Raw genomic sequence first — 60948 nt, forward strand, 5'->3', positions numbered from 1 at the left:
TGACAAAATCTAGATCCTAGGAGGACTGTCCTCCAAGGGCAGGGAAGTGCAGGAGGAAGAACTCTGATGAGGGAAACACAGAGACTTTTTGTTCAAGCTCTGCTTGTAGCGCAGTCTCCAGTCGCTAGCTCAACAATATACAAACAGCAGTGGGGAAATAACATGCTCACTGTTGGGGAGACCCCAGAGCTTTGTGTCTCTGTCCACCAGTATCCCTTCCCAGTCCTTCTGATGCCCACAGCTGTGCCACTGATGGCTCAATGATGCAGAACTTTGTGTTCCTAGCACGCTTGTTTCCTAAACATCATGGTTCTCCTCATAAACCCACCTTACAGTTTCATTTACTGAGAGTGTACAGGACTACATCCCTTAGCATAACTGACCCCATGATGGAAGTACCATTCGGGCCATAAAAGTCAGCATATAGACGTCACCACCTGCCAAAAATGAGAACAAAGACCTAATCCATCAAAGTCCGTGGCTCTGGGAAAGTCTCTAAAAGTGCTGACCTGGCTTTTAGGCACTGTGGTTCTGTTTCTGGCTCACTGCTCTTGTTAACTGAAATATGTCAACCTAGGACATGGTTTTTGACCTTGAAAGTTCAACCTGAGAAAGGCTCAGGGCTACAGTGGGATCCTGGCCACTCGGTGTAGTCACCAGCCAGCTAATAAAGATTTTCTTCGGCTTAAACCCATGTCTGGGCAATCTTCTTTGGTGAATACCCCACTAGAGCAAGCCCTTATATTTTGTTTTGTTTTTGTTTTTTTAACAAACGACACTCTTTGAGTAGTATTAAGAAGAATGCTCTGTTGGTTGTCACCTTCAGGGATTGGCACTGAAAAGCCATCACGGTCTCTGCTTTTCTGCTTTTCTCACTCTCGGAGAACATGTCTTTCTTTCCCTCATTTTTTCTCTGCATTTCCCTGTGTGGCACGCTGAGTGTCCTGGAACTCACTCTGTACACCAGGCTGGCCTCCAACTCAGAGATCTTACTGCCCCTGCCTCCCAAGTGCTGGGATTGAAGCGTGGGTCACCACTGCCTGGCTTGAGAATCTTTCTTTCTACTGGCAATAGATATCATGTGCTTTGCTCTGAAACTCATTTCTTTTTTGAAGCTATGGATCCTGGTTTCACCTGGTGGAGGATTCTGAGAAGTTCCCAGCTAGCTACCGGTGTGGACCTGTGTTCCTATTGCTGGTCCATCAGGTCGGTGGACACAGCAAAATGGAGGCACCTCTTCTATAGGCCTTGGATACTATCAAGATATTCTTAGCTTTGGGTTGGCGGAAGCTAACTGTCTGTTCATGCATTCCAGAGGATTTACAGAACAGTTACAAAAACGTTAGGTCACACTGAGGTGTGAAAGAGAAGCTGTTAAGGGGGCTAAGGCTGGCCTGTCTGGTTTGGCTCTGGACCTGCAACTTCCTAACTCTGAAATTCTAATCGGTCAGTCAGATTCTGTAGGTATTTTTCTTTCTGGGGAATTTCATTCACACGTAATTGTAAGAGCAAAAGTTAATCTGTAGGCCCCACCTGCCCAAAGACAAGGTAACTTCCTGGAATGCTGGGAGTTGTAGTTCTTGAGAAATAACAGCCACATATTTCATGCCCCTAAACAAATTTATTTGCCCCAACTACTCCAGTTATACTTACTTGATCACATGCAGGCAAGAAGTACGTGGGCAGGAGGAAATACATCAAGATGTATGCTGGCTGTTATGCCCAAATCCACGAAGTCCCCCAAAAGCCAACAAGGAGACTGAGTCCTGTATGTAAAAGCAAAGAGCCTTTATTTTACACAAGTTTGCAAACTCGGTCTCTTTGCATGTCCAGTGGAATAAACAGAGAGCCTTGAGCTCAGTTAGAATGGGGTTTTATAGTAGTAAAGGTGGGGGTGAGGGGCTGATTGGCTGACATTTGGCTAGGGGTGTCCTGGTGAGTGTGCTAGCAGGTGGTCCTATCTACAGCAGTTGGAATGTTAGGCATTCCTTTGGATGGTCTGTTTTGGGGTGGTTCCATGCTAGGTAATCTCAGTTGTGGTTCTTCCTACATCCAGGTATTGCTTCAGGGTAAACTACTGAGACTCAGGCCTCTATTAAATTTATCATTTTTAGAAATAGAAGGGACATGTCATTTCTAAAAATGAAATATATATTTATATTAAAACACGATAATAAAAGAGAAAAATGAAAAAAATAAATAAATTTATCAGTGGCTGAGTCCTACTCTGGCAGGTGATAACGGTTGGAAGTAAAGAGCTTCCTTTGGGTGGTCTGTTCATATTTAGCTTACCATGGCTGGCTCCTACAGTTGCCCCTGATTGGACCTGATGGCAAATGCAAAGAATTATGGATTTTCTGAAATTTTTTGTTTGTTTGTTTTAGACAGGGTTTGCCTGTGTAACGCTGGTTGTCCTAGAACTGATCAGATTGGCCTCAAACTCAGAGATCTGCCTTCCTCTGCTTCCTGAGTGCTGGGATTAAAGGCGCGTGCTGTTACCACAGCCTCTACCACCTCCACCACCTCCGCCATGACCACCACTGCCGCCGCCGCCACCACCACCATCTCCACCAACACCACCACCACCACCTCCACCACCACCTCCACCACCACCACCACCATCATCACCATCACCACCATCACCACCACCTCCACCTCCACCACCACCACCACCTCCACCTCCACCACCACCACCACCTCCACCTCCACCACCACCACCACCTCCACCTCCACCACCACCTCCACCACCTCCACCACCTCCACCTCCACCTCCACCACCTCCACCACCACCACCACCATCATCACCATCACCACCATCACCACCACCTCCACCTCCACCACCACCACCACCACCACCACCTCCACCACCTCCACCTCCACCTCCACCACCTCCACCACCACCTCCACTACCACCTCCACCACCACCACCTCCACCACCACCACCTCCACCTCCACCACCACCACCACCACCACCACCACCACCACCACGCCCCATATGAAAGTAATTTGTGGCCACTCACTAGGATCCCAGAGTGGACCTGAGCAGAGCCCATCCTGGTCAGGATTTAATTAAAGCTTGCTTCAAATTTGGCTCATAATTATGGAACTGGTCTTTCTGTCGAGAATCTCAGGATTAACAATAATTATTATTTTTTTTTCTCCTAGAAGTGTTTTATGTTGAGTGGAGAAAAGTGGGAGGAATCCTGACTAGAACAGGATTATATTGCCTCAGGTGGGTGAACAATCGTTTAGGAAGCAGGATGCAAGGCAGCCACCCTGAGCTAGCTGGTGGCTTCCAGGTTCCTTGCTTCAGAAATATTACTATAGGTGAGAACTTTAGAGATAGCAAGCCAGCCAAGCTACCAAGTAGCAGGAGATCGTCCACAGAAAGGGTATGTTGTAGGAGGCCCTGGGCCCAATCCCTAGCACTTCAAATAAATAAACAAACAAACAAACAAACAAATAAATGTTTCTGGAACAAAATCATTCACCTAAATAATTCACCGACATATCCTCTTAGAATTTTCAAAATGCATAATTGTTAAAATCAAGCTAAGTTTGGCCTGAAGGGGCACCTGTTACAAGTCCTTGCTTGGAGAGCTGAATCATGCGTTGACAGACAGATTGACAACTGGTAGTGGGTGTGAACAAAAAAGCAACATTGTAGCCAGTCCCAGGAACCAAAGGTTAAAGACAGATGGCCAACTGTGAAACTGTGTTCTAGCTGGCTAACTAGCCCAGCCAGCTTTCTGCTCCCGCTTCTGCTTTCTGCACCTCATTCGCTGTCTGTGTGCAGACCACACGGCAGGACGAAGCTCTCCATTGTCTTCCTAAGGATTCTAGACTAATAATAGTAGGAGAAGCTGATGGAGAGGACAAAGCTACATTACTGTAAGTCTGTCTGGCAGCACAAGTATATCCACGAGCAATGAAACTTTGGGCCTTCTTCTCCAGTTTCAGCTTCCTTTGTTGACAGAGACCCACTCTTGCCCCCGTCCCCACCTCATGTGGGCCACTGATTTCCTCAGCAACATTGAACAGATAATTCAGTATTTTCCTCCAGTTAGAAATGCCAACATTGTTGAAGATGGACAGAAAGTGGGAACATCCTGGAGTGATGGGAGGGAAAGGGAAAGGAGGTTTTGTTGTGGTGGATAGAGACTAGCAAGCTAGGAAGGAAGCCGGCTTGAAATGAGCGTCATTGGGAGAGCAACTCCTCACCATGGGGGCCTTGACTGGTCTTGAAGTCAGAAAGGACTCAGGAGCAAGAGAACGTCTTGTCAGAAACAGTATGGTTTTCCTGCTGGGTGCAGTAGTGTAACCTGCAATCCCAGCACTTGGGGTGGGGTGAAGGCAGGAGGATCAGGAGCAAGCCTGAGGTCTGAGCGCCATGAGGTCTGCCCCACTCCCAAATCCTCTGGCTTCGTCCAGAGAAACAAGAACATTGCACAGACCCACAACAGCACAAAACCTCAGAGGAACTTCACAACAAAGTGGGAAGCTGACCTTTTCAATTTTGGGAGACCTCCCTAATTTAAATGGCAAGTTTCACACCTAATTTGAGGCAGGCCACCCGCCTAGGAACCAAGTACTGCGAAATACCACACATTTCTGTTTGAGATTGGAGGAGATTGTATTGCAAAACCACCATACATCAGGGTTCTCCTTAACTTTCTGTATTGGTTGTGTATGTGTCTGGGTGTGTTTCTCTCTCGGGAAGCACCTTCTAGTTTATACAGCCATCTTTGCTCCACGCGGACCGTTCCTGGAACTTAGCCCGTGGTGAAGCCCCAGCTCTTGGCCAGGTCTGAGTGGATTCCCAAGGGGAGGAGATCTCTTCAGGCTGCAGCGAGGGATGGAATGGTGCCGTGTCTCTGTCTCCATCTGCTGGTGACGTCACGTCACGTTTATGAAGCTGTGGCTTAGTGGCGTGTGTCCCTCTCCCATATTGAGTTTTCTGACAGCTGCTCTTCTCAAGTCTCAGGGGAAAGGAGCCGCAAAGGGCGACAGAGAAAGGAACCCACCTGCCCACCCTGCTGAGTGAAAGCCCCCAGACGGAGGGAACAAGGGGAACCTTGTGAAAATCACCTGGCAACTAGAGCAGACAGTAACTTAAAATAAGTGTGTGTGTGTGTGTGTGTGTGTGTTTGCCGCCCCCCCCCCCCCCCGCGCGTGTGGGTGGGTGTGTGGGGTGTGGGTGTTTTACTGCAAGAACGGCTGTGTGCCACCTGTGTGGTGCCCATAGAGGACAGAAGAGGGAGATAGATCCACCTGGAACTGGAGTTACTGTTAACTGTCATGTGGATGCGAGGATTCAAATCTGGGTCCCGTGGAAGAGCAATCAGTGCTTTTGGGCGTTGAGCCATCTCTTTAACCCGGACAGATACTTTCTTACAAAGCCTCTGCCTCTGTAGAGACAGAGGCCCCCCACACCATACAAATCCTGCATCCAGCCTGGCGCAGCAGGAGAGCCAGACACTCCACCTCCCAGAACTTGCTGCCTTGGCCGGCAGGGGGCGCTCCGTCACTAGGCTCCAGCCGGCAGGGCGCCCAGAACCTTGACACTGGTAGCGGTTTCCTGGTTACTGACAGAGGTCTGGAAGGTAATAGGTGGATAAAGAACAACAACAACAAAATCTGAGAAGCATAAACATGGTCTAACTCCCGGAGAACAGATTTTTGAGCTTGTTCTAGCCACCGCGCCTTCAGATGCTTTAGTACTGAGCTTTCTCCCTTCAAACTGTACAAAGGCAGTTGCAAGTGGAGTGTTTGTTGGGGTCACAAGCTTTATAGTTTGACTGCACCGAAAAGAGCTTTTCTGGAATCCAGCCTAAACAAGATCCTCCCTGGAATGAAGCGGATCGGTCGGGAATGGGATGAACTGTTTCTACTCCTCCGTTCCCTGTTGGGACACCGCACCAGGCAAACAGGCTGCTAGGAAGTACGGTACCTTCTCTTCAGAGCATTGCCCTAAGCTGCTGCTTCAGCTGCGGCTGTGCTTTGGAAGCCTCTTGCCACCTCCCTCTGCGGAAGTGATTTGCTCATTTTTCTATTCTGATATAATCTAGAGCTTGGTTATTTCCCGTTTTAGCCTTCTGGTTTCTATCACAGATGGGTGGAGTGGTTACAGTAGAAGTTAGGGAAGCCCTTCTGAACTGTGATTGGTGGAGTGTTAGTTTGCCTAATTTTCCTGGTGATATGCCGCGGTGGTCTTCAGTTTTCAGTAGGCCAGCAGGGCTGTCTGGCGACCTGCACTGCGTTTGCATCTTATCTGTGCCTTTTATCTTTCCCAGACTGACTAAGAGGTTTGTCCTCGTGCCATCTACAAATACACCCACACATGGGAGTCCCACTCTTTTGGTGCTGAAGATATGATTCATTCCTTTAGTGTCCTTAGTGATTTTGGTGTGGAAAGTGGACTTTCCTGGGCTACCTGGCAGTTGCAAGAGGAAGGGCTTTCTTAGTGAAAAAATACAACTCAGAACCAGTTTGGGAGGCACCCATTCTTTGGTTCTCCCTCACTTCAAGGTAGCCCAGGCTGGCCTGGAAGTCGTTGTGTAACCAAGGGTTGCTGAGAATGACCTGGAACTTCAGAGTTTCTGGGGTTCGCCTCCTGAATCCTGGGGTGGCAGGCGTGGAGCATCAGAGCCAGTCCCGTGAGCAGGGGCCAGTGGAGCTGCACCCCTCAGCCATGCTCCCCATTCTAGGATCCATAGTGTAGCCACACCATTATCATGGTTCCTGCTGGTGGCTAACAGGTGACATCCGCAGTCAAGAATTGCTTTGTAGATTTAGTTCCCAGTGTTTGAAACCATGTACTCCACCAATGTCCCTGGGGCAAGGTGTGTAATGGCAGAATATCCTAAAATGTAGACACGGCAGCACAGTGCTGGTCCTGTTAAAAGTAGCCAGAGTGTAAATTAAACATGTTAGTGATCTAAGATGATTTTTTGCTGTTGTTGTCTTCACACAAGGATGAAAGGTTCACTATGTAACAGGCTGTCAAAACTTGGTAGCCCCCAGACCTTAGCACAGCAGACTCCATGATGGAAGTACCATCAGGCCAAGTCAGCATGAAGATAACACCTCTTCCCAAAACAAAAACAAAGGCTTAATCCATCAAAGTTCATAGTTCTGGGAAAGTCTCTAAATGTTCTAACCTTGCTTTTTGGCTTCTGTTGTTTCTTTCATTTCTAACTGTTCTTGTTAACTAAAGTAGGTCAAACCAGGACATGGTTTTAATGCTTAAAAGCTGACCCTGAGAGGAGCTCAGGACTACACTGGGATCCTGAACACCCAGTGTAGTCACAGGCAGTCTAACAAAGGCGTGACCAAAACCATTGTCCTAGTAGTCTTCTCTGGGGGATATCTACCCCACAACACCAGACAAAACAGCCATCGTTACTGTTCCTGGGAGGTGACACCATGGGCGAGTGTGTCTCTCCTTATTAACGGGAAAGTCATGGATTGTGAGTGAGTATTCATTTGTTACCCCTTTCTATTTGGAAACTTTCAAATCACCTTGTTTTATTACATCATAGATGTCTCTTAGTGGGCTGTGTTTGTATGATGTTTCCACTTCTTCTGGAACCCTGGGCTCCCCACCTGTTTCTAAACTCTGGCTAACTTCTTACCAAAGAATCTTTCTTCAGTTTGGATTTTATGTCTTGTCTTTTAAATGTTTTGGAATCTCAGTATCTCTTAGGTTGCGTCTCTGAAAGTCATGTGAGATGTATGGTCAGTTTAAAATGAATTAATAAGCAATTCTATTTTTTCCCTAGGGATTGAACACAGGCTTGAGACAATGTTTCTGCCGACAAATGCGATGCCGAACTTAAAGGATTTCCATGCTTCTGAAGTGGTTCATTCTCAAGTTGGGCATCCAGAAAAGACACGAGGCTGGGAAAATCGCTCCTCAGGGTTGGAGACTCGCTTGGATTGGCCGAGGTGCTGAAGAAAGGGTTGCCACAGATCTCATATCACTTTCAAGGACTTGGGAGGACATTCTGGCCAAGACCTGTCTGAGAGACAGCTCAGCGGTTAAGAGCACTTGCTGCTCTTGCACAGACCCAGGCTCCCTTCCCAGCATTCCCAGGGAGGCTCACACTCAGCTGAACCTCCAGCTCCAGAGCCTCCAACACCCTTTTCTGAACTCCAGAGTAACAGTCAGATATGCACACAGGCAGACATACAGGCAGGTATCACACTCGTATGCAGAAAATGTGAAGACAATAATACACCTTTTTAAAAAAAAGGAACTCTAAAGTTCAAGATTTCAAAATACAGGCAATACAGAGAGAAATATTTATTGTACACAATTAATGCAACATTTAATCAGTGGCTCAGTGCCAGGCTATTGCTGTAGATCAGCTACTGCTTTTTAAAAAGATTAATTTGCATGTGTGTCTGTGTGTGTGTTTGGGCATGCAAGTGTTTGTGGCTGTTCATATGTAGGAAGGCATCAGACTTTACTCTGCCTGTTCTTTTGAAGTAAGTTCTCTTGAACCTGAGACACACATTCTTTCCACTCGACTGGAAACCAGCAAACCCAAGGGTCCTCCTGTCTCTCCGCTGCTCGGTGCAGAGACTACAGGTGTGTTGGAGACACCTGACTTGTTATTCAGGTGCTGGGATCTGAACTCTGAACTCATGGTTATGTACAGCAAGTGCTTTTGTTTGTTTGTTTTCCGAGACAGGGTTTCTCTGTAGCTTTGGAACCTGTCCTGGCACTCCTTCTGTAGACCAGGGCTGGCCTTGAACTCACAGAGATCCACCTGCCTCTGCTAGGTGCTAGGATTAAAGGTGTGCCACCACTACCCGGCTGCAGCAAGTGCCCTTAAATGCCTCCTGCCCAGCTAGGGCTTTAAGGATTTCCATCTGCAGGATTTTCTTCCTCATTTCTGTTCGAGGAGGCTGTAGTCAGTGCAGAGACTGAGGGTCTCAAACTGAGAAAATGCATTCCAACGTTGCACTCTGGAGATGCTGGGATATGGGTGCTCAGGGCTCAGAGTCCACTGATGGTGCAGCTGCCCGGGATTTTCTGCTAAACTCCCGCTAGGCGTTGTGGGTCAACACAGTGGCCTGGGTCGTCACCAATTCCTCTCTTTCTCTCAGGGCTCAAAGAAACAGCGTGATTGTGCTTCGCAGTTTTTACTTTGAAGGCATTGTCCCAAAAACATTGTGCAAAAACACACATTGTGTGAGTGTGTTTACAAGACTTAAGACCACTCTTGGAGAAATGATCAAGAAACTCAACCAGTTTATTTCAAAGATGTGCTAACCTCACAATGGAAACTGAAAGACCCTCGACGAGGACCTCTTTTCGGGAGGACACCTCCCCAACGCCAAGGAACAGGCCGAGACCGCACGGATGCAAATCGCAAGAGGTTTATTGAGTAGACACAGGTACCTGTGGGCAGCAAGATCTCTCGGAAGATCTGCGCACCTGCCAACTGGAGGGCGGGCTTTTTATAGGGAAGAGCAAAAAGCAAGTTTACAGAAGCAAAAGCGTGGTTATCGGAATGCAGCGGGGGGCATGAAAGGTTTCCTCTCTCAGCATGGATGCCTGGCAACAATCATCCTGTTCCTATCTTATAGCTAACCTGCTTTGTTGACATCCTATCTTATTGACATCTTGCCTTGCAGTCTTCCTATCTCTATCTCTTGCTCTCTCAGGCACATGGGATGTTCCCCCGGGAGCATGCTAGCTGTGGGTTTTGAGGAGGGGGTCTGTAGGGTCTTTCAGAAACCAGGAGATGTGCTGTGTTAGGAAGGGGTTTTGCTCTTGTTTCCCCGGGAGAAAAAAATTATGGATGCCATCAAAATTTTGAAAAGGAGAAATCTATTGAAACAGAGAAATGGCAGCTCATCCACAATGGTGACAGGTGGTAAGGAAAGCCATGTAGGGTTGGGACAGGGTTCTGCTCTTATCTGTAGGAAAATTAAACGTCATCAAAAATTCAAGAGACCCTGGATGTTTGAGTGCTGACAGAATGAAAAATAACTATCCACTAAAGATCATCTAGACAATGGAATATGGATTATATATAAAGGTGCTGGTTACACTTACATTTATACACACACACGTGTGCATACACACCAATCTGTCTATCTATCTATCTATCTATCTATCTATCATCTATATATTAATATATTTAGCTGGTTTTGGAGTTGGACAATGGCTCTGTACTTCTCTAAATCTAAGTGTGTTGTTAAAAAGGAACATTCAGAGTTTCTGTCTCATATCAGGAGCCATCTGGTATGGAACAGAAGAAAGACTTTAGGAAAAAATTTACTTTCCCTGTTATAGGGCCCCGGTCTACCCTTGTTCCTGGGGCTCATCTTGAGGACAGTTTCTGGTCAGCTAACTAAAGCATTCTGTTTGTTCCTGTGTTCCCCCTGCCCCACCTGGTGACTAGCTGTAGGGCATTGTTGACTCCATCTTTGGCATGGTAATTTCCCACCTGCCTGGACAGAAATCCTTGTGCAGCAGCTAGGTATATAAGGATTTCCCCAAGGTTGAATAAATGGCATTCTGCTGATCTCCTTTTGAATGACCCAGGTCTCTTGTGTGTTCTTTCAATCTCCAGGCCCTTGCCCGCTCACATATGGTACAGTGGTGTGCAAACTGTACCAAGGGTGTAACACAGAATCGGGTGTTACAATTGGAGGCTCTGCTGGAATCAAGAGCAACTGCAGTCGGAGACCCATCTGTGAGATCGGGGAGTAGGGATCCCTGAGAGGTCGCCCTCGGAAGGCTGGCCAGCAGGTAAGAAATTGAGTGGTGAGGGTGTATTGGTAATGGGTGCAAGTAATTCTGTTCCAGTGTTAAGGGGCCGGTTAACAGGCCAGTTGTTAGTTCTTTTGGAGAAAAAAGACACCGGTATTAAAGTTGAGACAACAAAAGAGATCATTAAGACGGTTTTAGAGTTTAGTCTCTGGTTTCTACATGCAGGGGGTTTAAATATTACTGATTGGGAGCAGGTAAAGGCTGATCTTCAAAATGCACTGAAGGAGAGAGGGCAGAAGAATTTCCCATAGCGATATTTTCACTATGGCGCTTAGTCAGAGATGCTCTTCTCAGTGATGATGTAAAAGTAAAAGAGCAATAAGAGAATTTGAACAAAACCTTTGAGGAGATTCAGAATGTAGAATCTGTGAGTTCTATTAAGAGTTTTAAGGAACAGGAAGTTAAGAGTATTAGTAGGGATATAGAAGAGGGAGAAGAAATTTTAGAAAAGGAGATCACACTGATAAAAAAGATGTTAGAGGAAAGGAAGGAAGCAAACAGAGACCTCTGCCACAAAAAACATTTCTTGACACTTCAAATCCTTGTACTACTGCTTCTGCCCCTATAGACTTAGAGGTGGAAATCCAAGAGATCCAGAGCAGATTAAATAATCTAAGTAGAGAGAGGCAGATTTATCCTGTTGTGAAAACTATTGATCTGCAAGAACAAAGGATCAGGCAGCATAACCCCCTGGCCTTTAAGGATATTAAGCAGTTAAAAGAAGCAGTTGTGGACTATGGAGCTCATGCTTCTTTCACTGTAGCTTTATTGGAATCCTTTGCAGAAATCAACCTTACACCCAGTGACTGGATGTAGTTTTGCAGGGCTTGTCTTTCAGAGGGAGATTATTTGTTATGGAGAGGTAAAATGCAAGAAAATTGCAAAAAGACCGCACGGAATAATGCTGACGTGGGTTTCCCCCAGCATAACCTTGACATGTTAACTGGTAAAGGACAATATGCTGGTTTAGCAGCACAGATTGCATATGATCCTGCAATTTATGCTCAGACAGCTGCAGCGGCCATTAAAGCTTGGAAAACTTTACCTAACAAAGGAGCAAGAGAACAGCTTTCTAAGACCCTTCAAGGATCTTCAGAACCTTATTCTGAGTTTATTGACTGCCTACTACAGGTAGGAAGTCTCATTTTTGGGGGTGTGGACTCAGCTATGCTGGTCATAAAGCAATTGGCATGTGAAAATGCTAATAGATTTTGTCAGGAGGTTTTACGCCCCCATAGAAATGGAGATTTAAATGACTTTAAATCTGGTTATGCAGGGACATTGATGGCACTCACATGATGGGTCAGGTAATTGTTTCTGCCCTTAAGGAAGGTCAAGATGGAGCTAGGTCAAGAAATTGTTTTCAATTCGGAAGGTCAGGACACATCAAAAGGAACTGCCCTGCGGGTAAAAGGGCAGTTAATTGGCCCAGGGGAAATCCAGGTGTTTGCCCAAAATGTCAAAAGGGGGCTCATTGGGCTAATGACTGTCACTCTAAGATCGACAGTCAAGGAAATCTCATCCCCCGTGTTGGAAAACAGGAGGAGGGCCCTGCCCTGGGCCCCCAAAACACAAGTGTACGGGGCCATGAGCGGACCAGCTGTTCCCATCAGATTCATTCCTCAAAGAAATGCCTCACTGTCTACAACCTTGTACAAGGCACCTCAGGAAATGTAGGACTAGACCTCTGTACCTCCGCCCAGGCAGTATTGACCCCACAAATGGGTGTGCAGGCCTTGGGGACTGGAGTATTTATTTGGACCTATTCCAGAGGGTTCAGTAGGTATAGTTTTGGGTAGAAGTAGTTCTGCGCTCAAAGGAATTAAAATTTTACCAGGAATTATAGACTGTGATTATACTGGAGAAATTAAAATTATGATTGAAGCTGATATGGGAGTCCTTGTCATCCCTCAAGGAATGAGAATAGCTCAACCAGTGCTTTTACCCATGTTTCGCTCTACTAATCCATTCTTTAGATAAGAACGAGGGGACAAGGGATTTGGCTCCACAAGATCCCCTGGAGCTTTTTGGGTTTCTAGTTTAGAGAATCACCCCACACTTACTTTAACAATCAATGGGAAAAGATTCCAAGGCCTTCCAGATACAGGGACTGATTCTTCTGTGATTGCTAAAAAACACTGGCCTGCAACCTGGCCTCTACAGCCAGCCTCTACGACCTTACTGGGGGTAGGAATGGCCAGTTCTCCAGAGTGCAGTACTCAGTATTTAGATTGGGAGGATGAAGAAGGCCATAAGGGCATTTTAAAACTATTTGTCCTAGAATACCTTTCTCTTAATTTGTGGGGAAGAGATGTTTTGCAAGCTATGAGAGCAGTTCTGACCACCGAACCTATGCAGTGCATGCTATCTAAGCAGGGCTTTGTCCCTGGTTGGGATTTGGGCAAAAATCTGCAGGGAGATATGCAGATTTTAGCAGACAAGAAAATAATATAACAGTTACCTGGACAGCATGCAGGGTTAGGAAATTTTTCTAAGGGGCCATTGCAGAGCAGCCAGAAAGCATTCCTATAAAATGGAAAACTAAAAAACCTGTATGGATAGAGCAATGGCCCCTAAGTAAGGAAAAATTACAGGCTGCTCATACTCTGGTCCAGGAACAGCTAGAGGCAGGATGCATAGTGCCATCCACTTCTCCCTGGAATACTCCTATCTTTGTTATTAAGAAAAAGTCTGGTAAATGGAGGCTGCTACAAGATCTTAGAGCAGTAAATAATTGTATGGAAATTATGGGGACAACTCAACCTGGGTTGCCTCAGCCTGTGGGTATTCCTGCAGGATACCATCTTTTAGTTATTAACCTGAAGGCTTGTTTTCTTCACCATTCCCTTGCATCCAAAAGACTCTGACAAATTTGCTTTCAGTGTACCGTCTATAAATTTCAAAGAACCATACAAGCACTATCAATGGGTAACATTGCCCCAGGGCATGGCCAATAGTCCCATCATTTGCCAAATGTTTATGGCCCGGGTATAAATAGTCTCAACTGTATATAAGTCATTATATGGATGACATCCTATTAGCTGGACAGGACCCAGAGATAGTCCTTGAGGCTTTTGCTGACTTGCAAGAACGCCTAACATATGCTGGGTTAATGATTGATTCTGAAAAGGTACAACAACAGTTTCCTTATCAATACTTGGGGCATCAGCTGTTGCAGACAGGAATAAAACCACAGAAAGTTACTCTTCACTTAGATAAACTACAAACTTTGAATGATTTTCAAAAATTGCTTGGAGACCTCAATTGGGTCAGGCCCAGTCTGGGAATTTCTACTGGAGACTTAAAACCACTTTTTGACATTCTACAGGGGAATCCAGACCCAACCTCCTTTCGTGAGTTGACACCTCAGGCAAGAAAATGTATTATTTTAATTGAGGAAAGGCTTGCCTCTACTCATATTCATTATATTGACTATAGTCAGCCGTTACTATTGATAATTTTTCCCTCTCAGCATAGTCCTACTGGAGTTTTTTTGGCAGCAAGGACCCATCCTATGGGTACATAAATATGTGTCACCTGTAAAAATTGTTATCTCATACCCATCAGCTGTGCTACATGTTATTCAGAAAGGGTATAAACTTAGGTTGCAAACCTTTGGAATACTACCTGATAAGGTTATTACACCATATACCCAGGTAGAAATAACTTGGTTGCAAAATTTTGCTAAAGATTGGACCTTGTTTTATGCACTAATCCCTACAAGTTTAATAATCATTATCCTTTTGATAAGTTGGTCACCTTTTTCAAAAATCATCCGGTATGTTTCCCTAAAGTTATTTCCTTGCAGCCTCTGGCAGGGGCACGGAATGTGTTTACTGATGGATCTTCCACCGGGAGAGCTGTGGTAGCCTCCCTTCCTGATTTTGATATTCAGTCTGTTAATACTAAATCTGCTCAGGTGGCTGAATTGATCGCTGTACAAATGGCCTTAGAAAAATATGCTGATATTCCATTTAACCTTATTACTGACAGTCAATATATAAGCAAAATTCTTGCACCTTTGGAAACTGCAGCTTCTATTGCCTCTGTATCTCGAGTCCAGATGCAGTTATTGGCTATTCAAACTTTGCTTTGGGCCCTGTCTGTTCCCATTTACATAGGGTATTTGAGGGCTCATACGGACCTTCCTGGTCCCTTGAGCGAAGGGAATGCATTGGCTGATCAGCTTACTCGCCAAACTTATACAATGAGTCAGGAATCTTATAAAGCTGCAGAAAAAGCTCATAATCGTTTTCATCTCAATGCTGGGTCTTTAAGATTCCATTTTAAGATATCTCGAGAGCAAGTCACTGATATTGTTAAAAAATGCTCTCTGTGTACAGAACTTTTAACTGTTTCCCATTTGGGAGTTAATCCTTGTGGGCTTGCTCCTAATCATTTATGGCAAATGGATGTCACCCATGTTCCTTCTTTTGGGCACATGCAATATTTCACGTAACCGTGGATACATATTCTCATCTTATTTTTGCCTCAGCTCATACAGGAAAAAAATTACGAGATGTTAGAAGTCACTGTCTCCAGGCTTTTGCCTACATGGGAGTTCCAAAAACTGTAAAAACTGATAATGGGCCAACCTACACCAGCACTGGCTTTGCTAAATTTTGCTCTGAGTTCTCTATTTCTCATAAAACGGGAATACCTTATAATCCTCAAGGACAAGCTATAATGGAGTGAGCGCATCATATGCTCAAAGCCTATTTGCATAAAACAAAAAAGGGGGGAATATGGTTCAACCCCCAGAGACCATTTGTCTTTTATTTTATACATTTTAAATTTTTTGACTGTTGATGCTCAATCTCATACCACTGATGACCAGCATTGGCAGCCAGATTCTTCCGAGATGCCTCATGTCAAATGGAAGAATCTAGCAGACAGCACCTGGTATAGTCCAGATCCTGTACTGGTGTGGGGAAGAGGGGTTGTTTGTGTTTTCCTACAGAATGCTGACAATCCAGTATGGGTACCTGAGTGTCTGGTGCGTGCTGCAGATTTTCCTGTCCAGAAGCCTGAAGACAGGACAGAGCCAAGAGATCAAAGAGATTCTGGCTTGTCAACTGAAGAGTTGCGGGATTCCTGAGGAGCTGGCTGAGGTGGTCTGAATGCCAAGGATTGTTCCTCTACCCATCTACCCATCCCATGATAATACAGCCATTGCTGTGGCTGCCAGAGCAGCTAGAGCTGCTGGATTTTTCATTAGTCAGTCAATTACTTCTGCTAGCACAATGGATACCTTCTCAGGGCAGGTTGCAAATGCCTTGGCCATTCAAATTGAGCTAAATTTACAAATGAATATTACAGTTAATTTTGCTATTGGTTTTGGTTGAAGACCACTGGCTAGATTATACAATAAAAGTCTTATTGCTGTTATTCACGGACCCTGGAGTGCACAATTTACAAATAGGCTCTTGAGATTATTCTAGTTAGCTATACCAGGGTTCCTTTCATCAGCGCTGAGACCTTACTTAAAGAGCTCCAATTTGGGCAGACTTATTAAGGAATGAGCAAGCAGAGTCTCCTTAAGGAGTGCTTACATGTGCTGGAGCATCATCTTCATGTTTTCATGGTGCCAGAGCCAAAGGCAAGCTCAGGTCAATGTTGCCATGTGGCAAGTCCTCTTAGCTATTGCCCCAGAGAATCTTTCAGCACAAATCTGGCTGAACTCGGTGATGGATGACTAGTGAGCCAATGATGGGAAAGGTTTTTGGGGGGCTGCCCCAACCTAAGACAGGAAATGTGTTTTGACCTGGATGCTTTCCCATGACGGGTCAGGGGTATTGCCTGACGTCCAATGCTACCCAAGACAGGCCTAGTCATATAATTTATATAAAAGAGGGACCTGTAGGGCCCGGGTCTACCCTTGTTCCTGGGGCTCATCTTGAGGACAGTTTCTGGTCAGCTAACTAAAGCATTCTGTTTGTTCCTGTGCTCCCCCTGCCCCACCTGATGACTAGCTGTAGGGCATTGTTGACTCCATCTTTGGCATGGTAATTTCCCACCTGCCTGGGCAGAAATCCTTGTGCAGCAGCTAGGTATATAAGGATTTCCCCAAGGTTGAATAAATGGCATTCTGCTGATCTCCTTTCGAATGACCCTGGTCTCTCTATGTGTTCTTTCAATCTCCAGGCCCTTGCCCGACTCGCATATGGCACAGTGGCATGCGAACTGTACCAAGGGTGTAACACAGAATTGGGTGTTACACTCTGTGCCTATTTTGTCTATATCATATTCTTCATTGTATATATGTTTATATGAATGATGTTTTTCATGATGAACAATAGATTTTCCTACAGATCCTTTTTTCTGTGGTAATCTTTGAAGTTTCCAGGAAGAAGATGGGGCCCCACAGCAAACACTCTACCTAGTTGAGATGACATCGTGATGCAGATAGCACTACTATAAGACCATTTTGGGTACCAGCTGCTGAAATGGTGCACCTTCTCATATTCTGGCCAGAACTCCAAATGAGAACTTTGAAAAAAACAAAACAAAACTATTGACTGATCAGAAATTGCTTGCAACTGTACTAGACTGTAATTTTGAAACTTAACCATTACTTAATTTTTGCAGGATCCCATTAAGAGAACTTCGCCCCCATGACCCCGGGAAGCAATTCTAGAAGACGAGGCCCCCATCCCAAAAAAGTTTGTCCATAGGGTTGGGAACACTGTTTAGGGACTGTTGAATATTACCTGTCCTAGGTAGCGTGTTGGGGTGAAAACTATGTTTGCTCAAAAAAAAGGGGGGGATAGTAATAGTGGGTAATAGAGTGAATACTTGTGAGCTATTATTCATGGATAATTTACATTACATTGGTATAGTTTTTGTATATCGATACAAGTTCAAATTATATTTGTTACTTTAGATTACATTATTTGTACATTTATACAAAGTTATTTTGTCAGATTGTATGTGTGCATGTTTCTACCTCAGTTTAGAACATTGATACAACTTTTAGGCTATATTTTATATTGCATTATATATTACTCCTACCTCTGATCAAGATTCAGGTATTAAGGTCAAGATACAGGTATTAGGTCAATAGTTGTTCATGCTTGTTGTACATACAGTCAGATCAATGTTGGGAGAGAGGGTCCCTTTGTTCTGTCCCAGCTGCCCGGCTAGCTTACACCTGAAATAATCACACAAAAACTGTATTCATTTAAACACCACCTCATCCATTAGCTCTAACTTCTTATTGGCTCTTACATATTAGCTTACTCCATCTCCATTAATGTGTATCTCCACATGACTGTGGCTTACCAGCAAGATTCTAACCAGCATCTGTCTCAGGCAGGAGAACCATGGCATCTGCCACTCTGCCCTTCTTTTCAGCACTCAGTTCTGTCTTCTCCACCTACCTAAGTTCTGCCCTATCAAAAGGCCAAAGCAGTTTTTTTATTCAACCAATTAAAGCAACACACGAACAGAAGAACCTCCTACACCACATCAGTTAGGTTCTTTAGATACATAGAGATTGTATTCTGTCTAGATAAATAATCTTCAACCACTTCAAGGATCTGTGGAACGTGGCATTTAAATAATTTAGGGCTCTGCTGAATGAGACAGGATTGCCCCTACAGCACCAATCTATTCCTGAGAGAATGTTGAGCACTGAAGACACTCCACTTGGAGCTTGTTTTCTTCTTGGCAAAACTGGCCTTTGGGCAAGGAAGTGACAATGACTCAACCACTGACAAGTTACATGATATCCAGAAATGGATAAGAAGGACTGTCAAATCTTGCCAAGACAGGGTAAAATGGTTTTGAAAAATTTCCGGCCTCTGAAAATGGTCTGTCAGTTACACTAGGCCTTAGCCAAAGTTGGTTACTTCAACATTGCAAAATGAGACTTTGGGTCTCTGCCATATATTGCTCGCTTTGGAAGCTACTTGATTGTACTTCCTGCCTGCTCAAGTAATATTGTCTCCCTCCTCAGGCCTTCAGTGGGGTTGAAGATTAGATAGTCGTAGTTAACTGTACTCTTATGATCTAGTCAAGCCATTTCCTATAGACTTAGACTCCATAGGAGAGAATGTTTACTAAAACATTTAGCATATGTTCCTTGCTTAATATTGTTTATGCTGGATATAATTCTAATTATACTTGATATCTGTTCCTATTGTATATAGTTTTACATTGGGGTTTGGAACTCTATTTAAACAAAATGGGGAGGTGCTGTGGGAGCACGTTCTGCCCCTTCAGCCAATAGCCTTTAAGATACCAGCACACTGGGGCGTGGTCTCTTTTAAAAGCATCGGGAACCATGCACTCTCTCTCTTGCTTCCAGCTCCCATTCCAGCTGCTAGTCTCTGCTTCCTGTTTGCGACGAGAGGACTGTTGTTTAGGATGGTGATCTGTAAGTTTTTCCCCTTAAAGAAATAACCCTTTTTATTATCCCTAATTCCTAATTGGTGTGGGATTGTTTTGTGATTTCATTTGTGCATTTTCAAAATTAAAAATATTTATTTAGGCCGCAGAGATATATCAATAGTTACAAATAGCTATGGCTCGTACAGAAGACCTGAGTTTGGTTGCCAGTACCCACACCATTAGCTCACAACTGCCTGTTATTCCAGGTCTAGGGGATCTGACATCCTCTTCTGGCCTTGAGGGAAGCATGAGGTGCACAGACATGCAAGTAAAATACTCATACATATAAAACAAATAAGTGAGATTAAAAATGTGATTTACTTTTTGATTTTCCAATGTGTCTACAGTGAATGTGTGTTGTTTCTCTAATTAAAAAATTAATACTCTCTAAACTGTGAACTTCTTAAGCCAGACATCCCATGGTCTTTTACAGCTCTAGGTGCCCCTTCTTCCTGAAACAATATCACATAGAATTTTGGGCTCCTCCAGTACTATTAGGAATTCCAAGGTTTTCTCAGAGAATTTTTTGCTTGTTTAATTGATGAAATCTACTTCTTTCTCCCCAGACTCTACCTTTAAATAGCTGCAGTTTTCTCTTCATTGCTTTTGGATGGTTTCCTGGTAAATCCAACATCCAGGGAGCCTCTATTTTGGACTCAATATTTTCTACAAGAGTCAATATCATTAGCTCTTCCTTGGGTTTCTATCATTTCTTCTTAGGAAGAACAGTGAGCAACTCTGGTTGCTCTTCTGGGGACCCAAACTCCATCCCCGGCACCCATGTGTGGTTTGAAATAATCTATACTTCAGTTCTGGAGTATCTGTTGCCTTTTTCTGGCCCCCGAGGGTGCTGCATGTACATGGTACACAGATATACATAGGGTAAAACACCTATACGCATATAATAAAATCTTTAAAAAAAGAAAAGACACAGGCTGACATTACTATCATGAGTTGTGTGTGAAAATAGTGCTGGTGTCATGGAGAAACGTTTTTAGCTATGGGATTTCATGGTGAACCACCAACAGGCAATTCAGGAAAGTAGGTACAGTAGTACCTAGGGACAAGGTGGTTTGTTAAGCAATTATAAGCAAGTGAAAGACTGGAGGTTTTTCCCAAAGTGCCTTGCTCCATCAGCTTCCTGACTGAATGATAAATAAAGCCACACTTCTCAAAAAAAAATTGGATGACGATTGCATTGTGGCTATGAAAACGTGGGTGTGACACAAACCTATGAACACCTGATCTTCGATAAAGGAGCTAAAAGTATACAATGGAAAAAAGAGAGCATCTTCAACAAATGGTGCTGGCAAAACTGGATGTCAATCTGTAGAAGAATGAAAATAGATCCATATCTATCACCATGCACAAAACTCAAATCCAAATGGATTAAAGACCTCAATATCAGTCCGAACACACTGAACCTGATAGAAGAGAAAGTGGGAAGTACTCTACAGCACATGGGCACAGGAGACCACTTCCTATGTATAACCCCAGCAGCACAGACACTAAGGGCATCATTGAATAAATGGGACTTCCTGAGGCTGAGAAGCTTCTGTAAAGCAAAGGACACTGTCACTAAGACAAAAAGACAACCCACTGACTGGGAGAAGATCTTCACCAACCCTGCAACTGACAAAGGTTTGATCTCCAAAATATATAAAGAACTCAAGAAACTAGACCGTAAAAGGCTAATCAACCCAATTATAAAATGGGGCACTGATCTGAACAGAGAATTCTCAACAGAAGAACTTCAAATGGCCAAAAGACACTTAAGGTCATGCTCAACTTCCTTAGCGATCAGGGAAATGCAAATCAAGACAACTTTAAGATACCACCTTACACCTGTCAGAATGGCTAAAATAAAAAACACCAATGATAGCCTTTGCTGGAGAGGTTGTGGAGAAAGGGGTACACTCACCCATTGCTGGTGGGAATGCAAACTTGTGCAACCACTCTGGAAAGCAGTGTTTCGGTTTCTCAGGAAATTCGGGATCAACCTACCCCTGGATCCAGCAATACCACTCTTGGGAATATACCCAAGAGAGGCCCTATCATACAACAAAAGTATATGCTCAACTATGTTCATGGCAGCATTGTTTGTAATAGCCAGAACCTGGAAACAACCTAGATGCCCTTCAACGGAAGAATGGATGAAGAAAGTATGGAATATATACATATTAGAGTATTACTCAGCAGTAAAAAACAAGGACTTCTTGAATTTTGCATACAAATGGATGGAAATAGAAAACACTATCCTGAGTGAGGTAAGCCAGACCCAAAAAGAGGAACATGGGATGTACTCACTCATATTTGGTTTCTAGCCATAAATAAAGGACATTGAGCCTATAATTCATGTTCCTAGAGAAGCTAAATAAGGTGAATCCAAAGACAAACACATAGGCATCCTCAGGAATATTAACCTTCATCAGGCGATGAAAGGAGACAGAGACAGAGACCCACACGGGAGCACCGGACAGAAATCTCAAGGTCCAAATCAGGAGCAGAAGGAGACGGAGCACGAACAAGGAACTCAGGACCACGAGGGGTGCACCCACACACTAAGACAATGGGGATGTTCTATTGGGATCTCACCAAGGCCAGCTGGCCTAGGTCTGAAAAAGCATGGGATAAATCCGGACTAGCTGAACATAGCGGACAATGAGGAATACTGAGAATTCAAGAACAATTGCAGTGGGTTTTTGATCCTACTGCACGTACTGGCTTTGTGGGAGCCTAGGCAGTTTGGATGCTCACCTTACGAGACCTGGATAGAGGTGGGCAGTCCTTGGGCTTCCCACAGGTCAGGGAACCCTGATTGCTCTTCGAGCAGATGAGGGGGGGGGGACTTGATCGGGGGAGGGGGAGGGAAATGGGAAGCGGTTGCGGGGACGAGGCAGAAATCTTTAATAAATAAATAAATTTAAAAAAAAATACTGATCAGCCATTCATTCCTACCTTAGACATCAGTGGACACTTGCTTTTCCTAGATAAACACTCTAATAAATAGTTTATAATTCACGAAAAAAAAAAAAAGAAAACGTGGGTGTGAGATGAGTCGCTTTCTTTTTATTTTTTTTATTTTTTTTTAAATTTATTTATTTATTAAGGATTTCTGCCTCGTCCCCGCAACCGCTTCCCATTTCCCTCCCCGTCCCCCGATCAAGTCCCACTCCCTCATCTGCTCGAAGAGCAATCAGGGTTCCCTGACCTGTGGGAAGCCCAAGGACCGCCCACCTCTATCCAGGTCTCCTAAGGTGAGCATCCAAACTGCCTAGGCTCCCACAAAGCCAGTACGCGCAGTAGGATCAAAAACCCACTGCGATTGTTCTTGAATTCTCAGTATTCCTCATTGTCCCCTATGTCCAGCTAGATGCCCTTCAACGGAAGAATGGATGAAGAAAGTATGGAATATATACATATTAGAGTATTACTCAGCAGTAAAAAACAAGGACTTCTTGAATTTTGCATACAAATGGATGGAAATAGAAAACACTATCCTGAGTGAGGTAAGCCAGACCCAAAAAGAGGAACATGGGATGTACTCACTCATATTTGGTTTCTAGCCATAAATGAAGGACATTGAGCTTATAATTCATGTTCCTAGAGAAGCTAAATAAGAAGGTGAATCCAAAGACAAACACATAGAGATGAGTCGCTTTTAAGCAAGGAGCTAAGCTAGCTTCCAGATCACACACTTTCACAGTGCGGGATAGTAGCACACTATGCGAAGGAGGATTGCTGTGATTGGTGTAATGAAAAGCTGAGCAGCCAATAGCTAGGCAGAAGGTCTAGGAGGAACTTCCAGGCAGAGAGAGGAAGTAGGAAGGGGAATCTAGTGTGCAAGAGAAAGACTTGAGGAGACAGAGGAAGCAGGATGGGTGGTATGTGACAGTATGCTGATGAATAGAAATTAGTTAATTTACGAGCTAGTTAAAAACAAGCCTAAACTAAAGCCAAGCTTTCATAGTTAGTAAGTCTTCATGTCATTATTTAGGAGCTGCTGGCAGGACAGAAAAGGACTCGCTACAGCTTTACCCCGTGACACATAAAGAGTTGAGCTTTAAGAAGGTTAAAGGGCAGAAAGACATAAGCTGCAGGGCATGCTCATTATCCTAGGAGAAGTTTCTCTAGTTTCCTTTCCTGAGTGGCAGCTTCAGTTTAATTGAGAGGTCCTCAGGAGAATGGTCCGTGTATATTCTCCTGTGTCCCCCAGAACTGGCCTTGTTTAGGACATGAGGTTGGGAAGGGGCTGGTTTTCATGGTGATGAATGAATGTCTCTCCTTCAGTCTCAAAGAAACGGGGAGCAGGGATGGGGATTGGGAGTGGGGGTGAGGGCCATTTCTTCTGAATAGTAACATTCCTGAGAGCCAGCCCTCTACCTATTGCTAAAGGCAGGAGTTGGGAATACGAAAATATGGGAATTTCTATTTAATTTGAACAGATGCCTTTCAGCTAACTCGATCTTTTTTCCTTTCGCTCCCTGTCTTCTTTCTGTCTTTCTTTCATGGGATCTCGTTGTGCAGCCCTGGTTGACTCAGGAGCACCATGTAGTACATGAGCCTTCTGTGGATCTTACCTCTTCATGAGGCTGGTGTCTCAGTTAGGTTTCTATTGCCATGATAAACACCATGATCAAAAGCAAATGAGGGAGGACAGGGTATGTTTCAGTTTACTGCTCCCAGGTCACACCTCGTCACTGAGGAGAGTCCGGACAGGAACTCAAGGCAAGAGCTGGTTTGCTGCTTATGGCTTGCTCATTTTCTTTCTTATACATCCCAGGACTACCAGCCCAGGGATTGCATTTCCCACAGTGAGGTGGGTACCTCTACATCAATCACCGATTAAGAAAATGCCCCACAACTTACTTACATGTCATTGGATGGAGGCATTCTCACAACCAAGGTTTTTCTTCTGAAATAACTTTAATTTGTGTGAAATTGACAAAAGAACTAACGAGAGCAGTTGGCTCTTCCAGAATTCCCCACATCAGCCTGCATCAGTCGGCATTTCGCCTTGGACTAGTCTCCAGGAGAGCCTATCTTTGGTCAGCCCAGTCAGTCCTGCCCAGAACCCGCCTGTCCCTTTTTCTGTTATTCTGTGCCTGGTCTCTGCATTTAACGCTCTATCCTAATTCACGAGGGAGGACACAACAGGAGTCTGAAGTGAGCGAGGTATCCTGGGAACCCGTTCTGAAGTGAGTGAGGCATCGTGGGAATGCGTTCTGAAGTGAGTGAGGCATCTTGGGAATGCATTCCCAAGTGAGTGAGGCATCCTGGGAATGTGTTCCCAAGTTGATGGAGGAAGGTCATTGGTTAAGTAATAAAGAAACTGCTTGGCCTCATAGGTTAAAACATAGGTTGGAGGAATAAACAGAACAGAATGCTGGGAGGAAGAGGAAGTGAGCTCAGAGATGCCATGCTCCCCTCTCCCGGGCATACGCGATAGCCCTGCTCTCTGAGGCACACGCGATGAAGCTCTGACCCAGGATGGATGTAGGCTAGAATCTTCCTGGTAAGCACACCTTGGGATGCTACACACATTATTAGAAATAGGCTAGTCCAGGTGCGAGAGTTAGCCAAGAAGAGGCTAGATATAATGGGCCAAGCAGTGTTTAAAAGAATACAGTGTCAGTGTAATTATTTCAGGGCATAAGCTAGCCAAGCGGCCAGGAGCCGGGCTGTGGGAAGAGGCCTGCTGCTCTTACAACACCAAGTGAGTGAGGCATCCTGGGAATGCGTTTCCAAGTGAGTGAGGCATCCTGGTAAATCCTGCAGTCCTGAGGCATGATGGAGCATTTGATACTGATTCACGCGGGTGTACAGCCGCTGTGGTTAGGGAAACCTTATGCCAGCAATTCAAAAGCCTTGAGAACCAGTTAGAATGTGGGGAGAACATTCTCTCTCTCTCTCTCTCTCTCTCTCTCTCTCTCTCTCTCTCTCTGGTTGGGTTCACATCCCCCTCCTTTTAAGTAGGAATTTCCAAATTTCCAAGTTCTTTATGTTTTTAATTTTAATTATTTTCCAAGACAAGCTTTCATCTAACTCAGGCTGACCTGTAGACTGAGGATGGCCTTGAACTCTTGATCCTGTATCCATCTCCTAAATGCAGGCATGCTGTCACACCCAAAGAGAGAAAACAGGAGAAGATAATCGAGGTGTGGAGGAGATGCCAACTAGACATGGAGGAAGTCACACATACAGAAAGAAGGTTAAAAAAAATACATGGCAAAACATAGATTAATAAAAACAGGTTAATAAAAATTATAAGCACTAGTGGGACAAGCCTAAGCTAAGGCCAAACTTTCATAGTTAATAGTACATTTCCATGCCACTAAATAGTGGAGCTGGCTGGTGGGACAGCAAAGACTCGCTGCAACCCTTGGTGCCACCAAGCGCTCTAGAGCAGTCGTTCTCAACATACGGGTTGCAAGCCCTTTGAGGGTCACATACAGATATTATCATTAAGATTCACAGGAAGGGAAGGAAGAGAGAGAGAGAGAAAGCTGGGTCCTCTGAGATGCTCTGGTGAGAAGGAATGGTTGCTGTGAGCTCAGTGTTAGGAAATCCATGTGCTGTACTGTTCCCAGATATCTGTGACATATGCCGGAGCGTGCGCCCCTCTTCGGGAATTCTACCTACTTTATTCCTCACTCCAGATGCTGGAGTGTGCACCCCTCCTCGGAAATTCTGCTAACTTCATTCCTCACTCCAGATGCTGGAGCGTGCACCCCTCCTCAGGAAATTCTGCCTACTTCATTCCTCACTGCAGATGCTGGGGCCTTGGGACTGTTTCCCCCATAACCTCACGCACTTTGAGAACTGCTCTTGAACCATTTATAACTTGCTCTGAGGCTGAGTATTCCGTACCTTTTCATACCTTCCCTCTGGCGTAGGTGTAACCCTTGTGACACACTGGGTAGGGTGCTCAGTTCCAAGCAGAGTTTGTGAGGCCTGCAGGTCACAAGCTCCTTGCTAGATGCCAAGTGAGAGGTGGTATCATTTGCCTTCATGGCACAATGAGCTGGAGAAAGTTCTTCCATTTGTTTCCCCAGGCTAAGCACAAAAACTTAGTTTCTCTTCACGGACTAAAGGCCTCTGTGCGTCTTTTGAAGTGGAGATCATTGAAGCATTGGAAAGCATCTGGGTCAAGCCCTCTCCAGAACTGATTGGAGAGCACACAACCCACACTCTGGCTCTGTGACCCTTCGGTGACCTTCCCTGGCTTGTGACAGCTTGTTCCAGTCTCACAGGCCGTGCACATACCCCTGATCGCATCAAAGTATCTTTCTTAGTTCCTCTGCTCTTGGCAAACACTGAAACCACTCCAACTAGTGCCGTCCATTTTCAGCAAAGCCTTGAATCTCCTGAGGTCACCCCCCACTTCCTCCCTTTCTGGGACATTCCAGATGAAGGAACAGGAAAAGGTGAGGAGCATGGTTGTCACACAAAAGACCCACAAGAGGGTCTGCAGCAGTTTTCTGTGTGATCTGCTCTCAGACGAATATCATGGGAAGTCTTCACCCACGGTTTCCTCCCTGCACGCTCATATTTCAGGCCTCCATTTAAAAGCCAGCAACTCTGGGCAGCCTACTTTGGAACAGGTCCTGTGCCTCTTGTTCCTGCATATTTAAAATCTTTTTTTTTTATAGCGGGACTCTCTACAATAAAACCATAATTCTCTTGAAGGAAGAAGTCATGATTTCTTTATCTTTGTACTGCTACACTGTAGTTGATCTGTGATACATTGTATAGAGCACCTGACAGTGCAAAGCTGGGAAGCAGACAGACACCTGGAGGCAGCCTCTGCCCGTTCAGAGGAGGATTAGGTCATGACGCTGAAATGCCTGTGCAGCTGTTCTGGAAGGTTCTGAGTGTGTTGGTAAAGACCAGCGGTGGCCAGGAATTGGATGGCGGGGGAAAAACACTCTACACTGTGGGAACAGCAAAAAGTCACTCAAAAGAGCAGTCAACAGACAAATTCAGCTGCAACAGCAAGATTAACACCGATGCAATATTGTTCTGAATTTATTGTTTTGTTCTAATTTGTCAGTTGGCCCAACAAGGGTATATTATGGTATATCTCTCCTCTAAGTCAGGGTCAGTGTCTCTTTAACCTGAAACATTCCCATAGCCTTTTGGTAAAGAAGGGTTTTGTTTGTTTGTTTGTTTGTTTAAGACTTATTTTATTTCATGTGTCTAGGTGTTTGGGCTGCATGTCTGGCAGTGCTCACAGAAGACGGTGTTGGATCCCCTGGAACCGGGGTCCTCTGGAAGAATGGGCAGTGCCCTTAACTGATGAGCCATCTTTGTATCCCATTGGCAAAGTTTTAAAAAGGGAGACTTAGTCATTTATGGTGGGATATAACCTCTGCACTTGGGAAGCAGAGGCAGGAGGATTGCTGTGAGTTTGAGACCAGCCTTAAGTTGGCCCACAGAGCAAGTTCTAGGTAAACCAGGACTACACAGTTATCGCAAACCAAAGCATACCAACAACCCCTCAGCCCTAAATGGGGCTTCTACAGCTTCCCCTCCAGTGCCGTGGAAAGTATAAGAGCTGGAGGTGAGAAGGGACTGGGGAGTGGGAGAAGGTAACAGGGATAAACTTGGTCGTGAGCAACAAAAACGAAATGGAAAAACAAAACCACTCACCTATCTCACCAAAAGAAGCTCCCCTCCCCTTTTAAGTAGCCTTTAAAACAAACTTATTGATTTTTATTTTATGTGTATGAATATTTTACCTGCATGTACCTGGTACCCACACAGGCAAGACGAGGGCATTAGATCCCCTGGGACTGGAGTTACAGATGATTCTGAGCTGCTGCGTGGATGCTGGAAACCGAACGTGGGTCGCTACTTAGCCCCCGTGCCACCTCTCCAGCCTGGGCTCTTTGTTTTATTCAGCGGTTTTAGATTCAGTGCTAAACTGAGAAGAAAGTGCCTATACAGCCTTCCCCATATCAGCACGCCCCACCGGAGTGGGACATTTGTTACAATTGATGGGCTTTTGGTGCCTTTGCCATCTAAGGCAGGACTCTCAGTGTCCCATGTGATTGTGGTGAGTGTGTGACGCTGTCAATCATTGTATTGTTTGCAGCCAGCTTGCGGCTTTAGAAATCCTCCCTGTTTTCCTCCTTCTCCACAAGCTGATGTGTTTAATATTGCCTTAGTATTGCCTTTCCCCAGAACGTCATAGAGTTGAAATTATACATCACTTTGCTTTTTCAGATGGGCTTTTTTTTTTCACTCAGTGATGTGCATTTAAAAATTCCATGCTTTCCATAACTTGGTGGATCATTTCTTTTTTTTTTTTTTTTTTTGGTTTTTCGAGACAAGGTTTCTCTGTGGTTTTGGAGCCTGTCCTGGAACTAGCTCTTGTAGACCAGGCTGGTCTCGAACTCACAGAGATCCGCCTGCCTCTGCCTCCCGAGTGCTGGGATTAAAGGCGTGTGCCACCACCGCCCGGCCTGGTGGATCATTTCTTTTTATGCTGATGTAACACAGTTAATTTCTTAAGAGTATCTTGATTTCTTGCAAATGTTGACGGTTATAAATAAAGTAGCTTGTGTTGGCTAATCTTAATTGTCAACTTAATCAGATTGAGGAATACTGAAGAGATTAGTAAAAGGTGTCTGTGAGGGCATTTCCAGAGACTCTTAGCTGAGGCTCTGACCTACTGGATGGGATACTCCCTGATGGACTCATAATCTGGTGGTGGGAAGGCAGATGTGGGGCATTTGTACTTGGAGAAGAAGGTTACTGAAGGTGTGCTCTTGGGTGCTATAGCTTTTCCAGACCCCCATCTGTTGTGATCTGCTTCCTGTCAATCATGAAGTCCTAGCCACCTCATCTACCTGCTCCTACTACTGTCTTTTGTTGACTGTGGGCCCAGAAGCAACAGAGGCAAAGACTGTGAAGAGAGTCTCTGAAATTGTGGGCAAAATAACTCTCTCTCCTCCCCTAGGGGTTGGCGTGGGCACTTTGGCCACTTGTGCAGACTGTGCAAACACTTCCGTGCAGGTCCTATGCAGACGTAAGCCTGTAGATATGCCTGATGGAGGAAGGTCATTGGCTAATAAAGAAACTGTCTTGGCCCATTTGATAGGTTAGAACATAGGTGGGTGGAGTAAACAGAACAGAATGCTGGGAGGAAGAGGAAGTGAGCTCAGATGCCATTTCCTCTCTTCTCTCTGGGGCAGACGCGATGAAGCTCCGACCCAGGATGGACATAGACTAGAATCTTCCCGGTAAGCACACCTCGGTGCTACACACATTAATAGAAATGGGTCAGGCAGTGTTTAAATGAATACAGTTGTGTGTTGTTATTTTGGGGCATAAGCTAGCCGGTGGCCAGGAGCCGGGTGGCAGGAACGCAACCCGCAGCTCCCTCAACACACGCCTTCCACTTACCTGAGTGAACACCAAAGAGCTCCACTGCTTTATCACAGGGCCACTTGCTTGGTTTTGTAGGACACCTTTCTTTATTTTGTTTTTGTGGCAGGGTCTTGCTAAGAAGCTCAGACTGGCCAGGAATGTGACATCCTTCTGCTGGGATTATAAACACGCACCGTTATTCCCAGCATTTTTCATACAGTAATGGTACCTGCCATGGTTACGGTGTGCTAATGTAACATGTGAGAACAGCATGCCCTGATCATGGGGGTGGGGGCACCATTTTCTGGAGCCTTTGAACTCCTCACTTCTAGTTCGTCATATAATATTTTGTAGGTAATGTGAGCTGAGATCAGCTAACACTGGCCTGGAAGAGATGGCAGGGGCTTTCAAAGATTTTTTTTTATCCTCTTTCCACTAAAAGGCTTCATTACATGGATGATTTAATGGTAACTTCTGAGGGTCTTACATATTTGGAAAGACATCCGAAAACCATGTAGTTTTTAATTGATGATCTCAGTGTTAGGGGTGGGTTAACTCCTTATGAATTGCTGGCCAGAGATGTCCCAGATGCCCCCCTACCAACAATAAAAGCTATTACTCCTGCCTTGGTTGCATGCCAGAACCAGATGGGAAGATCTCATTGCTGAAGAGGCCACAGGCTTTGGTTATAGGACATGGAGAAAGAAAAACTGGGACTGAGCTAGAAACTCCTTCCTGGCTGTTATTCACAGTGCCAGAGATGCTGTCTCTGCAGGCTGCCAATAGCCCCGCCCCCGCTTGGCTTGGACGCTGAGTTCCACACTATCAGCCTAGCAGGTAAAAGGTGCCAACTGGTACAATACAGGCATAGACTGTTCCTGGAACGGCCAATAACTTTAGAAAAGCTTTTTATTTATTCTCTGTGACTTTTACATCATGCATCTTGATCCTATTCATCTTCCTGTCCCTTGGTATCTGCCCTCTGCCCTTGGAAGCTCCCCTGCAAAATAAAATCAAATTTAAGAAGAAAAAAAGAAAAGAAAAAGAAAAATCTCATGGTGGAGCTGTAGTGTGACACAGTGAGTCACGCTGTTTTCTTTTATCCCATACTTAGTTTTTTGTCCCTAAGGGGAAAACATTTATCCCTGTGATAAATGGTCATGATAAAGGTCACGATAAAGGTCATGATAAAGGTTTTTCTACCAAGGAAGAGGAAGAAGTAGCCTTAGATAGAGCCATAGCATTTGCATCCTAGACTTGGGGAAGTTATACTGGGGCATGGTCCCTGGAGAGACAATGTTGGCAATTGTTTTAAACCCTGACTTGGAGTGAGTAAGCCCAGAAGAGTGAGTCTAACCCTTGGGGCAGGTTATGCCAGGTTGACCAGGGACAGCTGAGCTGGAGGAAGACCTCTTCAAGTGTTCTTGAGGATTCTTTTCAATTCCTGTGGACTCCCAACTAGGATTGGAATAAATTGATCCTGATGACCTACGAAAAATAAATGACAGGGTGTGGTGGCACATACCTCTAGTCCCAGCACTCTGGAGGCAGAGATAGGTGAGTCTTTAAGTTTAAGGCCGGCCTGATCTACAGAGCAATTTCCAGGACAGCCAATGTTACACAAAGAAACCCTGTTTTTTTGGGTTTTTTTTGTTTGTTTTTGTTTGTTTAACAAAAAGAAAAATGCCAGTGTTTGACTGTTTTGACTGCAACACGAGCCAATATCAGATGGATGATGGTGGCTCAGCCAGGAAACAGAAGGGCGCATCTTGGTTGTATTTCTCAAGAGAAGCCGAGGCTCTTGGAGGAAGCTAGGAGACATGCAAATGAATGGCTTGCTAAGAATCCCACAGGCTATCTGCCCAGAAAATAGACTCCTTCAGATCAGAAACCATTGTTCAGGGCTATAATACCTCAACAGGAACCCACAGACAGGCAATGGTGACAGAGGCCCTTCTTGTATAGTGAGACAGTATTTAAAAACCATCAGCTGTGCTACAAACCTTTGAGGTGAAAATCCTGTCCCTTGTCAACAAGCTAGCTGAGGCCTTCAGGACATTTACTAATGTGGACCCTCTTTCCCTCAGGGCAAACCCTTCTGAGGCAGCAAACCCCACAGACTCAGCATTTGAACACTGCAGTGTTCCACAGCTGCCATCTGGAGGAGGAATAAGAGCAAAGCAAAGGAGATAGAGGGGTCAACCCCGATGTCACGCGCACCTTCAGAACTGAGGGCCCAGAGGACTAGGCTGGCTACTGCAGCTCCTGACTTCCAAATATCCACCAGTGAAGTTTTGATTCCCTGTCATGTGGAAGGTAAGAAAACCAATCTGCTTAGAGATACTGAGCCTCTGACTCAAACCTTACCTCCCTTTTCAGAAATCTTTCTGAAGGAGCAGAACAAACTCCATTTTGAGAAAGAACTCCGTTTTAGACAGGACCTAACTAGGGGGTGAATGCAGCCCAGCAAAGTCATAAACATTCTCAGGAAACTGTGTCTGCCCTGGCCAATGTGACCCACCAGGGTGTCCAGACAACAGCTGCTTGCTTCAAACCTCCTTGTAGGTATCTGATTAGCTGCCGTTTTGAAATTCTTATCTGCTGACAGTCACTGTTTTGAAATTCCCCTATACCCCAACCAATGATTTTGAAAGTGGTATGCTTTTTACCCAATCCCCAGATGCCAAGGCTTGTGCCACGCTGCTTGCAGTCTCCCTCACCCTGAAGCTGCTGTGGTATCTTGGATTGTGGTTCAAGCTAGCTAGAATAAACAGATACACTCTGTGGTGATTCTGTTTGGGGATTCCACGTGAGGCAGGCACAACACTTTCCTCTTGATCCAGAATGGGAGGTGACCAGTCAGCTTGAGAAGTCATTTGTTTGTTTGTTTGCTGCCTTCCTTGCTTGCTGCCTTGGCCTGGTGCTCACTGGGTAGACTAGACTGACCTTGAACTCAGAGATCCACCAGCCTTGGCCTCCCGGGAGCTGGGATTAAAGGCTTAGCCTGGTGAGGAGCCAATTTTTAATCAGGTGTTCTTTAGTGCCCTTGTTTGTTGTTGGGAAGGACACTTACTGAGTTGCCTGTGCTTATCAATCTTAAAAAGATGCCACTTCTGCCTGTTCTCCTTGAACTCCTGTTTCCAGTACTTCCCTTTGAGGGTCTCAAACACAAGACCAGAGTGCTGTCCATCCAGTTCCTTTTATGTTAAACCTTGGAATTGCTTCTGATGCTATACCTCCTCAGTAATCTATCCCACTGACCAAGAGCCCAGACACCTCGGCAAAGGCTATAACTGACATTCGTTGAAAATTTCTTTGGTAGCAATTGCTTTTCAAAACACAAGGACATTAGCTATGCAGCCCAAGGAGTCTGCTTGATGCTCAAAGGAACTTGATGGGGCAACATGTCAGAAAAAAATTCAAAACAGTTTAAAAACGTTTAACCGATAGTCTCATCTCCAGAAGCAAGCTACACAATAGTGGCTGTCTTGGGTAATGTGTCATCGTGTCTTTTTGGAGTCTTTCCCTGTCTGGGGCCATTGGTTGGTGAAATCATGTTACTCTTGCTTGGATCTTGTTTATAAGCCTCCGGGTAGAATTTATATCTTGGAGACTATAGCAGTTTCAGAAAAAACTTTGACGCCAATATCTCAGCTAGTTCTGACAACACAGGAGATCCAGATCGTCCTCAACCACCAATCGGCAGAACAGGAGGAGGGTTTTCAGGTCCTTCAAATGGAAGTAGTCTTAGAAACCTAGCTAGATTTTTTGAGGCAGGGTCTCTCACATAGCCCAGACTGGCCTTGGAATTGCTGCAGATCAGAGGATGACTTGAACTTTTGATCCCCCTGGCTTTACCTCCCAATACTGTGATTACAGGCATGTGCCACCACACCCAGTTCAAGTGGTGCTGGGGATTGGACCCAGGGTCTGTGTATGCTGGACGAGCACCCTGTCAACTGAGTTACAGCTCCAGTCCAAAACCCGGGTTTTGTCAACTGCTTTGCTGCAGTAGGAACAGAAAATATTCCCTCCTTTTCCTAATTGTTCCTTGTCGGCAAGAGACAGGATCAATCCAGCACGATTCACACAGAGTCTGTGCTGACTGTGGTTTGTTATCGATTTCAGTTTATGTCTAAATAGTCAGTGTTGCCCTGGGACGGTGGCACACGGGTTTAATCCCAGCACTCACTCTGTGAGTTCCAGGCCAGCCTGGTCTACACAGTGAGACTGTCTCAAGCAAACAAGACTGAACAGGAGTTAGTGTTAACGCTTATCCTGGAACTAGTGTATTACTTCTCTTCTGCTTTCATTTGCTATGGCCCTTGGAGAGGCAAGCACCAGGTATCACCCCAGTTGTGTTACAGGCATCAAGTTCTTCTTGCTCACGGCCCTTTGTTCTGGACTGTCCTGATGATGCACTACCCAAGAGAGAAGGCTACTCACCTTCACAGCGAGTTTAGGACCGCTAGGGCTTCCTGTGACCTGTCTCAAAGGAAAAACCGTTCTCTGTTTACACTTCTCAACTGAGATATTTATAAATATGACTTTTCTATTTTTGCAAAATGTTGTAGGTTTATATACATTTGTAACTTCTAAGAGTTTTCATTTTTTTTGAGACAGTTGAGGCAGAAAGCAAACTGCAGACACAATATCCTTCTACACACCACAGCCAGCACATCTGACTCAAAATTTCATTCTCTTACTTTAGTGACCATTAGCCATCAAAAATCAAGAAATTCAAGAGGGAAGATGATGGAGGACACACAGGCCCCTTCTACGTCAATCTCTAGGGAATAAACCAGGGGACGCTGGGTGATGGTTATCAGGTAGGTAGTTGATGCCTCAGAGCCAAGTAATACGGGGAAATCTGCAAAGCAGGAAAGTCCAGTGCCCATTTCAGATGGACTGGATCGGTGTGGAGATCTCTCTGCTTCCAGAAAAGGGAAGCCCCAAGACTGCTGGAAGCCATAGCTTACGACAGGGAAGTCTGCACTGAACTTAGAGTAATGAACATTTTACATGATAGAGAGGCAGAGAGGAGATACCAGGGTGCCGTGGCAACACAGACAGGAGTAGGAAAGATGCTGGGAGAATCCTCTCTATCCAGCACCTACTTGAGTGTAGCAGGGACACGGAGACTTAGTGCTAATTATGGATGCCTGACCTTAGCTTAGGCTTGTCTCTAGCTGTTTAAACTTAAGTTAGCCCACTTCTATTAGTCTAAGTGCTGCCCCAAGGCTCGTTGACCTCGTCTACATACCGTCCACCCTGCTCGCTTCATGTCTGGCTGCCTGTGTCCTGGTTGGCTGTACCTCCCCCCAGCTGTCTGGCTCCCCTTTTATCTCTGCCTGCCAGCCCTGCCTGTCTCTTTTCTGCCAGTCTATTGGTCATTCAGCTTTTTATTAGACCAATCAGCTGCCTTAGGTAGGCAAGGTGAAATAGCAACCATCTTTACATAGTTAAACAAATGCATCACGAACAAAAACAATATACCTTTAAATAATTAAACAAATATTTATTCCACAACATTGGAGTTCTTGTGAGAAACCATTTTAAAAGACCTCTGTTGAATTAGAATTAGGTGTGACCTCAGTTTCTCCACAAACAGCACCTCCTGGGGAACCTGGACCAAGTGTCACAGGATCAGACACTGAAGCCTTGCCAGCAGAACTCTCAAGGCTGTAAGAATGAGCCCTCGAGTCAAAACTATACAGTAAGCAGTCACGTGAATAAGTCAACCAGAGTCTGAAGGGAACTTAAACACTAGTGACTGGAGGAACTGCACAGGACTGGGGCCTGAGTCACAACCTGACCTGTGGTGACAGGGCACACCTCACACAGTACCTCCATCATGGAGGTGTTACAGCAACAGGGGTCTCCAGAAGCCCTGTGCAGAGGGTGATGACCATCAGTGATTTGACCTCAGCTCAGAGCCCAGGAGACACCCAGCCCAGGGAGCACGCTCAGCACTCTGCTCCAGCCAGCACTCTCTCCTTGTACATCCCCTGTCCTTTATTAACAAGGTCAATGAACACACATTCACTCAGGTCAAATGTTCCCAACAGTGCCTGGAGGCCTGTCAAAGGCTAGCCCTTACTAACGTGTCTTTGTGTCTTTGTCCATTATTTCCTTGCCTTCTCACAGTTTGCCCCCTTCCTTTGTCTTCTCACTTCAGGCTACCACTGAAGTACAAGCACCATAGCTGAGAGGAGGAGCAGTGGAGGAAAACCTTGGGGCTGGCAGTGTAGCTCTGTAATAGGGGCTCACCTAGTATGCCCCAGACAGCAAACAGACACCCAAACAAACAAGAATAACTCCAAACCTAACACAAAAGTGACACCAAAGGAAGACCTTTCAAACAATGTTTGAGAATAATCTTAGAGGTTGTTTTTGTTCAGTTTGTCTCTGAAGACAGCATAGCGTGGGGTAGCTGAAGGGTTGCATGTGCTTGCAGAAGACAATACTCAGTCACTGAGAGAACACATGGCTTGGCAGGTCACTACAGGACCCTCTGACAAAGGCCACGTGAGCCAGTTTGGTCTATGTGGGACACCCTCTTCTGCAAAGCTGAGAAACCCAGAGCCCTGCTGAGCTCTGCTTTCCTGTCTGGGGGATTAGAAATAAAAACAAGAAGAAGAAAGAGACAGGGAAGGAAGGAAGGAAGGAGGGGCAGAGGGAGGGAGTGTGAGAGACATCAACCGTTAGTCTTTCCACCAAACCCTGTAAAATGTGTTGATGACAAGAAATTAAAAAAGAAAAAATGTTTTTAAATCTCCCTCAGCTTTAAAGACATTAATGCAAATGTTCCCCATCCTCAAACCCAGTAAAACCTTTGTTTACCCAAAGGCCCAGCTGCATTCTCAGATCTTAAACAACAAAAGTTGCCAGCTCCTTCCTTTACCCTTCATTTCCTCTGTGCAGATGATGCTTTGAAAACCAGCGATAGGAGGATGATCTGCAGCTGCCTTCCTATCCTGACAGTCACCACCTGGCTTAGAATAAAAATCAAGCACACTTCTCAGCCAGAGCACAGCTCCCCCTCAGCAAAAGCAGAGCTCCCCTCAGCAAGAGCAGAGTTCTGCCCCGTCCAGAAACTCCATTCAGAGTGGTGGTTGGTCTCTCTTATTGTGACTGAAAATCTGTTTTGTTTTGTTTTTGCCTTTGTTTTTTCAAGACAGGGTTTGTCTTTGTAGCTTTGGAGCCTGTCCTGGAACTTGCTCTGTAGACCAAGCTGGCCTTGAACTCACTTGAGTGCTGGGACTTGAGTCACATGCCACCACTGCCCGGCTCAAACCTATATTTTAACAGGAGGTAGGGGAGAGAGAGAAAGGTTTTGAGATTTGACTCAGACAGAAGAGGTAGATCACATAGCAGCAGCTAAGGACTGGCCTTTTTAAAGAGGTGAGAATCACCATCAGGGAGGAAATGAGGAAATGAGCCCAACTGAGGTCCCACAGTAGGCCAAGATGGAAGTTAGTGGTTGATACGTGGGTTGCCGTGAGACCCGTCCTCCAAACTAGACAGGCTGAACTCTGCATAGACTCCCTCACATCATGGCTTCTCCCTTGACAGTGTCTTCCATTCCTTTTGCAAGAAAAGAAGCCCCGCTGAGTTCCCTGTCAATGCCCTAGTGCTGAACCCAAGGCCAGCAGGACTCGGGAGGTGTGGGCCTCAAGGTTGGCCAACCATCCTCACAGCCCAGCTTCCTGATGGAGCCACCACGCGGAGGCTCTTGGAAGCAAAGTGATATGCGGGCAGAAGCTGTCTTCCCAGGGGCTGTTTGCCTCCCTCCCTCCCTCCCTCCCTCCCTCCCTCCCTCCCTCCCTCCTCCCTTCCTTCCTTCTTTCCTTCCCCCTTCTGTGTTTTGCCTGCATGTATGTTTTCTGTGAAAGAGAGAGAAGCATTTCTGTATCTCCCAAAGCTCTCTGAGGAGACATGATGAGTCTGAGTGAGGCAGGAGGAGTGAGGGGGACAGCACACTTGTAGGCAGGTCAGAAGCAAGGGGTGGATCCCAGTGGTCCTGAAAGAAGCAGACAACCTACTTCAGCAACATAGAGGTTGTCATTCTTCTTGATTACTCCCATTTTGAAGGACTTCCCACGTCTCCTCTTGCCCCTCTCCACCCCTGCATGAGCTATGAGAAAAGGTGGTTGAGATGGCCAAGTCCTTGACTGAGGTCAGGCAGGCACAGCCTACTTTCCAGATGGCTGCCCTGTGCCTGTGAGTCCAGCAGCTGCAGACAGCAGCCTGGTTTCCAGAACACACAGGACCTATCTCCTAGCCCCGCCTCTCACACCGACAGTCCCAAGGACAAGGCGCATTCACCACGTGTCCTTTCCCACTTATATGGGTCCTAAGTTTTCCTAAATGGAGAACATATTACCTGGCATGCCAGAAGAAAATGACGTGGCTCTCTGTTTCAACCTGGTTGTTCCCAGGTCTCTCTCACTCACCATAGGGAAATTTTCCCCATCTACGCCCACATTTCCATCCAGAGAAGGTGGCAGTGATTCCGTCCCAAGCTGCACAGCCACCTCCAAAGATTTCCGTGTGAAAGAAGCCATTTCTGATAAAGCAGGATAGGGAAGGTGCTGGCAGCCTGGAGCCACCTTGTGTTTCTCCTGAGAAGCAACTAAATTCAGAATATTAGACTCACTAAGGTTGAGAATTCCATGCACCCTACAACTAGACCTCCGTGGGAACTAGAGATAAACCCAGGTTTCCTAAGGAAACAAACGAAGAGGGAGGGAAGCTGGGGACATTTTAGAGCAAGTGCACTGTGTGGAGGGGACTTTCCTGGAAATAACACTCATGCAACTAAATTGAATTTTAGTGACAAAGACAAGGGAATTTGGACAGAAAAGGGGTTAAAAGGACAAGCACTGATCCTGGGCACTGTACATTTAAAAATATCAAGTTTCTGCATGCGACTGGATGGATGCTGCTGACAAATAGAAAATGTAACCCAGTCTAGAAATGTCGTGACTGTCTTACGAAACAACCGCAGCACGCTAAAGACAAACATTGACCTCTGAACTCAAGTGATGAAATGTCTTCCCGCTGCACAAGAGGAGACTGGTGGCCAAGGCAGCCCCAGAGTTAGACAGACCTGGCAGCAGAGCACAAACCAGCCTTTCACAGCCCTTGGAGCCTCCAGCCTGGGACTGAAGAAAGCTGTCGGTGTGAGAGGCGGGGCTAGGAGATAGGTCCTGTGTGTTCTGGAAACCAGGCTGCTGTCTGCAGCTGCTGGACTCACAGGCACAGGGCAGCCATCTGGAAAGTAGGCTGTGCCTGCCTGACCTCAGCCAAGGATTTGGCCATCTCAACCACCTTTTCTCATAGCTCATGCAGGGGTGGAGAGGGGCAAGAGGAGACGTGGGAAGTCCTTCAAAATGGGAGTAATCAAGAAGAATGACAACCTCCATGTTACTGAAGTAGGTTGTCTGCTTCTTTCAGGACCACTGGGATCCACCCCTTGCTTCTGACCTGCCTACAAGTGTGCTGTCCCCCTCACTCCTCCTGCCTCACTCAGACTCATCATGTCTCCTCAGAGAGCTTTGGGAGATACAGAAATGCTTCTCTCTCTTTCACAGAAAATGGCCAATCTATATTCTTCTCAGTGGATCAAGTCTGTCAATAGGACATAAGCATGCTATTCTACTCTTGGAAGGAAGAGTCAGAATGAAGATTCAGGTTGACTGTGCTGTAAACCCTCTGAATTTTTGGGAAGAGAGAGTGAGAGAGGAGAGAGAGAAGGGGAGAGGGGAGGGTGTAGGGAGGGTACAACAGACATGGGAAAGGGATGAACCTCAGAAAGGAGAAGCTGAGTCCTCAAGAGAAAGCCCAGCTTTACTGAAGCTGCTACCTTACCCCTCACATCCCTGCAATCCCCTCCCTTACTCCTCACACCCCTGCAATCCCCTCCCTTACCACTCACACCCCTGCATTCCCTCCCTTACTCCTCACACCCCTGCAATCCCCTCCCTTACTCCTCACACCCCTGCAATCCCCTCCCTTACTCCTCACACCCCTGCATTCCCTCCCTTACTCTTCACACCCCTAGGTGCCCTCCCTTACTCCTCACACCCCTGCAATCCCCTCCCTTACTCCTCACACCCCTGCATCCCCTCCCTTACCACTCACACCCCTGCATTCCCTCCCTTACTCCTCACACCCCTGCATCCCCTCCCTTACTCTTCATACCCCTAGATGCCCTCCCTTACTCCTCACACCCCTGCATCTCCTCCCTTACTCCTCACACCCCTAGATGCCCTCCCTTTCTTTCTCCTTATACAACCCTAGATGACTTTAGACTCGTCGGTTCTTACACACAACTGGGAATCAGCTATTGTATTTGCCCCAAATTCTTTCACTGCTAGGACAGTGAGGGATGGAGGAGGAGCACTGATTCTCAGTGCAGAGGGACTTTAAGATGGAGACTCCCCTCACCTCCTTGTGTCATTGCTCAGGTTGTTCGGTCATCCTCATAGTGAACCGTATTGAAAAGTCTTCATCTTCCTGTGGTGTCATTCGCATCACAGGACAGTGTCTGCATAGACATATTTGGATTCTAGATAATGACTGCCGTCACCCAAACAAGACGAGCCAATGGTCTTTCTGAGATGCTTCAGAATCAAAAGCCCCAGCCTCACTGGCCATCATGACCAGCACTAGAGATACAAATGGCTTTTTTTTTTTAATTTGAGACAGGTTACATGTTGTTTGTTGCCATTGTTGATCTCAAATTCATGATGTAACTGAAGTTGGCAAGCCTTCTTCTCCTGTCTCCCAATGCTAGTCATGGGCAAGCACCCCTTGCCTGGACAAACACCTCTTCCTTTAAGGTTTGTTTATTATTCACCCATTTTTATGTGTCTGGGTGTTTTACCTGCATTTATGTTTGTACACCACATGTGTGCAGGGTCTTCAAGGCCACAAGAAGGTGCTGGATTTTGTGGGGCTGACTACAGGCAGTGTGAGTTGCCATAAAGGTGTCGAGACTAGAATCCCAGCCTGGTCCTCTTGAAGACCAGCAGTGTTACTAACTTCTGAGCACCCTTGTTTGTTTGCTTTTATCTGAGTACCACAAACAGTATTAGCAATGACAAAGCCATGGCCTTCCAACCATGTGGAATTCTGAATCATTTCTTTGTTGTGAAACATGAATCTAAGGGTTGAATCCTTGGAGAATTCACCTCTGTGTTTGTTCGTAATAAATCTGATCAAGTCTGTTCCAGTGACATTCAAGAGCAGTTTTTCTCTGATTTTTCTCAGACAAAATCTCCCAGGCTGAAAATCATGATGAGGATGTTTAGAACAATGTCATGGCAAAGTGGCCTTAACCGTTAGTGACAGGATGGGTGTAATACATGTAGTATTTTCACATGTCTGCATGCCATAAGGTAGAGTCCAGTATTAGAGGTGAAATTTCTAAATGCACGGGCCCGAGAGGGAATAGCATGTTGTCTTCAAGCATTGCTGTGACTTGTTTGAGAAAAAAAAAAAAAAAAAAAAGGAACCGTCTTTGTACAAAGGAGCTTAAGGGTTTCTGCAGGCCTTGCAGAGTTTTGTCTGGACATTTATGCATAGTAAAGACAGTATAATTTTCTTTTAGGGGCTGTAAAAGTTGTAGCATTTTGGAAAGAGAATTCTTCAAATTGTCCTGAAATAAACATACCACACTTAAAACATATTTGTGTTTCTCTGGAAGGCAGGAGCTGCAGTGGTGTCAGAGGTTTCCAAAGGATGAATTCTTGGCCATGTTCCTCCTGTGCAGACTATGACAAAAAGTGCTTTGTTTGCACCAGTGTTGATTTAGGATTGTTCTATCAAGCCCATCTGAGTTTCATGGAGACATTTACGTAACACAGAAGAGGAAACAGTTTTGTTTCTCAGTTGCTGCAGTAAATGTCAGATAAGCATAGAGAGAGGGGGGGGGGAGGGAGGGGGAGAGGGAGAGAGAGAGAGTTCTACTTGACAGAGAGTTTGACTATGGACCAGATCATCTTTGAGCACCAGGGACCTGAGTGAAGGGTTCTGCACACACTGTCTGTGGCACAGTGTCCTGCTGGCCTGGCACAGAGGGAGAGCAAGCTACCCCTGCTAGCCATGAACCCCCGCTGGACCACACCTGGCCTGGCTCCGGAGATGACACCCTAATCATTCTTTTGTGTTACAGGTACCTTTTGTTGTCCTATGTGAATCTTGTCTGAGAGTTTCCCATGGGTATGCAAAACTTGGTTAGGGGAAACTGGAAAATCATGGTACCTCATGAATCAGGTATTTGCACTTGACATTGTATTTTTGGGAGTTTCATTCAGGTTGTTTTGTGATATGGAAATCTACTAGCGAAAGTGTAAACATAGGGAAAAATAAAAATGCCAAAGGGCTAAGGGAAAGTTCTTCAGTCCACCCCACTGAGGCTGCAAGGCTAAATCCATTCTCCACAAGTGTCTCTGAGTCTGCATTTCACCGGCCTGCGTGAACACACACACCAAGGTGCATTGCACACAACATTCTCCCTGCTTTTCAAAATCAGGGACTAAATGTGGGTATTTTATAGTGACTTCTGATCACCTTCAGAGATTTACCCTCTGGAGTGCACAGACACACAAACAGTAAAGATCATCATTGCTAGGCCTCAGGCAGTGCATATATCCAGAAATGAGTTTAAGCTGGGCTATAGAAGGAGATAAAAGCCAACATTCTGAAGGCACTTGTGAAATAAGTTCTGTGTGCCGAAAGGAGTCACTTCCCTTGCCCCTGGCAGAAGGGCCATGTGGTTTTCCATTGACAAATACCTATGGCTGCACATCACAGCCCATGCTCCAGCAGAGGGGCTTCCCTCCACCCAGTCACTCTTCCTCCCTTTAGCACACTCTTCTCTACTGTGCTTTCTCGTGCTGATCGCTGCTGTCTCACTTCCCTAGTCCCAGCCATATCCTGTGTGTTTCAGGATTCTTCCAGATGTCTCTGTATATTTTCTCTGTCTTATCCATAAAAATAAAAAAGAAACTTCCCCCAATAGAGGGATCATTTCAGTGCTCTCTTTACTGTACCCTTTTAATACAATCATCATCATCATCATCATCATCATCATCACCATCATCATCATCGCAGGCCAGACATGGTTGTGCATGGTTTAGTCTCAGCACTCAGAAACAGGCAGATGAATCTCTGGTCTACATAGTGAGTTCCAGGCCAGGCCAGCTAAGGATACATAGTGAAATTCTATCTCAACAAACAAAACACACAAAATCAGATAGATGTCAGGTTTTCACCCTCTTGTAGATGGAGAAGTCACTCAACACTTAAGAACACTTTCTACTACAGAGGAGCCTAGTTTCAGGCATCTTCTCTCATGCACACATGCACACTCACACATCACACACACACACACAAACACACACTTCTTAAAAATGGGTATGGCTCAAACTCCAGAATGTCAGGTTCAATGGAAGCTCTACTCCCCCAGTTCTGGGACCCATTTCCCTCTACCAAAGAAGTAATTTCCTCATCACTGTCAGAAGGGACAAATGGCTATCTGTGTGCCTATTAGCATATCAAAGTGCAAACTGACCTCCAAGGTCACTCAAGTGTATCAGTGCAAGCTGACCTGCAGGGTCACTCAAGTGTATCAGAGTGCATGCTGACCTCCAGGGTCACTCAAGTGTATCAGTGCAAGCTGACCTCCAGGGTCACTCAAGTGTATCAGTGCAAGCTGACCTCCAGGGTCACTCAAGTGTATCAGAGTGCATGCTGACCTCCAGGGTCACTCAAGTGTATCAGTGCAAGCTGACCTGCAGGGTCACTCAAGTGTATCAGAGTGCATGCTGACCTCCAGGGTCACTCAAGTGTATCAGAGTGCATGCTGACCTCCAGGGTCACCCAAGTGTATCAGTGCAAGCTGACCTCCAGGGTCACTCAAGTGTATCAGAGTGCAAGCTGACCTCCAGGGTCACTCAAGTGTATCAGAGTGCATGCTGACCTCCAGGGTCACTCAAGTGTATCAGAGTGCATGCTGACCTCCAGGGTCACTCAAGTGTATCAGAGTGCATGCTGACCTCCAGGGTCACTCGGTATCACAGCCACCTGTTCTCCTCACCCCACCCATTACCCTAAACGTCTCCAGTTCGTGGCTCCACTTCCAGCTATCGCTCATGTAACTGTCTCTCTCTCTCTCTCTCTCTCTCTCTCTCTCTCTCTCTCTTTTCTGCCCTCTCTCTCAGTTTTCTTTCTCTTTCTCTTCCTCTTCCTCTCTCACCCACTCCTCATGGCCCAGTTTGGTCTACTACTTCTTCTGGACTCTTGCAGATACCTTTGGCTGTTCTCTCTCACACAGCTGCCACCAAAACCTCCCCTCAACCAGACCTTGGAGCAGCCACATCCTCAGTTTATAATACGGTGCTGAAATCCTCGGTTTATACATCTGGTGCCAAAAGAAGCCTGCGACCTGTGGAGAGTGAGGATACTCTCTGCCCTGAGACAAAAGAACCTCTCCTTTGCTAACCCATCACCGAGCATCTTCCTGCTCTCATTCCCCGCCCACCAATGGGGAGGCAGATCTGAGTACTGGCCTAATTTGATTTCCTAATTTGAAAAATCTACTTTGCAACCAAATTAAGTCGTGTGTACTTCACTTTAGTCTTGTGATCCCTTGGCTTATGTAGGCAGAAGTGCATAAGCTACTGGAACATGAAAACCAGGCTCGTGCCTCATCAGATCTTCGTCATTCCCACTACAGCGGCCCCTAGATCCTAGGGATGCTGACTTATTTGGGCAACACACGAAAAACAATCTTCATTGAAGAAATTTTTCTTCTGGGACTGGGGGTGTAGTTGATAGTGTTTGCCTTGCATGCATGAAGCCCTGGTCTCCAGCTTTAGCCCCTTGTGAATGAGATGTGGTAGGGTCGCTCAGAGGCGGAAGCAGGGTGAGCAAAAGTCCGAGGTCAGAATAGAAAGCAGGCTACTGCCCTGCCCCAAAGAACTCAGTCCCAAAGTGAGGCTGGGTTAGGGCTTTTAAAGTGTCCCATTGCATGGCACCAGGTCCAGGCAAAGGGAATCATCTCCCACGCCTTGGTACTCCGAACTCTTTGATCTGTACACCTTAGAAGCCTTCGAAGAAACCCTTTGTTTACAGGCAGTACATGCCCCCCTAGGAGAGGAGGGGAGCTTGGTTAGCTTTATTTCTGCTCTGTAGGTACAGAGTATTGAATATTCCAGATCATGGTGGAAAACAGCGGGAAGTGGCCAGAAGTGACAGAGCTTGCCCCGGAAGTCTCTCCCTGCTCAGACAGTCTTCCCTCTCTTTTCCAAACCTCCTGTAACTATCTGGAAAATATTCCAAAGAAAGACAGTTGTGACCCTCTCATCGGCTACCAGACTGGTGAGACAATGGACCCTGTCTCAGTGAGGGCTCCTGCTGCTGCAGTGAAACACCAGGTCCACATCACAGGAAGTCAGGTTCGGAACTCAAGCAGGGCAGGGACCTGGAGTCAGGAGCTGCTTCTTGGCTTGTGCACTGTTGGGTCCGGAAGGGTCATGCAAACGATGGGGCCACAGCCCAACAAATCTATTAAACCAGAAGTAAACAGAAAAAGAAAAGAAATTATCGTGGGCACACAAAGCTTCTCAGCTATAGCTGTGACCACAGCCAGAGATCAGGCTTCCGTAGCTGTGGCCATGGGGGCTGGTTTGCGGCCTTGTCTTATAGTAAAACCAAGCACCAGGTGTGGGTCAAAGAGCTTCTGTAGCCTTGAGGTCAGGCTTAAAGTCACATTACATTGTAAGTTGTACAACCTTCTGTTATAGAACCTTAGAGTGTTAACTTAGGATGTTTGCCGAAGCCTGTGGCTGACACAGATGCTTTTCATTGTCCCTGAAAGAATTCAAGGCAGAGAATAGAGTCACACAGGGGGACAGTTAAACAAGCAGAGGGTTCCACAGAGGCAATAGTAGAAGCTCACCTTTGTCCCCAGGGCCTGCCTGGCTAGGAAGCTGGGAGGCAGGAGAGGCTGCCAGGGTGTCTGCTCTCGAGGCTAACAGTGGCTGCCAGCTTATTTTTTTCCTCCCAAAATGTATTTAGGCTTATGACTTTCTATATTCCTATATTCCTATTTCTGAAACCTATATTTCTATGTTCTTATTCTTGGACTCTTCATTCATCATGGCTTGCTCAGCCTGCTTTCTTATAGAACCTGGGGCCACCAGTTCAGGGATGGCCCCACCCTCCCCATGGGTCATTGTAAAGAAAACGCCCTTCAGTCGGATCTTACAACTGAGGTTCCCTCCTTTCAGATAACTCTAGCTATCTGTACAAACCCCAACAAATTAGAACTTCCCCAAGTTTTCCTCAGCTGCTGCCAAGGTGTTTGGCTTTGAGGAAGCTAAGGCAGATTTGGGGTGAGGCTCTCGTTTCATCTGGTGACTAGCACCATGCTGGCAGTCCGCACTGTTGTCGACATCTGGGAGCCGAGGTGATGGACGCGGGAACAGCTGTGTCAATGTTGAACCCTTCTGGTCCAGATTGTTTGCAAAGGCCTTGGCCAGGATCAACATTGGAAGACTTAACCTGCAGCATGGGGGCTGCTCGGCCCTTTCCACTGTTGCTGCCATTGCTAAGAAGAAAGTGGAAGCAGAAAAGGAAGAAGAGGAGCCCGGTGATGGTGTGGGCTTTGGTCTTTTTAACTACGCCTCTTTTGTTAGCATGTTTAATAAAAAACTGAACCTGTTCAAACACACGATGACAAGAAAAATAATCTCCCCAGCAGTCTCATGCTGGCGAAAGAAAATGCCGGGTGGGGTCGTGTGGTAGCCAGGGGAGAGAGAGAACTTGTCAGGCCACCTTGCAGGACAGTGATAGGTCAGGGATGGGAGGGGCCGCACTTTGATCTGGACTGCTTATCTGTGGATACCTCTCGTCTTCCATGTGAGCCTAAAAAGTTTGTGTCAGGACCCTGCAGATGGACTTGGGGTCACCAGACTCCATTTGTTCCTTTTCCCAATTTGCCACATTGGCCACATTACCTTTCTCTGCTTTTTGCTATTGTTTGTCTCTTTGACTGATCTATTGAGGATGATTGTCTGAGCCTGGCTTGGTGAGATTGCCACAACCTAGACTTTGGCCCTCACAGCTCCACCAACACCAGAACCCTTGACCTGCAGACAGCTTATTCCTTCTTTCTCCCCCAAGAAAAGCACTGCTGGGAGGCCTGGAATCCTGGCTACCATCAATCTGGTTCCATTCAGAATGGCGAGGGACTTTCCTCTCTGTGATTCCCGGGATGGCTATGTGGCCTTTCAAACCTCCAGGTTGAAATTGGCGCAAACACTTGCTCACAGGTTACAAGGGCTCTGTGAAGGACTGCAAAGTGTGCGTGCCATTGTCCCAGTGGCTTGCCCTGCTGCCCCTTGGGAATCAGCACCTGAGGTTCAAACTGCATTCTCTCTTTCCTTGGCAGCCCTGGGGCTTTTCCCATCCAAGCTTACGATGCCCTTGTTTTTATCAGTCAGGTAAAATTGGCCAAGATTTACTTCTCCTGTTTTTCTTGGAAGCCAACCCCTTTGTAACCCATTTAAGCTCCACACCACAGGGACTGAGTGGCTGCAGAAACTAGCTTCCAATTTGCCCCGAACTTCAAACTCAAAGTTTAGGTAAGTAGTCCAGAGACTATTTCTGCTTGACAGTTAGAACTGAGAGAGTTGAGGCCAGTCACTTTTGACTGATACCAACTCAGAAAAGCTGGACCAGGCAAAAAACTAGAGGGAATCAGGGTGAAGGCAGGGCATAGACAGGTGTAAGAACTAACTCATGGGATGGGAAGGACAGAGTACCCAGGGTGGGCAAGGAAGTATGTGTCTTTAGAATACAACTCAATCCCTCAGGCCCTGGACCAAGTTCTCCTGTACTATAAGGCTATCAACTATAGTCCTGGGTGTCAGGGATGACTCAGGAATACAATTTAGCTCACTACATATTCAGAAAAACCTTCTGACGAGCCATTTGAACACAGTGTACAAATGTGTTCTGTTTTTCAAATGTATTTTATACAAAAGAAACTCCAGTATTCAGAATACTGCCAAGAATTTAGGTGACACAGCCCACCACCTAGAGAAAAGAAAGACTTCTCTTCAGTAAGTAATGAAGTAAAACAGTGTTAGTATTTGCATGATCTCTCAGAAAGGGTAATCTTCCAGGCTCACCCAAAGTGGAATTGGCCTGGGGAGGCTGAGGTGGGGGGAGTGTGCTGGGGAGGCTGAGGTGGGGGGAGTGTGCTGGGGAGGCCGAGGTGGAGGCTGCAACTCTTCTGAGAGTGTGTTCTTTTTTCTCTTCCTTTTCTTGTCAGGGTCCTCAGAGCAGCAAGGCTACAATGGCTCTGCAGAAGTCCCTCATCCTGCTCCCATTGCTTGTCCTGGTGTTTGGATGGGTCCAGCCTTCGCTGGGCAAGGAAACTTCTGCCCAGAAGTTTGAGCGGCAGCACATGGACTCAACCGGCTCCTCCAGCAGCGCCACCTACTGCAACCAGATGATGAAGCGCCGGAATATGACCCAGGGATACTGCAAGCCTGTAAACACCTTTGTGCATGAACCCCAGGCAGATGTTCACGCTGTCTGCTCCCAGGAAAATGTCACCTGCAAGAACGGGAATTCTAACTGCTACAAGAGCCACTCCGCCCTGCACATCACTGACTGCCGTCTGAAGGGCAACTCCAAGTACCCCAATTGCGACTACCAGACCAATCAGCTGCAGAAGCACATCATCATAGCCTGCGAAGGGAACCCCTTTGTGCCGGTCCACTTTGATGCTTCTGTGTAGGGCTTCACCTAGGCCAAAGCAGTCAGATGTCTCTGTCTCTCCACCTCATCATGCCAGTACCTGCCCCTCCCGTTCTCATTCTTTCCCAGAAAGAAATAGTCCCTGTTAGGGCTTCCACATGACCAAACATGCTTCTCTCTGCTGTGCTGTGCTCCTGCATGGAACAAAGAAAGCAAGGTAGCCCTCGCCAGAATGTGTCCCTTCAACCTGACACTTCCTTGACTTCAGAATCATGAAGCAAATAAAATTCTGTTCATTATATATTGCTCAGCCAGAGGTGGTTTTTTTCGGGCAGTTCACAATGGACTAAGGACAGCAGGCAAGCCATCCCATGGGTCCAGACCTTCCCCACTCCTGGCAGCTTTAATCATATTACCAAAACTAGAATGTTCTACCTCTCCTACTGAGTGCTCATCCTTCTCCTACTTTTCTATATAGTAGGTCTAAAGTCTGTCTCAGCACCCAGTAGCCAAGTCCGTTGGCCCCATGCCAATACAGTCCTGCCGCCAAGAGAGTAAAAAGAACATCACTTTTGCTTCTGCCTTTCTGTGAGCTTCCTCTAGTCATGGTTCACTCCACACTTTTTTTTTTTTCAGTGTGAAGGAAAGGCAGCTCTGGCTCTTGCCTTTTCTCCTGCTTCCTCGGACTGATGCAGATCTGATGGGGAGAGTGGAAGACATGGGGGCTTCAGCCTCAACAACCACTCTGGGAGTCAGAGTCCAATGATGCTCGTGGGAAACAGTGAAGGTGGCACCGTCTTGGCCATGTGGGAAGCAGGGTGAAGGGTATTTCTGTAGCACTGGCCACTGTCACTTCTGAAACAAAAGGGACAGTTGTTCTGCAGATCAGTCAATGGATTTAGACATATTTGTGTTTTCTTCTTTTTAACCAATGATGGTTTTGAGCTTTTTTTGTTTTTGTTTTTGTGTTTGTTTGTTTTTTGAGGCAGAGTTTCTCTGTGTATCCCTGCCTGTCCTGGAGCTCACTCTGTAGACCAGGCTGGTCTTGAACTCAGAGATCCGCCTGCCTGTGCCTCCCCAGTGCCAGGATTGAAGACGTGTGCCACCGCTGACCCCCTGGTGGCTTTGAACTCTTGATCCTCCTTCTTCCACCTTGTGCCATCTTGCCCCAGCTATTGTTGGAATGAACTTCTTCCATGTTTATCTTCCCAATTCTTTTTCATTCTTGTGGGGGAGGGGCAGTTTGGGACAGGGTTTCTTTGTAAAATGGACCTGGCTGTCCTGGAACTCACTCTGTAGACCAGTCTGGCCTCAGACTCTCAGGAATCAGCCTGTCTCTGCCTCCTGAGTGCTGGGCTTAAAGGTGTGCACCACCACCCCCCAGCTCCTTGTCTTAAAGGAGAAAAAGCAGGGCTAGATAGAGTGATGGGTGAGTGGTTGAGAACACTTACTGCCCTCCCAGAGGCCCCCAGTTTGTTTCTCATCACCCACATGGCAGCTCACAACCACCTGTAACACCATTCCCAGGGTCTCTGGGACTCTCTCTCTCCCAGCCTCTGAAGATATTTGCATGTATGTGGTGCACATAAACTCATGTAGACACATACACATAATTAGACATATAAGAATTAAAGAGATAGGCTTTATCTTTCAAAACAGTTTTATGTCACATGCTAATCTAGCCACGATTGTCTTCATAACTCAACAGAGAACTTGCTCCTCTGAATGCATGGGGCATGCTCTACTAGTGTGGGGGCTGCGTGGGGGCTGGGTGGGGACTGCGTGGGGGCTGCGTGGGGGCTGGGTGGGGGCTGCGTGGGGGCTGTGTGGGGACTGCGTGGGGGCTGCGTGAGGGTTGCATGGGGCATGCTCTACTAGTGTGGGGGCTGCGTGGGGGCTGGGTGGGGGCTGCATGGGGCATGCTCTACTAGTGTGGGGGCTGGGTGGGGGCTGGGTGGGGGCTGGGTGGGGACTGCGTGGAGGCTGCGTGGGGGCTGCGTGAGGGTTGCATGGGGCATGCTCTACTAGTGTGGGGGCTGGGTGGGGGCTGGGTGGGGACTGCGTGGGGGCTGGGTGGGGACTGCGTGGGGGCTGGGTGGGGGCTGGGTGGGGGCTGGGTGGGGACTGCGTGGGGGTTGGGTGGGGGCTGCGTGGGGGCTGCGTGGGGGCTGCGTGGGGGCTGCGTGGGGGCTGGGTGGGGGCTGGGTGGGGGCTGGGTGGGGGCTGCGTGGGGGCTGCGTGGGGGCTGCGTGGGGGCTGCGTGGGGGCTGGGTGGGGGCTGCGTGGGGGCTGGGTGGGGGCTGGGTGGGGGCTGCGTGGGGGCTGGGTGGGGGCTGGGTGGGGGCTGCGTGGGGGCTGCGTGGGGGCTGCGTGGGGGCTGGGTGGGGGCTGGGTGGGGCTGGGTGGGGGCTGCGTGGGGGCTGGGTGGGGGCTGGGTGGGGGCTGGGTGGGGGCTGGGTGGGGGCTGGGTGGGGGCTGTGTGGGGGCTGTGTGGGGGCTGGGTGGGGGCTGCGTGGGGGCTGCGTGGGGGCTGCGTGGGGGCTGGGTGGGGGCTGGGTGGGGGCTGCGTGGGGGCTGGGTGGGGGCTGCATGGGGGCTGGGTGGGGGCTGGGTGGGGGCTGGGTGGGGGCTGCATGGGGGCTGGGTGGGGGCTGCGTGGGGGCTGCGTGGGGGCTCGTGTCTCACTTCCTAGAGTTTCCTTACAAGTTGGGAAGGGCTTATTCTGAAAAGTCAATTTCTTTCCTTTCACACCTGCCCTGCGTCTACAATGTTAGAAAGTTTGACCTGGCTCCAACTCAGCCAACTAAAGCTCCCTGTGCTCATGGTTCCCCGTGTGTACCACAGCTTCCTAACACAAGGGGATAGGTCTGTACAGTGGAGCGTGGCCGTGTGCAGGCAGACATCCAGATCAGAAGGCAACAGGAAGTGGCTGTGACACTGAGTGACCTCGTAGGCTGGCACAGCGACACACCTACTCCTGACAGTGCCACTCCCTGTGACTTATGGGGGCCAGTTAGATTCACTCTCCCACAACACCCTTTACTGTGGGCTAAATCACGCTCTCTGAAAACTCATAGGCTGAAACCTTAGCCCACAGAACCTCAGAATATGACTGAGTTTGGATAGAGCCTTTTAAAAAGGTGACTGGGTTACCCTCTCTGAGGAGTGGATGGGGGTGGTGTGGAGGGTAGGTGGAGGGATTGGGAGGAGGGGAGGGAGTGGGAATGGGGATTGGTATGTATAATGAAGAAAGGTAGTTTGTTTTCTTTTAAAATAATAAAAGAAATTAAATAAAAAAGTGATTAGGTTAGAAATAGTTGATGAAGATAGATATAACCTGAAGGTTAGACAGACAGCCAGACACCTATCACATGCATGTAAGAAGGATAGATAGAAGTTGATCATTTGAAAGCCAAGAAGAGACCCCCAGAAGAAATTAACCCTGCCAGCATGGTGACCTTGGATTTCCAGATTCTAGAATTGTGGAGCAATAATGTTATGATTCCCACTGCCTTGTTCTTGGAGCCCACAAGACTCTACAGTGAATGCACAGTGGACAGATTCATAAAGGGAAACCCATGAGTATACACTTATGGGACACCCATTTTGCAGAGCTGTGGAAAGACTTGTCTTTTTGAAAAGTCACTGTCTTATCTATAAAAACCTTGTGAAGCCATGATTCTTCCCTTTCCCAAACACCTCAGCAGTCTAACTTCTGCAAGGAGCCATGGAATGACCTTGCTTCATTCCCCTACACCATGAGGCCTTGGAGTGATTACATTCCCTCTTTGTTCTAACAGTCAAATTTGCATAGAGACTATCCTACAAAACTACCTACTAACAGGCCACATAGAAATATCTATAGAAGACAGGCATGGAGAAGGAGGGTAGCCTGCCCCACCTTTGCTAACAAACAAATCTGCGCATCCCCAAAACTAGTTATCACCAAAGAGATTGGATGAGGAGGATGGGGGATTCCAGGACTCAGCGATGGTTAGCAACTTTATCTGAGGGTTTGGGAACCTATGATCCTCCAGAGGCTCCACACGGTGTTGCTGACCCTCCTTCACCCCAGAACATTAGCTCAGAAGACTGTATCTGGTAACTACTCCTCTCCCACATGAGATGGATGAATAGAAGTTATATCCAGAGAATTTTTAATTTAAATGTCCATGGAAAAGAAAGTATTGTGTGGGGGGGGAACTCTGCTTCATCTAACAGACTTATTTTATCTAGTTTTTTTCCATTGATAAATATATATTCTGATCATGGTTTTCCTTCCCCTATATATTCTCTGGGGAAAAAATCAAAACAAATTAAAACAAAAACAAACAAACCACCTCATATTATCTAAGTTGGAAAGATCACTGTTGTCAAAATAGAAAAAAAAAATCAAAATCCAAGACACCAAAAAGACAGTGACAGTCAATAGTCATTGTCAACCTGGCAGGGCCTGGGCTCATCCCAGAAGGCCCTGGGCATGTTTCTAGTTTGTGTTAGGTGAGATGAGAGGCGTCCCACTGATGGCCAGTGACATCCACAGTCTGACCAGAAAGAGGAAGGCCGATGGTGCCCAACATTCTCCACCCTGCTTCCTGACTGCACACCCTGCACATCCAATGTGGTCTCCTGCACTCGCTGCCACGCCTTCCTTGCACCATAGGCTGTGCCCTCTGGAACCCTCCTGCATTCATTGCTTCTTATTAGGTACTGGGTCACAGCCACCAGAAAAGTGATGAGCACAGTAGGCGTACCTGTCAGCCATACTTGTAACCCCAGTGTGCACAGGGGCTCCTGACAAGGCTTGGCTGAGTTCTTCCCAGAGCTGGGAAAACAGAAGAGTGAGCAACGAGGCACCTGCAACTCCAGCACTTGCCAAGTGGATCATGAATTCAAGCCCAGTTCTATTTCCATAGTGAGTTCTAGGCCACCCTGAGGTACAAGGAGGGGTACTGGGGAACGGGATCAAATTTAATTCAGAACAAACAGAAGAAATTAATAAAAATCAGCATATAAATCAATGAAAGAAAACAAACCCTAATTTTTAAATGTATTTTATGATGTGCATAGGTGTGGTGCCTGCATATGTGTCTGTGCACCATGGACACATCTGGCACACTTGGAGGCCAGAAAGGGTGACAGATCCCTGGAGCTGGAGTTGCGGATGATTGCCATGCTTGTGCTGGGAATTAAACCTGGGTCCTCCTGAGAGGCCAGGGCTCTTCACCACTGAGCTGTCTCTCCAGCTCCAAACAATATGTTTAATAAAACTAATGGCTCAGGGCTAGGAAGGAAGCTTAGTTGGGGGGCTGCTCTGCCCATCGAGGCCCATTGTTTTCGGCACAAGATGCCCTACTTCCCACCTCCAGAGCCTGGAGGCGTCTACTTTAGGATTACCTGCATTCTTAGGAGGGCCCTTTACTTATAATCTTTCCCAGCACCAACCAGCCCAGTCCAGATGCGTTTTCCCTACCGCACAGCATGCTGGGGCTGTTTAGGGTCACCACAGAGGCTCAGAGGCACCGATTTCTTACACCAAGGGCTCTAGGGGGCCAGTCTGTATATAGACACCATGAAGCTGATATGGAAATCTGGAATAAACCAGCTAAACCAAGGCAGACAATGGGTATCTGGGGGCTATAAAGCAATACAAAACAGGGTGTGGTGATATTTTGTCTGTGCTCTAACAAATAAGCTTGCCTGAAGATCAGAAGGTGATGCTAGCCACTGGTTAACCATGGAGGCCAGGCAGTGGTGGTCCCAGAGCTTGGGATGTCATGCCTTCGACCCCAGTACTTGGGAGGTGGAGACAAAAATATAAGGTGGCTGAAGACAGGATCTCAGACCCATTCAGGCTGAGGATTCGTGGAGACAGGATCTTGCCTGTTTGGTCTGAGGATTCGGTAGACTTAAGAAGTTTCTTTAGTGACTGGCTCTTTTTCTTCTCTGATCTTTTACCCTGATGTCTGATTCTGGGCTTTTATTATTAAGCCGAATTAGGATACATGGGTGTCTGGAGAACCTCCGAGTAAGCAATGATGCTCTGTTACATAACTGTTTCTGACGGTGTGCCACCTTTGTGTGGTTGCAATGATAAAAACACTATGATCAAGCGCAACTTGGGAAGGAGAGGGTTTATTTTATTTATAGCTTGTAGTCACTTATCCAGGGAAGTCAGGGCAGGAACCTGCGGGCAGAAACTGATATGGTGCTCATGGAGGGTGTTGTATACTGTTGTATACTGGCTTTCTCTTCACAGCTTCCTCAGCCTGCCTGCTGATAACATCCAGGAAACCCAGCCAGGGGTGGCCTTGCCCACAGTGAGCTGAGCTCGTCTACATCAATTTTCAATCAAGCAAAAGCTTCAGGTCCGAATAGTGCCACACAGCTTTGATCCCAGCACTTGGAAGGGAGAGGCAGGCGGATCTCTGTGAGACTGAAGCCAGCCTGGTCTGCATAGAGAATTCCAGGGCAGACAGGACCACATAGAGACCCTGTCCCCCAAAAAAAGTACCATAAAATAAAGTAAAACAAAATAAAATTAAATTAAAAAGCTCCACAGGCTTCCCATAGACTAGCCTGGTGGAGAGATGACTCAGAGGTTAGGAGCACTGGCTGTTGGCTGCTCCTCCAGAGGTCCTGAGTTCAATGCCCGGAAACAACATGGTGACTCACAACCATCTACAATGAAATCTGGTACCCTCTTCTGGTGTGTAGACAGACATGCAGGCAGAACACTGTATACATAAAATAAATTGATACATGATAAATAACACCTTTAAAAAAGTTTTACCCATTCTACATAAAATAATTATTTTAAGCTGAATGGGATAGAAATAGAGAGGCGGTTTGGGCAGTATAGCCCCTGTAGGATGGCCTGGAAGTGTGGGCGGGCTGAGGTATGTTCCCAGCTGCCGCAGCACTCACTCACCACAATGATGTTTCACTCGGTGCCCAGATCGAAACTCCGCGCTGCCTGGTTAGCTCGCGAACAAAGGGCCTAAAATAATTATTTTAAAAAAATTGTCAGGGTCCTGGTGTCTCTTCACAGCAATAGAACTAAGACTATGGTATAAATACGGCCTTCAGGTCAAAGGTCTGCGTCTAGAGCGTCCACCTTCACCAGCGTGGCTGTGTGCATCTTTAGGTCTGCGTGCCTCCTGCCACGTGGCTGTGTGCAGCCCGTGTGTGCCTGAGGCCTCTAGTGCCTGCCTCCTGTTAAACAAACAAATAAACCCCAAACCACCACCACCAAAACAAAACAAACAACAAAGCAGCAAAATTTATTACATGAAAAAGGAAATGACTTTATTTCTATAAACACAGCACAATGAAGCTTGACCCAAACAATTGCAGGATAAATTGTTCAGCTGCTCAGACCTTCTTTATCTATTTTCTATATTCCTCCCCAACAGAGGCAACCCCAATGCAAAAAATAATCCTGTCTCTCCTTTTTGGGTGGGGGGCTGGTGAACTGCTCAATTCCTGAACCCCATCTTAACCCACGCACCCTATTTCTTTTTGTCTTGACTCTGCTCTGACAGCTGAGGCTTTCTAATTCTCCCAAGGCCTTCCTTTTTTCATAGGAACAAAAGAAACAGTGGAATGAAGCATAAGAGGACCTGTGTCTAACAGAGGGAAAGTGTCCCGAGCCTTAGACAATGGCATCTAAGTGCACAGGGACCAGCTGGTAGGGGGGGTTCTTGGGGAGTTCACAGGCCACAATGAAGAACTTGAACTTCATAGCACTGCTGTAGCGACAGTTGGGGAAGGTCCCTCCAGTGAGCGCGCAGTCCGTCATGTTGACAGGCCCCGCGCTCTGGTGGCAGTTATTCTGACCGTTCTTGCAGGTGATGTTGGGAGAGCCACAGGCGACAGTCACGTTCTGGAAGGAGTCGTGCAGAAAGGTGTTTTTCGGCTTACAGTGCCGGGTGTAATTGTTGACGACAGACATGGCTGTGTGGCACTGCTGAGGACTTGTCTGGATGTGCTGAATCTCAAACCAGCGGGCCTTGGTGAGACCCTTAGGGTGAGCGCCAGTGAGGAGACACATGGGCTCCCACAGCCCCAGCAGCAATAGGAGAAAAAATCTCCTGCGAAGATCTACCACCATGTTTTTCTGTGTAGGAAGAAGAAAGTTTGTGGTAAGAGAAGAAACAGTAAGAGCAAACCAGTTTGCTGTATTTTTCCCTTCCTTTTAAGATTTCATAACTCTTCAAAGTGAAAGAAAACCAGTCTCATAATTCTATGAAAACTCTGAAACCCAGTGAGGAAGACAGAAGATGAATGTGCTCCCTAAGTGGCAGGCTCATCTCCTCCTTCTCTCTGGCCTGTGTTCATACACACAGTACTTCCCTCCTTTCATGTTTAGCTTCCCTCTGCAAGCAGCAATTTCCCAGCCAGCTCCCCTGCCTGACAGGGCCGGGAAGCGTGAAGAGCCTCTCTTACCAGGTGGTTTTGCTGGGTTCCTCCTGAGAACACGGGCAGTTGATCAGTCCAAGGTTGTGAGCTTTTTTTGCTTCAAGTCAGTCACAGCTGCAAAGGTGGGGCAAGAAGGATTCTTAAGGCCATGAAAGAGGAACCTTAGATTTTGCAGAAGTCCTGTGGGACTTGGGCTCCACCTCCAAGTAAGCACTTCAGAGTTTTGATGTCAGTGAAGAGGAAGAATAAACTCAACTCAAGAAACAAGTCTGCTCAAAACTCAGTTTTAAGGACCTGATCACTTGCTAAGGGTTAGTACTTACTTTTTGACTGGAGCTCCACTGGTTCTGAAGCTCTTTGATTTCAGTTTCTTAACAAAAAATATACTTTGTATATTTATATAATAGTTGCCGTATACTTGGCAACATGAGTTCCTGCAAGTACACGTGAAAAATCACCCTTTTGTACATATGTCTCTAGGGCCAGATGCTAGGCCACGTGTAGGAGCTTACAGTCGTGAAAGACAGGTAAATAAACAACCATGCATGAACCAATAGCCATGAATAGCACTCACAGTGGGACTCACACCCAAGGGAACAAGAGACACTCAGCTGTCCAAGTTGAGCTGCATTTTGAGTGAGGTGAACAGAGCGGGAAGGACCTTTAAAGGCAGAATTGTGTGTGAGGAGACCCGAAAGCGTGAAGAAGAGGAAGTGTAGGGCACTTGGATTTGAACCTCTTTCCTCTCACCCCTGGTGTGAATGACAGGATCACACCAGGATCTCGGGGAAGCCTTCCACTGGGACTCCCTGCCTCTGCCCTTATTTCTTTCTAATCAATTCTGCATTTTCCCAGATAAGTATAGTTACACTAGTACACTTTTATTCAGAGAAGTGTTTTTTGTTTGTTTGCCTGGGATTCAGCATCCTCCTGCTTCCTCCTCCTAAGTGCTGAGACGCAGGTGAGTGGACCACTGTGCTCTCTTTGACTGATAACCACAGAGGGCTGTGGTTTGAGTGCTTCCCCATAGACCTGAGTGTCTGAACACTTCGGCCCAGCCGGTGGGACTGCTTGGGAGAGTTATTGAGCCCTTAGAAGGTAGAGATTTCCTAGAGGACGTGGGGCTTGAGGTTTTATACACAGCTCCACTTCTTGTTGGCTCTACGCTTCCTGACTGAAGAGTCCAAGAATAAGAATATAAAAACATAGAAATAAGAATATAGAGATAAAGAAATATAAAGTTGTAAGTCCAGGAGAATGACAGCTGTCAGCAGCTTTCTCAGCAGCTTAAGGATTAACTATTAACAGTGGGTTACTCCGCTTTGCAATCCATAGCTCTGTCTGCAAGACTGAAGCTGCCCTCTGCAAACTGAGGATCAGCTTTTAGATACCCCACCCCCAGCCACTCAAAGCCAGAAATTGATGTGAGCTAACTTTTAAATGATGGGATATATGTGACGTTTGACTTTTTGATTTTCTATTGTCCCACACCCTTCCCTGCTATGCGAAACTGGCAGTGTCAGGGAAGGTGCAGAGCCTTGGCAAACACTGTCAGGGAAGGCCAGGGAACAACAGTGGACTAAATACAAACACTGGTTTAACTGAAAACTCTGTTAATGGAAATTGCAAAGAAGGGCAATTTTTATCTGAGTTTTACCTTGAGATTGTAAAAATTCTTTTGTTATTGCCTAACGCTTGCTATAAAGGAGGAGTTGAGAAACTGGCCTTTGCCACAGCCTTACAGATTCATCTCTGACCGTGGTGTCAGCTAGCTGATAAGCTTTTTGTGCCCCATGGAGATTTATTTGGTTTATTACACTTCGGTGATCTGTCCCCATCTTTGTGCGACCCCCGTGGACCCGACACTGACTGAGACGGTTGTAACTAGCCTGCTCCTGACCTTATGCCTCCCTGGCATACTGACTAAAGCTGTGGTGGACTTAAACTGCGAGCTACAGTAAACCCTTCCTCCGTTAAATGGATTCTTCCTGGGTAACCAGTGACATCCGCAGTCGTAATTAATTCAAAGGTTACTGTACAGCTAGGCATGGTGGCTCAATCCTGCCAATGTAGCGCTATGGATACTGACAAGAGCCAGCCCTGGTTACCTGGAACAGTGACTCAAAACAAAACAAACAAACAACAGTAACAGAAAGCATGGTTTAAAATGCTTTAAAGAGACTGGAGATATGGCTCAGAGGTCAGGAGTGTGGACCTGCTCTGCTGAGGACGAGCTCAGTTCTTAACACCAAATCAGGAAGCTTCCAACCTCCTGTAACTCCCTCTCCAGGGAGAGCCTGAAGTCCTTGGCCTCTTTGGTCACCTGCAATCACGTTCATGTATCTCCCAACCTCTCACACACCTTTGAAAGTAGCTTTGAAAATTAGCTTCTTCTTTGACAACGTCATAAACACACACACACACTACATTCTGATCACACGCATGCCCCCACCCTCTCTTTTTTAAACTTAAATTTATTTGATATCTAAATATGTGCACTCAGACACACATGAACTTGTGCCGTGGTGCATGTGTGGAGATCAGAGATTGATTTGCAAGAGTTGGTTTCCCCTTCTACTTTGTAGTCCCCTGGATTAACTCAGATAATCCTGGCTTGTTGGCAGGCTCCTTTATCTGTGGGGCCACCTCACTAGTGTGTGCGTGTGTGTGTGTGTGTGTGTGTGTGTGTGTGTGTCTTATTCTCCTCACTCTCCCACCATTTTCTCCTTCCTACCACCATGCACCTTCACATATTCAGGACTGCTCATGTGGGCATGGCTATAAAGCTCTTTCTGCTGGAGTAGAGCAACTCAAAAAGGCTGCAGCACTGAAGACAGTGACTTCTCCAAAAAACCATCAATACAAAGAGCTGCCCTTGGAGGGGTCTCATGAGCCTCTCCCCTACCTATGACTGAAGTTTATGGTCTTAGTCTAGCTGGTGTTCTGTGTGTTTCTTCTATGTGGATGGGCATGCTTTTCCCCCTTGCTTTGGGAAATTTTCTTCTATGCATTATGGAAAGCATTTTCTACACCTTTGGTGCGAAAACCTTTCCCTTCTAGTCCCACTGTTCATGCTGCCCCAGAGGTTCTGTGTGTTTGTTCTTACATGTCAGAAACAGTGTGGCTGTGGAGACTCAGGCTGTAGGACACGCAGAGGAGGTGAGAACAGGAGGTCTGTGGGAACTACATCGTGGTTCTTGAAATGTGCGGCATTTAGTTTGACTGAATGACCCAATTCTTTTACTCTGTCTTAAGCCTTGCTATACTGTCTTCCCTATGATTCACTGTGTTGCTACGAGTTTTGTTGTTCTTTTCTTAAATTGTTGCTGCCTTTTAAGCCACTGCGGTCCTCTCAGGAACTGAAACTCACCTGCTCAGGTTGTGCAACAAGAGCCAGAGGCAGAAAGTGAAGGCGTAAGTCACAAACAATGCCATACCAGTTTGGAATTATGATTAATAGGGTGGTATTTATTTAAGGGGGAAAAAACTTACAGATCACCGTCCCAGGAAGGGAGTCTAGTCGCCAGCGGAGCAGGAAGTGAAGAGAGAGAGGAGAGGGAAGTGGCCACTTTTTTAAAGGGAGAGAGACCACGCCCCAATGGGCTGGTATCTCAGCGGCTATAGGCTGGAGGACCTCCCGCAACACTTCCCCCTTTTGTTTAAATAAGAGAGTTCTAAACCTACTATGAAATTATATACAATAAGTACAAATATCCTATTCTAACTACCTTAGGTTTGTATAATAAATAACTTGGCCAAGTCATGAGAGAAAGTAACTACATTTATATAGTCTTCAACCCCATCAAAGATCTGAGAAGGGAAATAATGTTACCTGGGTAAATAGGAAGTTCAGTAAAACAACTTCCAAAACATGCAACAAATCACAGAGACAACTAGCTCCCTGGGCAATCACCCAAAGTCACGTTAGCAGCGTTGAAGCAACCAACATTGGCTAAGGCCTAACATAACTGACATACCATTTTCAAAGGCAAGCAACTTTTCAAAACTATCTTACCCTGTCTTGGCAGGATATGACAGTCCTGTTTTATCCATTGATACACGCTCTGTATCTCTGTCAGTGGTTGAGGTATGGGCATTTCTTTGCCCCAAGGCCAGTTCTGCCAAAAAGAAAGGCTCCAGGTGGAGTGTCTTTGGTGCTCAACATTCTCTCGGGAATAGAGCAGTGTTGCCAG

At 46.4% G+C, this 60948-nt stretch overlaps 2 protein-coding genes across 3 annotated transcripts; one reads left to right on the forward strand and one right to left on the reverse strand.

Annotated features, from left to right (window-relative positions):
- The first annotated feature begins 47167 nt into the window (after nt 1-47167).
- On the forward strand, nt 47168-48616 carry Rnase1 (ribonuclease A family member 1, pancreatic). The gene is made up of 2 exons (XM_041639081.1): nt 47168-47211; nt 47904-48616. Exon 2 carries the CDS (start codon nt 47928-47930, stop codon nt 48372-48374), a length of 447 nt encoding a protein of 148 aa, XP_041495015.1. The 5' UTR covers nt 47168-47211; nt 47904-47927; the 3' UTR covers nt 48375-48616.
- Nucleotides 48617-55622: 7006 nt separating this feature from the next.
- Rnase6 (ribonuclease A family member k6) lies at nt 55623-60280 on the reverse strand. Of its 2 annotated transcripts, XM_041639024.1 has the most exons (3): nt 60248-60280; nt 56783-56869; nt 55623-56453 (listed from the first exon to the last, which is right to left on the reverse strand). In XM_041639024.1, exon 3 carries the CDS (start codon nt 56445-56447, stop codon nt 55989-55991), a length of 459 nt encoding a protein of 152 aa, XP_041494958.1. In that variant the 5' UTR covers nt 56448-56453; nt 56783-56869; nt 60248-60280; the 3' UTR covers nt 55623-55988. The 2 variants fall into 2 exon arrangements, with proteins under 2 accessions (XP_041494958.1, XP_041494957.1); XM_041639023.1 differs by lacking the exon at nt 60248-60280 and having other exon boundaries at nt 56783-56898.
- Between the last annotated feature and the right edge of the window lie 668 nt (nt 60281-60948).

This window comes from Microtus oregoni, unplaced genomic scaffold (genome assembly GCF_018167655.1).
Source record: "Microtus oregoni isolate MIOR12 unplaced genomic scaffold, Mior012 000056F_ref0000123, whole genome shotgun sequence".
Taxonomy (NCBI): domain Eukaryota; kingdom Metazoa; phylum Chordata; class Mammalia; order Rodentia; family Cricetidae; genus Microtus; species Microtus oregoni.

Excerpts from the sequence above, each read along its gene's own strand:
- Rnase6 (XM_041639024.1), bottom strand. The coding sequence starts at position 56,447 with ATGGTGGTAGATCTTCGCAGGAGATTTTTTCTCCTATTGCTGCTGGGG.
- Rnase1 (XM_041639081.1), top strand. The coding sequence starts at position 47,928 with ATGGCTCTGCAGAAGTCCCTCATCCTGCTCCCATTGCTTGTCCTGGTG.